Here is a 72,089-nt window from a genome sequence, read left to right as displayed (position 1 = left end):
AGGAAAATGGATAGATAGAGAGGATTAACATGATTTTTGAGGATATTTTGAGGAGATATGTCATGCATCAATAGACGAAGTGGGAGGAGTATCTTCTAGTGGTAGAGTTTGCATATAATAATGGGCATCAAGAATCCTTAAAGATGAGTCCATTTGAGGCTCTCTATGGGTAGAGTTGCAATACTCCTATCAGTTGGAATGATCCAGTAAACAGGGTGATGATTGGACCAGCTACGTTGGCTAAGATGGGGCAGGAGATGTAGGTTATTAGAAGGAATTTAAAGACAACACAGGACATGAAAAAGAGTTATGCAAATCAATATAGAGCGTTCAAGGAGTTTCAGGTTAGAGAGCATGTGTATTTGTGAATCAAGCCCAAGAGGAGCTCCTTGAGGATCAGGTCATGTTCCAAGATGGCACCTTGCTATTGTGGGGCTTTTGAGATCCCAGAGAGGATTGGAACCGTGGCATACATACTTGCACTACCACCAACAGTGAAATTTCATGATGTTTTCCATGTTTCATTGCTTAAGAGATATGTGCAAGATGTTGATGATGTGTTTGATTAGTTTGTATTGTAGGTGGAACTAGAGGGAGAGTTATAACCAGAGTCATAATACATATTGCATCAAAAACAACTCATGATCCAAAACCGAGCAATAGAGCTGGTTAAAGTGCATTGGAAGCACTTTGGGCCCGATGAAGCTACATGGGAGATGGTTGATCAGATGTGGGTTTTGTATCCTTCCTTGTTTACTAGTTGAGCATTTGTGTTTAGTATATATATATATATATATATATATATATATATATATATATACCACATCGAGTTGTTTTATAAAGCTCCAATAAGCGGCATGTTTGTCATGTTTTTAATATTGGTCATGGTTTTCAGCAGTTATTTATTGTAAATATTGCATCGAGTTGTATTATAAAGCTCCATAGGTAGTGTGTTTTGTTGGTCATAAGTGTCATTAAAAACCGAGGATGGTTTTCCCCTAAGGGGGAGGATTTTGTAACAACCCTTGGTTTATTTTCCATGTAAATAAAATTAAAACAAGGTCATGGGACACACATTCCAGGCTGAATGGTGGGAAAACATTATAGTGGGAATCATGTATTGTTTAATAATGGCTATGTAAATTGGCAAAGGCATTGGTAAAGGGAAAGATGCAATAAATGGAAATCTAATATAAGAAATAAAGGAAAATAAGAGAAAAGGAAGATGAAGAGACACAAATATGCATGTAAGGGAAATCAGAGAGAAAATGAGGAAAATGAAAGAAAAAGGAGGCATCAATGATAAAAGGGAATCAAATAAATAGTTCACATCTTTTGTTAGTTTAGCTTTTGTCTCTCTTCTTCCATACTCTTATACTCTTGCACACTTAGAGAATTCTTGGAGCATCCTAACATATACTTGGATCTAGAGAAAGGAAAAAAGCAAAGGAATTGGTGGGCAGTAGAAAAGAAGGTTCGATTAACAACTAAAAAGGAGCACATTACAGGTAACAGGTTGCATGTGTGGTTTCCTTGTTGATAGTTCGTTGCATGGTACTTGCATGTGGTTCTTTGGTTATTTTGTTATTATTGGCATGGGATTTTCCTGGATTAATAGTGGTTTTAACCTTGCCTTTCCATTTCCTAGATAACCATGGTGTTGTGGGTGCCTTATGTTGGTTTAAGCTTTGGATGGCTAGTAGAATTTAGATCTTGGTGAGGTGGTCTCTGGAAAATCCCAAGGGTCAAGGGTGGAGATGGGATTTCTCCTGGAACTGTTGATGGATGGGTGGAGATGGGAAAATTCCTCTATATGTGGTGAAGAAAGTTAGAGGCATCCAAGCTTGTTTTGATGTTAGTGATTTCTGGACCGATTTAGGTGAAATCACTGTGGTTGAGGGTTGAGGTGGTTTGGCCTTTGGAAGCCTTGGTTGGTTCAATTTTTGTTTAACCCATATGATCCCACATTCATGATTGGAATATGGAACAGCGGTGAATGGCTGAGAGAGAGATTTGGTTCATCCCAATCTATGGTCAGGTGGTATGTGGAAGTCCCTGACTTGGTTGGCATTTTCATATGTTAATATAAGTTATTTTCTTATTGTGATCAATGAGCACTTGTATTGGTTATTATGTTGATCTCATGGATGATTTGTCATGAATTTTATTTCGGTTATATTCTAGTTATATGCATGGTTATATATGTACTCTTACTATGAATCTTGCTCATGATTTGACAATTGATTGAATGATTGATGAATTCTTGGGTTAACAAGTTTTTTTCCATGTAAGACCCTCTTCCCACATATACCCAAGTAACCATGCCAACTGGGTTAAACATACGACGAGAGGCTAATACGATTGGATTTGACCTCCTATGTGACCTTAAGGAAGTGGAATTGATGGAAACATAGCACACGGACATTCAACATCAGCTTCATGACCCTCTGGAACCAATCCAACACTTCAGACAGCTTGCCCTTGGGTCCTACTGAAGTTTTGATCAACTTAAGACTCATTCACTCTCATGCTATAGGCATGACAATGTCCAAAAACCCAGAGTTTCTCTCACAGGCTTTTCTGCAAGCGTCCATAGACTCATTTTTCCAGTTCTATGTCAATGTCCCCGAGATTTGAGCCACTTTTTCAGGCCCAGAGCCCAGGTCACTTCCTAGAATGGAGTAATAAATTAGGAGTAGTAAAAGAGTAGGAAACAATGATGCAAAAGAAATAATTTAAACAAGACCATAATCAGACCCCTACTAGCCATGACAGGTATTTCGTCAAACATGTTGCAAGAATGTAATCTATAGGTGTAACCAACAGAATTAAACATAGGGATCTTGTACTTATCTAAGAATCACTAAGAACCATTGTTCCCTCATGTCATTTGCTGTGTTACCATATTAGACTATAGATACATTATCAATTCATTTATAAGTGAAAACATGTTGAGAGCCATACAAACATAGTTACTGATCAAACGAGAAAATGACCTAGTACCCATTTTTTTGAGGTAGCAAAAAATCACTCGATTTTGAAAAATGGTGATTCAGAATACACCTTTTTTTTTGGAGCATATTTTTGCCACTTTAATTTTTTTTATGTATCAAGTATGAACAATTTTTTTAAATGTTAGTGATTTTCATGCTGATTTTGAAAAGTGTTGATGCAACATCAACACATTTTTTTAGAGGGCTTATTTTTGACACTTTAAATTTTTTATGTATCAAGTGTGAACATTTTTTTTTTGTTAGTGATTTTCATCTTGATTTTGAAAAGTGTTGATGAGCATCAACCCTTTTTTTTTAAGGGCTTAGTTTTTACGCTTAAAATTTTCTAATGAATTAAGTGTGGATAATTTTTTTTAAATGTTGGTGATTTTCGTGTTAGAAATAAAACATAAAAATAAAAATAAAAAATAAAAACATGACAAAAGAAATCAAATACAAAAAATATATAAAAAAAGGAAAAACCAAAAACCTATAAAAAGGTAAAAATAAAACATAAAACATAAAACATAAAAATGTGACAAAAATAAAAATAATAAAAGCATATTAGTAATAAAATATAAAAATATATAAAAGAATTAAAACATAACCAAAAAAAAAAAACATAAAAATAAAAATAATAAAACATGACAAAAAAAAAAAAAAAAAACATAAAACATGTTAGTAATAAAACATAAAAATAAAAATAAAAAAAACATGACAAAAAAAATCAAATACAAAAAAATATATAAAAAGAGGAAAGAAAAAAAACAAAAAACCTATAAAAATGTTAAAAAACAAAACAAAACAAAATTAACTCATAAAAATAAAAAAATTGAATAAAAAATTAACGAAAAAAACGAAAAATAAATAAAAAAAATCAAAAAATAAATTTAAAAAAAATGAAAATTTTTCAAGATATATATATATATATATATATATATATATATATATATATATATATATATATATATATATAATTTAAAGAAAAACAAATTTAACCACAAAAAAATCTAAAAACATTTTTTTTTAAATTAAAAAACAAATAAAAAAGAAAAACCTCATTAGAAAAAAAAAAACTTAAAATAATTACCAAAAAAAATTAAAATAAAAAACAATTAAGAAAAAAAATAAAAAATAAAAGAATTAATTAAAATAAAAAATAAAAAATATTTAAATTAAATAATTTAAATAAACAAAATTAAAAATAAAAGATAAAATAAAATAAAGAAATAACATTAAAAAAATAAATAAATAAATAAAAATTATAAAACTTATAAAACAAAATTTCAAATTAAAGCATTAAAAAGAAATCAAAACAAATTAAAAAAAATTAAATTAAATTAAAATTAAAAAAAATTAAATTTAAAAATTGTAAACAAAACATTAAAAAGTTTATAAAATAAAAAATAAAAAAAAAACAAAAAAAGCAAAATAGCCCTAATCTACCCCATCCTCCGTCCTCCCCTTACCCCCCTTCCCACTCCCACTGCCCTCTCGACACTTGGCCCTCCCCCCAACCGACCCCTCCCCTCCCCTCTCGCCTTCTTCCCCCCTTGCCCCTACCCTCTCCCCTCCTGTCCCTCACCACCCTCCCCTCACCGCCTTCCCTGTCTCCCCTCCCGAACCTCACCACCCCCCCTACCATTCTCCCCCCCTCGCCCATCCCCTCCCCCATCCCGACCCTCACCACCCTCGCCTCTCCCCTCCTTACCGCTCACCACCCTCTCCTCCCCTCCCCTCCTCGCCCCCCCGAGCCTCTCTCACCACCCTCCCCTCCCCGCCCTCGCCGACCCCTGCTCACCACCCTCCCCTCCTTGCCCGAGCCCCCAGCCAGCAACCAAGAGGCCACAAGCCGATTCCCGAAATCGACCTGCAGCCTCTTGGGCATTGGCTGGGGTCCCGAGCAGGGAGGGAAGGGGGGTGAGCGAGGGTCGGGGGGGCAGGGGAGAGGGGAGGGGTGAAGGAGGGAAGGGGGGGGGGGGGTCGAGGATGGGAGCGATCGGGTGGGGGGAGGGCTGAGGGTGGGGAGGGGATGGGAGATGGGAGGTGTAAGGACCTGCGGTCTGTGCGACGAGCAGGGCGACTCCACCGTGCGAAGGACTTGTAAAAAAATGTAAAGTGAACGAGCCAAGGACGAGTTTATAAGGTGTTGGGTGAGTTGAGGGGGCGGTCCCATGAGTTGGGTGGGTCGATCCTCCTCCAGGGCGAGACAACACATTGTGAACGAGTCAGCTGGGCGTTGGGCATGGGTCGGTCGGGTGACACACCCACTACCCACTCATATATATTGGCATGCGTTTGTGGAGGCAAAGGCATCGATCATCATTTGATCAACACAAGTTCGATCAAGGAGTTTTGCGATGTGCGAATGAGCCCGTACGATGAACAAAACTCGGGTGAGAAACTCGTGTAGAAAAGTCAGGTGAGAAACTCGTGCAAAAAAGTTGGGTGAGAAACTCGTGTACAAAAGTCGGGTGAGAAACTCGTGCAAAAAATTCGGGTGAGAAACTCGTGCAGAAAAGTCGGGTGAGAAACTAGTGCAAAAAAGTTGGGTGAGAAACTCGTGCAGAAAACTCGGGTGAGGTCGTCAGGCAGAAAACTGGGTGAAGGCGTTTGGGCGAACTGGGTGAGGTCGTTTGGGCGAACTCGGGCGAAGTCATCGAGCAACCTGGGTGAAGGCGTTCGGGCAAGCCGGGTGAGGTCGTTCGGGCGAATTTGGGTGAAGTTGTCGGGCGACCCGGGTGAAGGTCATTCGAGCGAATCGGGTGAGGTCGTTCGGGCAGACTTGGGTGAAGTCATCGAGCGACCCGGGTGAAGTCATTCAGGCGCGTTCGGGTGAAGTCGTCGGGCGATCCGGGTGAAGTCATGTGGTGACTCGGGTGAAGTCGTTTGGGTGAAGGCATTCGAGCGGACTCGGGTGGCGTCATGCGAAGGTGTGGGTGGATGTGCGGATGAGCAATCGGGAAAAGGCGCATCGTGCATGCCAAAACGAAGGTTGGAACTGAAGGTCGTGAATGAGAGTCGGGCAGGCAGGGCTGTGTGTGGTCCACCGAATGGACGTCAAGTAGGATAGCATGATTTAGGCATTTGCTGAACAAAAGGAGAGTGAATCGGGTGATGACATACGACGAGGTGAACGAAGGGTTGGTGAGTTGTGCAGTGACCTTGTGGAGGTGCCAACGAGCTAGGCAACCGAGTTTGCCGAAGTTGGAAATTTGGTTAATTGTAAATTTGGGGTTTCCTAAGATTTAGCTTATACTTTGTAAAAGTGGAAAATTATATATATTGATATAGGGCAGACTCATATTGCAGGGAGTTGCCCCTCCCTTTATACTGTTGTGCAATTGTATATGTGTTAATTGTTGTTGATGATGAATATGTATGGGTTTTCATCTGTATAAAGGACAAAGATAATACTTGGTAACGAAAAATAAACTAAGTACGAATATTAGGCATAGTCCATGAACATAAGTATTGTTGAAAAGAAAGTGTTCGGTGGTGCCGCACCTTGCTATAGTGCAGTTGGAAGATTACCGCCAGTGTAGGGGCGTGACAAGTGGAATCAGAGCTAGTGTATGACAAAGAAGCTGATACACACTTTCACTTCGTGACAAGTGGTATCAGAGCTGATTCAGGTGAAGTGCAAGTGAAGGAAGCTGATCTCACCAACAGGTGGAATCAAGAGCTGGTTCAATTTTGCCAAGAACCTGGTGAATGGTGAAGAAATCTGAACAAGTGATTCAGGTTGCAGGAAAGTGGATGGCCAAGATGGTAGAAGAACCTATGGTAGGTGAATCTAGCCATGATGCAGGTGAAGCTTTCCGATACAAGGTATTGGAACAGATGAGCAGATGGAGTTCTGAATGGGCTTCAATGAAGGCCGAGAACATGATGATTCGAGAAGGTTGTTTGAAGATCAAAGAAGAACTTGAAGAACTCAAGGGCCAATACGGGGATGTTGCAGATGTGACAACGATGGAGGATGAACTTGAGATTGATCAAGTTGGACCAGGATCGTGTAGTTTGCAGACATGGATGGATGAGGATACTCACATGGAGGAGCCTCATGATGATGATGTAAGTACTATTGATACTTGTGTTTCACTTAAGCATTTGGTAGATGAACCGTATGCAGGGAAGAGCAAAGTCAGTTTGTCGATGCAAGGGAACATCTTACCATGGATGTCTATGATGAGACCTTGTATGGAGAAGCAAGGATTATTGATTGTTGCAGGACTTGTTGGGGTTGTTTGTGACCTTATGGTAGAAGGTGCAAAGGCCCATGACAAGGGAGGAGCATGATGATCGTTGTGGAGGATTGGGTCATGCTTTAGCCACATGGAGAATTGGCTAAGTGCCCGGCATGACTCATGGACAGATTGGAGGGCACACACTTGGGTATGAAGATACTTAGGTGGAATTCTCATGGCCGAGACCAAGAGCAAGTCTTGGTGGAACCTTTAGTGGGGGAGCTATGGTGGAAGAGACTCACGTGATGATGATATGGTTGGGTGACTGAGTTCACTAGATCGAAGATTGTAGAATTGGATGGGGATGACCGATTGTTGTGATGGGTCTACTTAGTTGGACTACATGGGCAACTTAGTCATGGACATTAGGTTGGAGCTATGGAGCATGGTAGTCTTATGCAGGGAAATTATGCAGGAGCACTTGTAGAGGTGTCATTTATGGGCATCCAATGAGGAGTGCCAAGGTAGGGATGTTGTGCAGGTGGATTTGCTGGTGTGACATGGAGATGTTTTACTTATGAGCCGATGGAGAGGTTGTGCACTCTTGTACAACAAGGCCATGGACTTGGATGGAGTTGTGAGCAGACTATGGAGCATTCCTACTACATGGAGAGCTGAGGCATCTTGCAGAGACCTTTGGGCCAAGACTTGTATGCTTGCTAGAGTGTTGGTTGGAGATGACTCATGGAGCTCATGATGACATGAGGTTGTGACTTTTGAGGACTTCATATATGGTGGACTTGGAGGATCTGATGCATTGAGGAGCTGAGGTTAGAGACTTTGATGCAGGATGGGGTGCATACTTTCGAGTACATGTATGGGTGTGGCTTGGAAGAGTGACTTGATGTGGAGGATCGATATGAGACACTTTGGAGTGATGGAGTTACAACGATGATGATGCCTTGGTGGCAACACTTGGGCATGGGTTGAGCTGAGACTTAACCACTTTGACACATGGGAGCTGATTGATCTATGATCATGGGCAGCACATGGATAGATGAGACAGGTGTATACTTGTTTCTATGGCAGACTTGAGGGATGGCACATACAGATATGATGGAGGTTGCTTCATGGACCTGGATGTGGCACATCAAGAGTCGGAGTTTGATGAGATGATCTCTTCACTTTGAGGAGATGGATGTTTTGCAGATGGATGATGATGTTGGGATAGATGTGGCTGATTTCATGCAGCACATTGACACCAAACATCATGGACAACATGTTGCAGATGAGATGGAGACTACTTCATGGACCTGAGCATGGCTTACACTTATATGGAGATGGATTCTTGATCGAGTTGAGGATGTGATAGGATGTTCTGAGAAAATATTGATGATGGCATAAGGACGTGCATTCTTATGATTTGAGCAGACAGTTGGATTGGCCACCCGACTAGTTCGAATCATGAGGTCTGGAAGTGTGCAGAGATGTGTTAGCATTTGTTGGAGTATCATGGCAGTAGTTCACATGATGACGATACATGATGAGATCGGCACGATATGTTGCAGGAAGCATGTAGCTTGAGATGGAGGGGCCAGCCTTTCACGATGGGGAGCAACATGTGGATGTTGTGACAGGGCGGTTGATGATCATGGATTGAGATGATTTTCTGATATATGACATACCTATGGGGTGTATGCCTTGGTATGGAGATCTTGGTGACAGATGGTTGCTAAGATGAGATATTGTTGAGGATGACAATGATTTCACGTGGGGGAGGATGTAAGAACCTACAGTCCGTGTGACGGGCAGGGCAACTCCACCGTGCGAAGGACTTGTAAAAAAATGCAAAGTGAACGAGCCAAGGACGAGTTTATAAGGTGTTGGGTGAGTTGAGGGGGCGGTCCCATGAGTTGGGCGGGCTGACCCTCCTCCAGGGCGAGACAACACATTGTGAGTGAGTTGGTTGGGCATTGGGCATGGGTTGGCCGGGTGACACACCCGCCACCCACTCATATATATTGGCGTGCTTTTGTGGAGGCAAAGGCATTGATCATCATTCGATCAACACAAGTTCGATCAAGGAGTTCTACGGTGTGCGGATGAGCTCGCGCGACGGGCAAAACTCGGGTGAGAAACTCGTGTAGAAAAGTCAGGTGAGAAACTCATGTAGAAAAGTCGGGTGAGAAACTCATGCAGAAAACTTAGGCGAGGTCATCAGGCAGAAAACTTGGGTGAAGGCGTTCAGGTGAACCGGGTGAGGTCGTTCGGGTGAACTTGGGCAAAGTCGTCGGGCAACCCGAGTGAAGGCGTTCGGGCGAGCCAGGCGAGGTCGTTCGGGTGGACTCGGGTGAAGTCGTCGGGCAACCCGGGTGAAGGTCGTTTGAGCAAATCGGGTGAGGTCATTTGGGCAGACTCGGGTGAAGTCGTCGGGTGACCCGGGTGAAGTCGTTCGGGCGAGTTCGGGTGAAGTCGTCGAGCGACCCGGGTGAAGTCATGTGGCAACTCGGGTGAAGTCATTTGGGTGAACGAGTTCAGGTGAAGGCGTTCGGGTGGACTCAGGTGAGTCGTGTGATGGTGACTCGAGTGAGTCGTGCGAAGGCATGGGTGGACGTGCGGACAAGCGACCGGACAAGGGCACGCTATGCACGCCAAAACGAAGGTTGGAACTAAAGGTCGTGAACGAGAGTCGGGCAGGCGGGATTGTGTGTGGTCCACCGAATAGAGGTCAGGCAAGATAGCATGATTTGGGCATTTGCTGAACAAACAGAGAGCGAATCAGGTGAAGACATACGACAAGGTGAACAAAGGGTTGGTGAGTCATGTGGCGACCATGTGGAGGCGTCGACGAGTTGGGCAACCTAGTTTGCCAAAGTTGGAAATTTGGTTAAGTGTAAATTTGGGGTTTCCCAAGATTTAGCTTATACTTTGTGAAAGTGGAAAATTATATATATTGATACCGGGCATACTCATATTGCAGGGAGTTGCCCCTCCCTTTATACTGTTGTGCAATTGTATGTGTTAATTGCTATTGATGATGAATATGTATGGGTTTTCATCTGCATAAAGGACAAAGATAATACTTGGTAACGAAAAATAAACTAAGTATAAATGTTAGGTGTAGTCCATGAACATAAGTATTGGTGAAAAGAAAGTGCTCGGTGGTGCCGCACCTTGCTATAGTGCGGTTGGAAGATTACCACCAGTGTAGGGGTGTGACAAGAGGGGTTGGGGAGGGGTGGAAACGGGTAGGGGAGCGACCGAGCTTGGGGAGGATCAAGGGTGGGGAGGGACAAGAGATGGGAGGGATCGAGGAAGGGGGGTGAGGAGAGGGGAGGGTCGGGGAGGTGGGGTGTGGAGAGGAGAGGGTTGGAGCTGAGTAGGGTAGGGTTTTTTTTTTAATTGCGTTTTTTTTAAATGTTTTTTTTTAATTGTGTGTGTGTGTGTTTTTTTTTAAACTAATTGTTTTTATTTACTTATTAAATTTAATTTTTTTAAGTTTTAATTTAATTTTTTTAATTTGTTTTGATCTTTTGAATTTTTGAATTTTATTTAAATATGGTTTGAAAAAGAAAAAGAAAAAATTATAATTTTTATAATTCTTTTATTTTTAGTTGTTTTGAATTTTTGTTTTATTTTAGTTTTTGTTATTTTTTTATGTTATTTCTTTATTTTTATAATTTTAATTTAAAAAAATAATTCTTACATTTTTATTTTAATTTATCTCTTATTTTTAATTTTGTTTATTTAATTTATTTAATTTTAAATTTATTTTTTTTTAATTATTTTAAGTTTTTGTTTGTTTTTTTTTTGAACTTATAAAAAAAATAATATATATATATATATATATAGATATATATTGTTTTTAGATTTTTTTTGGTTCAATTTGTTTTTTTGAAAAAAAAAAATCATTTTTTAATTAATTTTTTGATATTTTTTTTTAATTTATTTTTATGTTTTTCCGTTAATCTTTTATTCAATTTTTTTTATTTTTACGAGTTAATTTTGGTTTTTTTTTTACATTTTTATAGGTTTTTTGTTTTTTCCTTTTTTATATACTTTTTTGTATTTGATTTTTTTTTTTGGTCATGTCATTTTTTATTTTTATTTTTAATGTTTTATTACAAACATGTTTTTATTATTTTTATTTTAGTGATGTTTTGTGTTGTATTTTTATGTTTTATGTTTTTGTTTACATTTTTATAGGTTTTTTTTTTTCTTTAAGTTTTTAATTTTTTATTTATTTGGTTTTTATTTGGTTTTTATTTTATTTTACTCTTTTTTTCTTTGTTTTTTAAATTTTACATGGTATGGTTTGTTTTTCTTTTACATTTCATAGTTTTTTTAATGTCATTACTATATATTTTTTATATTTGATTTTTTTTGTCATGTTCTTTTTATGTTTTATTACTTGTTATTATTTTTTATTGTTATTTTTTTTCAATATTTGAATTTTTTGTTTTCTTTTGTATTTTTGTGTTTTTTTTTATTGTTTTTTTTCAATATTTGAATTTTTGTTTTCTTATGTATCTTTCATTTATATATATATATATTTTGTAGGGTCCGTGTCGATGCTTGTCTGGCAACCCGATCCCATTATGTGCAATTTGATAGTTGATTTTAAATTTTTCATTATAATGAATCGAGACTGCCCCACAATGTGTTAATTTCATGGTTGGTCTTTAGGTTTTCATTACAATGGGTTGAGCTCACCTACACTGCATGTCAATTTGATAGTTGATTTTTAATTTTTTTTTGCAATGTATCAAGTTGTCTTATGCTAAGATTTCAAAATCGCTATACATTTAGCATTTAAAAAAAATTACTCTTGGTATAATAACTCTTTCATTCAGGTGTTCATTTTTAAAGTTTTTTTAGTCATAAAATTTTTCTATAATGTCATGCTTGAAATATTTTGAAAATTTAAAATTGTTTTGTAGTCATAATCTTTGGTTTTAATTCCACGGTTGAAAAATTGTCAAGATTCTAATGTTTTTCTAAGTCATGATATTTTATCTTTAATGATATGGTTGAAAACAGTTATAAATATTTTTTCTTAGCACCATGCCTGAAAATAGTTGGAATTTTAAGGTTTTTCAAAGAAGTGATATTTAAAATTTAATGTCATGCTTCAAAATCGTTGGAATTTTAAGGTTTTCAAAGACGTGATATTTTATCGTTAATTTCATGCTTGAAAATCATTATAAATTTAATGTTTTTCAGAGTGATGATACTTTATTTTTAACGTCATTATTAAAAAAATGTTGAAATGTACCCTGAAAAGAAAAAAAATTATCCCGATATCAACACTTTTCGATTTCAAGGTGTTTTTTGCACCAAACAAAATGGCTATTATTGTTTTTTACTGTTATTTTTAAAAAAAATTGAAAATTTACTCTGAAAAAAAATAGTGATGCAGAATCAATACTTTTTTATTTTTGGTTTGTTTTTTCAAGTTTCTTTGGGATTTTTGGGCTCAAGTACCCATTTTGAAGTAATAGTTCCCGTTTGATTGGTAACTATGTTTACATAGCTATTGTCATAAAACACACATATAACTAGCATAATAACAACAAAAATACTCACGAAAGTACAACCATATAGACCGCATATAATCCATAAAAATGCTCATAGAAATTTAAGGAGAAATAACCTTTCATTAATGATGCGAAAACCAAACCCGGGATGGGACTTCCAAATTCCACCCAGCCATAAAATGGCTGAGCCAAATCTCTCTTCAGCCATTCCACCCTGACATATTCCAAGCATAAATGTGGGACTCAAACCAAAAGAACCAACGAGGGCATACTGAGGCTAAACCACCTCACCCTCATCAAGAGAAACCAGGCTTTACCGTAATCCATCTTGGATCACTAGGCCAACACAATGAACACATCATAACAAGATTTACCGTGATCTCCACCCAATCACTAGGCCAAACAAGCATGGATGCCACCAGATTTCTCCACCTACACTGTGAGGAATTTTCCTATCTCCTAATCTCTCAGGCTTTACTGCAATCCAAAATCAAATCACTAGGCCCTAAACTGGGACCCACTCTCCAGGCTTTACCACGTATCCCAAAAACAGGATTACTAGGCCCTATGGAGAGCAAACCACCTCTTGGCTTTACTCTATATTCTGTCATTTACCGGCAAGGATTCCTAGGCCCACCGAGGCAACACAATCTTGGCTTTACTGCAACCCACAGTCTGTCTCAAGAGTCACTAGGCTAGTGGCTTTACCGTGATCCATAATCTAGTTTAAGGACCACTAGGCCATGTGATATGTCATTTGGTTATCCACCCCACTCAGCTTCAAATCCATCCGACAATCCATCTCAATCAAAACATGAGAACCCCATCACACCATGGCTTTCCAAAAATGGCAAGGCTAGGCTAAAAACACTGTTACACCTGGAAAAACTCATGCCACAACAACAAAAGAACCACATGCAATACCATGCATGCCAAATCTAGCAAGGAAAATACACATGCAAATCGATACCAGCAATGAATCCTTTTGTAGCTACTTGATCCTACCTTTCCTTGCTTGATCATTGCTTCCTCTTTCCTTCTTTGCCTTTCTTGATCCAATGAAAAAATGCTCCAAGAAAACTCTAAGTGTCCAAGAGTGAGAGAAAATAAAGGGAGAGATCCAAAACTCAAGCGGAAAAAGGTTACCAATTGATCCTCATAAGCCTTTTTATGAATGAGGCCTCTATTTTCTTCATTTTCCATTATTTTCCATTATTTTCCTTCAATTTCCTCCTCACATGCAACTTGTGACCTTTCACCTCCCTTTTCTCCTAGTTTCCATTATTCTCATAAATAAATGTGCCAAAATTCCATTTTGCCTTTCCAAAGCCTTCACCATTGCCTTTGCTAATTTCCTTAGCCATAAAAAAACGAATGAACACCCCCTAGTATGTCTTGCCCAACATTCAACTTGGAATAAGTGTCCCATTGACCGTGGTTACTATTTTCTCCTTTATTAACTTTTATTACATAGAATTTTCACCAGGGTTGTTGCAAAACCCTCCCCCTTGGGGAACACCGTCCTCAATGTTAGACCACACCAATACCTCAGCAAAACCATTGAAAATCAAACATAATGCCCATGGAGCTTTATAACATAGCTCAATGTAGTATTCACATTGACCACCCTGCTGAAAATCAAACTAACACAACAACATAAATACATGGCATCATAATGATATGACACCCATACCGCTTATTGGAGTTTTATAACATAGATCATGGAAATATTTACATCCATATACATATGTACATAAAATAACATCATCAAAACATATACCAAAACATATACCAAAGCATATACCAAAATAACACCAAAACACCAAGTCAAAATTTCTTTGCCTCAACCAAAAAACAAGGAAGGATACATAGCCCACATTTGATCTGTCATCTCCCATGTAGCTTCATCTGGTCCAAAGTGCTTCCACTAAACTTTAACTTTCTTGATTGCTTGGTTCTGTAGCATGCACACCTTTTTTTGTAATATATATTGAGGCTCCAACTGGAATTCTCCACTGGTTCCACCTGCAATACAAACCAGTCAATCAAATGATCAACATATTTAATATACTTCTTAAGCAATGATATATGGAAAACATCATGGAATTTCATTTTCGAAGGCAGTGCAAGTCGATAGGCTACTAGCCCAATCCTCTCAATGATACTGAAGGGTCCACAAAACCGTGGTGCCCACTTGGCACATGATCCAATCCACAAGGAGCTCTTCTTCGGTTTGATATGCAAGTACACCTATTCCCCAACCTAGAAGTCCTTGAACAAACTGTTCATATCTGCATAGCTATTCTTCCTATCCTGTGCTGCCTTTAAATTTTTCTTGATCACCTGCATTTCCTATTCCATGTCTGCAAACATGTCTGGTCCAATCAATACCTTATTAACTAGATCACTCCAAATGATGGGAATGTTGCAACTCCACCCATACAATGCCTCAAAATGACTCATCCTTAACGACTCCTGATAACCATTGTTGTATGTGAACTCTACCAGTGGAATATACTCTTCCCACTTTTGTTGTTGATGCATCACATACATCCTCAACATGTCCTCCAATATCCTATTGACCCTCTCTATATGTCCATCTATCTACGGATGATAAGCTATACTAAAGGGAAACTCCATGCTTAAACCTGCAAGCAATGCCTTCCAAAACTTGGAAGTGAACTTCGCATCCCTCTTTGACACAATCTTCTTTGGAACACCATGCAACCTAACCACATCTCTGATGAATACCTGTGCTACATCGCTAGCTGAGAATGTAGACTTCACTTGAATGAAGTGTGAAACATTTGTCAACCAGTCTACAAAAATAATGTTGTCTCACTATCTTAGGAAACCCTATGATGAATTCCATTGGAATGACTTCCCATTTCCACTCTGGAATCACAATCGATTGTAGCAGTCCACCTAGATGTTTACTCTGCCTTCACACAGTGACAATCAAAACATCTAGCCACAAACTCTGCTACATCACTCTTAAGATTTGGCAAATAATAAAATCTCTTCACTATTGTAAGTGTCTTCTGATAACCTGGGTGACCTAAATATGGTTTCGCATGAAACCCTCTCAAGATCACCTTATTGGGCTTCCTACTATCTGACATATATATGTTATCTCTGAATTTGACCAATCCATCTGATGTAAGACCAAAATCGATACCTTGTGCACCTACACCTTTACAACCACATGTACATGCAATTGTACCTGCACCTGTACATATACCTGTAATATCACCTGTACTTGTACCAACACCCCACTACAACTTGTGCACAATCTCCATATACCTGACATCTTGTTGACCTGCCCAAAATATCCTATCCTGTAGATCTGTCCCATAGGAACACATAGTTTCTAAATGATTTACCTATACCCACCTGCTAAGAGCATTTTCCACCCTGTTATCTTTACCTTTCATATACCTAATCTCGAAATAAACTAACTGATTGTGGCTAACCATCTAGCCTACTTGGCATTTAGATTTGGCTAGTCAAACAAATAACTCAACCCAATATGATCACTCATCAACAAAAAATTCTTGCCAAGAAGATAGTGCCTCCACAGCTTCAATGCATGTATGATCGCTGCTAACTCCAAACCATGTGTCAGGTAGTTCTTCTCATGGTCATTCAACTTTCGTGACTCATATCATACCACCTATCCATCCTGCATAATGACTCCACCAAGTCCTCTGTTGCAAGCATCTGTGCATACTACAAACTCTTTGTCTGGATCTGCAATCTGTAGTACTGGTGCATGTGTCAACAACTACTTAAGCTGCTCAAAAATAGCCTCACACTCCTCTACGCATTCAAACTTCTTACCTTTCCTTTACAATGTTGTGATAGAATAAGCAATCTATGAGAATTTCCTGATGAACCTATTATAGTAGCTTTCCAACCCCATGAAATATCTCACCTCATCCACACTCTTAGGAGCTACCCACTCCATGATGGCCCTTATCTTCTCTGGATCTACTGTAATTCCCTACTTGGATACCACATGCCCAAAGTAATGTACCTCACTCTGAAAGAAACTACACTTGTTGAGCGTAGTATACAACCAATGCTCTCTCAACAACCTCAACACTGTTGCTAAATGCTTGGAATGATCTTACTCATTTTTTGATAATGCTAATATATCATCAATAAACACAATAGAAAACTTATCCAAATATTGATGCAGCACACTATTCATCAAACACATAAACGTAGATGGATAATTATTTAAGCCAAATGGAACTACAACAAACTCATAATGTCCATACCTAGTCCAGAAAGATGTCTTGTAAATGTCCTCCTCTTTGATGCATACCTGATGGTATCAAGATCTCAAATCAATCTTCGAGAACACTACCTCTCCCTTCAGGTGATCGAACAACTCATCAATCCTCGACAAAGGGTACCTATTCTTGATAGTCACTTTGTTCAACTTCCTGTAGTCAATTCATAATCTGAGAGTTCCATCTTTCTTCTTCACAAACATTACTGTTGGGCCCCAAGGTCATACACTTGGCCTAATGTATCCCTTGTCCAACATTTTTTGTCAACTACAATTTTAGCTAAACCAACTTAGGTGTGCTCATCCTATAAGGTGCTTTTGATGCTAGAGCTACCCCTGACACTAACTCAATAGAAACTTCTACCTCCCTATGAGGTGGAAACTATGTAATGTCCTCAGGAAATACATTCTGAAATTGTTGCAAAACCGGGTTCCCTCTCAACACATTTTCATCATCAACCTCCTTACCCTTATCACTAGAAATGTGTACTGCAAATAACATATACCCTTTCCTGCGACTACGCTTTTCTTGCATAGCTGTCACCATCCTAACTAATGTGGTTTCCTTCTTACCTTGCAAGACCCTTGGTTCCCCATTTTCATCAACACACTCAATCACTTTGTCATAACAATCTACCTTGGTTCTATGAAGATACAACCAATCCATGCCTCAATCACTTTGTCATAACAATCTACCTTGGTTCTATGAAGATACAACCAATCCATGCCTAACAACATACCATATGATCCCAATCGTAATACATTCAAATGGATTGTGATAGGATTACCACTCAAATAAAATGCACAAGCTCTTACCCAATGATGAACTCGCTTCTTCGTACCTGTACAAAATTTCACTAACCAAGACTCTGCATGAAATTCCTTACTCAAACCACACTTATCCACCAAGTCAAGACTAACATAGCTATAATTAGATCCAAGGTCAATCAAAATAGAAACAACTTGATCAGAAAGATTACCATCCATATCAATGATCAATGCCTAGTGTAATGCCTGTCTATTGTCCACAACTGCATAAATGTGAGGAATACTCTTCCCTACACCCCCAAAGGTTTTTGGCTCCTGCGCACTATATATCTGAGGCCTACCACCCTTATGTTTTGGACAATCTCTCTTAAGGTGCTCCTTGTCGCATGTCCAACACTCCAACCGACCGGTATCGACACCTCTATGTTGTTGTTGTGACTATGTCCCTATCTAGCTACATTAAACCTCTTTTGCCATGCCACACATTCTTTCTCATCTTCATGTTGCGACCTTGTCCTCTTCGGCTACCATTTATCTTTACCTTTGTCTTTTCATTTCCATCCTCACTAAGATTCATCCTTACACTTTGATTATTCATAGAAATGCTTCAATTTCCCAATAACTTCCTCCAGTGACCGAGGCTCATCATACTCAATATAATCTATAAATTCTAATGGAAAAACACTAACAAATCATTGAACTTTAGCCTTCTAATCAGTAAGATATGGTACATACCTCAATAGCTCCAGAAACTTGGTCATGTACACTTCATCTGTCATTGATCCCAATTTTATCTCATAGAATTCTTTGGACATATTTTCATAGTACCTTTCTGATGTCTCTAACCTGCTTCACGTCTTCCCACCAAATGTCTACTTTACCTTTCAAGAGGAAGATAGATACTCATGGAACTCAAATAATTTGTTGATCCCAAGTCTCCAAGCCTCTGCATCTTCCAACTTCTTCACATCTCCATCAAAAGTAGGTGGCTTCGCTTTCTTAAATTCATCTATAAAGCATACCCTATCATTCCTCCTGTAATGATGATAGTGATGACGATCATGATGTCAATCAGAACCAGAACTACAATAGTAACTGTATCCATTGCCTCTCCTATTTAGAGTATCCAACAACCTGCCATCTCTCACCATATCAGATCTATCTAACCTGTGTCTGTTGGGTGTGGAGCCTGATTATCTTCTTTATTTATAGGTATTTGTTTCAGCTGGTTGTATACCCCAGGAAGACTGTACACCCCTCCACGTAGGGGGGGTGTAGGGGCTAGCAAGCCTCCGACAGGGGTTCGAGGGCAGCGCCCTCGAAGCTAAAAATATATGTAAAATTGCCTTGTAAAATATTAGCTAGACCGTTCATTAAGCGGATGATCTCACAGTAGAAGTTATGTTTAATTTATGGTTTTTTTCCCTAAAAGGGAACCCCTTGCTATATGTGAGGGAATTGTATTGTAGCTATGTATATGTGTATGTTGAGTGAGAAAGAGAAAGGAGATTGTGTGAGAGCGAATAGGGAATTACAACAGATCTGTTGTAGGTTGTGTCTCTTCATTTTGCTGAATAATATAAAAGGAAGGACTGGATTTTTCTCTGTGGATGTTGCCCAAATTGGGTGAACCACGTATATCTCTGTCTCCCTCACTTTATACATTTTTTGTGTTTATATTTCTGCAATATTTTATGTGTTCCATTGCTCTGTAATATATAATTTTCTAACATGTGTCTACCAAAAGACCTACTGCCATATGCCCCATTAGTTCTATCCTCCTGTCCATGGCTGATTCAAGGTGGCCCTTGTCACTACAATTCTGACAAACTCTAAAGAAGTATAGCATTAACCTCTAGTTGTTTCTCTTGTGCCTATATGATCCTGTCATTATCAGCCTTACAAATCCTTATTTCTTCTTTCAAGCTTCTCAATGTGTCTACCAAATGAGAAGAGTGCCGCACACCATGCTGCCCATTTGATTCATAGGGAGATTCTATGTAGTCTACCACCTTGCTAGCCATTTGGTATTTCTTTCCTGCAATGCATAATATGTCAGATAAACCAAATCACAATAAATCAACGTATCTTAGTATAATTTAGGGAGGATACCTCATCTTCAATATCAACAAATCAGCATGATACATGTATAACATAAACATAATAGCATATAGACATATAACAAGTGAGTGCATCAATGCATAAACATCATTCTAGTTAGGGTCCAGCCATCAATGCAAGGCCATATCAACAATGCATGATATTACCTTATGCATGACAACAACCATTATTCCATTATACACATTGCCATATGAAACCATCAACATGAATAAGCAATGCATAATAAACTACATACGCATAAACACATGTAGTCAAGCATAAGAGATCAATTCTTGTAATCAAACTACAAGACTGATACATGTAATAAAACATACAAGATTGCAACCTAACATACAAGGATGTACTTAAGCAACATATAATCAACATGTAAGTGACATAAAAGAACATGTCACCAGTCATATACTCATAACAATGCATTACATAAAATCAATCATCAAGTTCCTCATGACAACCTTACTAGCATCATGATCAACATTATGCAAATGCAACAAGCACATGGAATGTAAGTGTAAGAGACACACATTCAACTAACATGCATGCATGACCAATGCACACCTCCCATTTAGCCCGAGGGGTGAACCATGCTCTAATACCACTCTGTAACACCCTCCTCCCACATCTACCCAAGTAACCATGCCAACTAGGGTAAACATACGACAATAGGCTACTATGATTTGATTCAACCTCCTGTGTGACCTCAAGGATCTGGAATCGATGGAAACATAACACACAGACATTCAACATCAGCTTCAGGACCCTCAAGAACCAATCCAACACTTCAGACAACTTGCCCTTGGGTCCTACTGAAGTTTTGATCAACTTAAGACTCAGTCGCTCTCATGCTATAGGCATGACAACATCCAGAAACCCAGAGTCACTCTCACAGGCTTGTGTGTCAGCATTAAGAGACTCATTTTGTTAGTTTTATGCCACTGTCCTTGGGATTTGAGCCACTTTTTCAGGCCCAGAGTCTAGGTCACTACCTAGAATGGAAAGCTAACTTAGGAGAAGTAAAAGAAGAGAGAAACAAAGATGAAAAAAAAATAAGTTAAACAAGACCTTAATCAGACCCCTACTAGCCATGATAGGCATTTCATCAAACATATTGCAAGCATATAATCTATAGATGTAACCAAAATAATTAAACATAGGGATCTTGTACTTATCTGAGAATCACTAAGAACCATTGTTCCCTCATGTCATTTTCTGCATTACCATCTATTAGACCATAGATACATTATCCATTCATTTACAAGTGAAAACATGTTGGGAGCCATACATAGCTACTGTCATACAACACACATATAACCAGGATAATAATAATAGAAATACTCATGAAAGTACAACCATATAGACCACATATAATCCATTAAAATGCTCGTTGAAATACAATGAGAAATAACCTTTCATTAATGATGCAAAAAACCAAACCTAGGATGGGATTTCCACATTCTACTCGACAATAAAATTGTTGAGCCAAATCTCTCTTCATCCATTCACCCCCGTGCCATATTCCAAACATGAAAGTGGGACTCAAACCAAAAGAACCAACCAGGGCATATCGAGGCTAAACCACCTCACCCTCATCTAGAGAAACCGGGTTTTACCACAATCCATCTCAAATCACTAGACCATTACAATGAACATATCATATCAAGGTTTACCATGATATCCACCCAATCACCAGACCAAGCAAGCATGGATGCCACTGGATTTCTCCACCTACACCGTGAGGAATATTGTTATCTCCTAATCTCTCAAGATTTACCTCAATCAAAAATTCCAAACCCAGATCACTAGGCCCTAAACTGAGACCCACTCTCCATGCTTTACTGTATATCCAAAACTCAGGATTACTAGGCCCTATGGAGAGAAAACCACCTCTTGGCTTAACCGTATGTCCTGCCATTCGCTGGCAAGGATTCCTAGGCCCACCGAGGCAACACAATCCTAGATTTACCACAACCCATATTCTGGCTCGGGGATCACTAGGGTAGTTGATTTACCGTGATCCACAGTATGGTTTAGGGACCACTAGTCCATGTGCTCTATCGTTTAAAGATCCATCCCACTCAGGTTCGAATCCATCTGGCAATCGAGCTCAACCAAAAGATGAGAACCCCATCACATCATGGCTATCCGGAAATGGCAAGGCTAGGATGAAAACACTGTTACACCTGGAAAAACCCATGCCACAACAACAAAATAACCACATGCAATAACATTCATGCAAAATCTAACAAGGAAAATACACATGTAGATCGATACCTGCAATGAATCTTGTTGTAGTTGTTTGATCCTTCCTTTCCCTGCTTGATCTTTGCTTCCTATTTCCTTATTTTCCTTTCATTATCCAATGCAAAAATGCTCCAAGAAAACTCTAAGTGTCTAAGAGAGATAGAGAGAGAGAGAATAATGAGAGAGCTCCAAAACTCAACTAACAAAAGGTTGCCAACTGATCCTCAGAAGCCTTTTCATGAATGAGGCCTCTATTTTCTTCATTTTCCATTATTTTCCTTCCATTTCCTCCTCACATGCAACCTGTGACCTTTCACCTCCCTTTTCTCCTAATTTCCATTATTTTTCATAAATAAATGTGTCAAAAATTCCATTTTTTCCTTTCCAAAGCCTTAGCCTTAGCCTTTGCCAATTTCCTTAGCCATAAAAAACCAAATGAACACCCCCTAGGATGTCTTTCCCAACATTCATCTTGGAATAAGTGTCCCATCAACCGTGGTTATTATTTTTTCCTTTATTAACTTTTATTACATGGAATTTTCACCAAGGTTGTTACATTGTGGTTACCTTGATTGGGCATTGGACCTTCTTAATAATTCTCTAATGTATTTTAAAAGTTTATGATTAGATAGGCACTCATGACCTGTAGTTTCTATGTTTACCATCTATTTGATGAAATGTGTACTCTATATTAGGTATGTCTTGGTCAAGATATTGCTTTAGTATTGGTTGTTCAGACTTGTTATCATCATTGATTTCATTCTGGAAAGTTATGGGAACTTATGAGTAGTGGTTTGAAGGCTATCCTGAAAAAGTGGCATAGATCACACCACCGCATGCATAGAACAGGAGAATTTTTGTCATAACTACATGTAGGAAGGCTTATGGGTGCGTTTGGAGCCTCATAACCACATGCACAGTGTGTTATGGGTGTGGTTGGGGTGTCAAGCTTGTGAAAATGAGTTTCAGCTCAGAGATTGATCAGCAGGGGTGTTTGTTAGGTTGTTGAGTGATATAATGTCCCTGAGTGGTGGTATTATGTGTTCTAGTTTGTAGGCCACACTTCCCTAATTAGAGCTTGGAGGTTGGGTCATGTCATAGTCACACTCAGCTCATGTTTACCCTGGACAGCTTGTAAAAGTGGGTAAATGTGGGATAGGGTGGTTACAAATAAAGTGATTGAGGATGGTCAAGTTATCATAAACAAAGAAATATTATCTTTGACAGGATATGCTCAAGTGGAAGGTGTGGACTTTGAGGATAATTTTTCTCTAGCTACTAGACTTGAGGCAATCAGAATGTTCTTGGCTCTTACATGCCATAAAAATTTAAGGTATGTTAAGTGGATGTCAAGTCAACATTTCACAATGGAGAGCTAAAAGAAGTATATGTTGAAAATCTTGAAAGATACCAATTGACTGATAAAGAAAATCATGTATGCAAGTTGAAGAAGCAACTTTATGGGTTAAAATAAGCTCCTAGAGCATGATATTACAGACTTGAAAAATACCTTCAACAACAACATTTTAAAAGGGGAACAACTAATAGTAACATTTATATTAATTATGAACATGATAACTTGTTTCTTCTAGTGGTGTATGTAGATGACATTATATTTAGAAGTAACACTAATAAGCTAAGTCAAAAATTTGTTGTTGATATGCAATAGGAATTTGAAATGTCCATGCTTTGGATATATAATTTTTCCTTGGGTTGTAAGTTCAACAAATAGAGAAAGGTATATTTATTTCTCAGACTAAATATCTCAAATAAATTTTTAATAAATTTGGCATGGAGGAATGTAAACATGTTAGATAACTTGTTTCTTCTAGTGGTGTATGTAGATGACATTATATTTAGAAGTAACACTAATAAGCTAAGTCAAAAAATTGTAGCTGATATGAAATAAGAATTTGAAATGTCCATGCTTTTGGAAATATCATTTTTCCTTGGGTTGTAAGTTCAACATATAGAGAAAGGTATATTTATTTCTTAGACTAAATATTTCCAATAAATTTTTAATAAATTTGGCATGGATGATGAATCTATAGAGTTAAATCAGCTCATGTTATTTGTCTATGATTAGAAAGATACTTTATCTAAAAGTTTCAAGACCATATATCATGCAAGCAGTAGGTCTGGCAGGAAGATTCTAGGTAAATCCAAAGGAAACTCATATGTAGGCAGTCAATGTAGGAATTTACAGGGTAAGTTCCACAGAAAGAATACCAAAAGGACACCGCTCACAACCAGATCTCAAATCAATACACCAGTATTTTTGACGTGGTTAAAACCCTCAGAGTGCAAGGAGGGAAACAGTCCACGGCCTGTCCCAACGTGGGTACTACAGGCAATTTATTAATCAAAGAATGAAAATTTACATAAGCTTCTCTCATGCACGGATTACCCGAACAATGACCCTCCATGCGCTTTAAATAGAACTCATGGACCAATCGGGTGTCAAGCCACGGATCAAGTGTCGGTAATACCGAGGTGAGAGTGAACCGTCGGATCACTACATATCGTGACCGTCGGATTGTAAGTTACAAAATGTACAACGGTAAAGAAACACACTTTACCTAACTCTATACTAGACCAAGTTGAACTTAACTATATCCTATGTGTCGGAATATCCTAACATCCCCCCTTAAGAACAACTTGGGATAGGATTGAAGGATTTACAAATATGACACAATAGGAGAAGGAAGGAGGCACTAGAGCCTATCCCCCCTTAGTGACAACTTCCTGAACTCCAAGCAAATATCGAAGTTTAGTGAACTTCGCCTCTGTGAGAGCCTTTGTGAAGATGTCTGCAACCTGATCATCTGTTGGACAATATTGCACTTCAAGAACATGGTCATGAATGAGCTTTCTGATGAAGTGCATGTGTAGTTCAATGTGTTTGCTGCGCTGATGCTGGACTGGATCTTTGCATAGCTGAATGGCACTTTGATTATCACACCAAAGCGTGGTTGGATGTTGCTGCTCAAAGCCAAACTCTGATAGGATCTGACGAAGCCACAAGGCTTCCTTACTAGCTTCCACGGCACCACGATACTCTGCTTCTGCTGACGAAAGAGAAATGGCAACCTGTTTCTTACAAGCCCATGTAATAGGTCCTGAACCAAGAGTGAAGACATAACCGGCAGTAGACTTCCGATCATCAGGGTCACCAGCCCAATCAGAATCAGTGAAACCAACTAACAGAGGAGCTGCTTTGGCACTGTAATGAATCCCAAACTGTACTGTACCTCGAACATAACGAAGTATTCTTTTAGCTGCTTTCCAATGACTTTCACGGGGGTTTTGCATAAAACGAGCAACAAGGCCAACAGCAAAGGAAAGATCAGGACGAGTATGGGTTAAATACAAGAGTTTTCCGACAAGTTGACGGTATAAGGTAGCATCAACTTCAGGAGAAGTACAAGAGACTGAAAGTTTGACTCCAGACTGAAAGGGAGAAGGGGCTGGCTTACAGTCTTCCATGTGAAAATGACGAAGAATATCACAAGCATACTTGGACTGGGAAAGGAAAATACCCTCTTGGGATTGCAAGACTTGAAGACCGAGAAAATAGTGTAAGTGTCCTAAGTCTGTCATTTCAAATTTCTTTTTAAGGCTGGACTTCACATGGTTTATAAGGTTGGGATCACTACCAGTAAGAATAAGATCATCAACATAAAGAACAAGGATGATAAGAGAGTTGCCCACTTTCTTGGTGTAGACAGTATTGTCAGAATGACACCTAGAAAAGCCAGATTCTAAAAGAAAGCTATCCATTTTGGCATACCAAGCCCGAGGAGCTTGCTTGAGGCCATAAAGGGATTTCTTAAGTCGACAAACAAGGCTGGAGTCTGTTTGTATGAAGCCAATGGGTTGTTCCATATAGATTTCTTCCTGCAAGTCCCCATGCAAGAAGGCAGATTTAACATCCATCTGATGGACTTCCCATTTTAAAGAGGCAGCAAGGGAAAGAACAAGGCGGATAGAGTTCATTTTGGCAACAGGGGAGAAGGTTTCAGTGTAGTCAATGCCTTCAACCTGTGAAAAACCCTTAGCAACGAGACGAGCTTTATGTTTATCAACTTTCCCATCTGGTCCATACTTGGTTCTGTAAACCCATTTACATCTAACAAGTTTGCGTCCCTTTGGTAGAGGAACAAGATCCCATGTATCATTTGTCATTAATGAATGATATTCTTCATTCATAGCTGCTTCCCAATGTGGATGGCCTGAAGCTTCTGCAAAAGTGTCAGGATCATGATTTACTGGAGCTTGAGCCAGTAAAGAAGAGGCTCTTTCAAACTGAGAACGTGTACGTCGCTGATCTGTAGGATCACCGGCAAGATCACCTGCTGCATCCCGAGTAGCACGGACCCATCTTGGAAGTTGAGGATCCTGAGAAGGTGGGGGAGGATTATCATCCTCGCTTTCATCATCTGAAGAAGAAAGGTTTTCAAAAGTAGAAGAGATAGGAAGAGGTGGCACATCCGCCGGACTAGGCTCGCAGGCCGATTTATTTTCATCAAATTTTACATCTCTTCTAATGATAACATTTTTGGACTTAAATGGAATAAGTCTATAACCTTTTACATCTTCAGAATATCCAACAAAAGTACATTTCTCACTCTTAGGTTCTAAAGCTTTATGCTTTTCATCTGGAATATGGGCCCATGCTTCACTTCCAAACACACGAAAGTGACTTACATCTGGTTTAATGGAACTCCAAGCTTCTTCTGGAGTGATATTCTCTAGAACCTTAGTAGGAGTGCGATTGATTATATAATTTGCACAATTAATTGCTTCGGCCCAAAAACTAAGACTGAGTCCTTTAGATTGCAGCATACAATTAGCCATTTCCTTTAAGGTGCGATTTTTCCTTTCAGCTACACCATTTTGTTGTGGAGTGTATGGAACAGTATGTTGCATTTGAATTCCATTTTCGGTGCAAAAGTTGATGAATGTGTTTTTAACATATTCTCCACCATTATCAGTTCTTAGCTTAAGAATTTGATGTCCAGATTGTTTTTCAACAAAGGCTTTGAAGGCCAAAAAAGTGTTAAATACTTCGCTCTTGAGTTTTAAGAAGTATACCCAAGTGCGTCTGGAGAAATCATCAATGAAAGTTAAGAAGTACTTGCAGCCAGAGAATGAAGCAACAGGAAGAGGACCACATAAATCACTGTGCACAAGCTGTAAAGGGGCTGAGGCGTGCCAAGAGGCACGTTTGTCAAAACTGTCCCGATGATGTTTTCCGAGTACACATCCGGAACAAACACCATCTCTGCAAGATACCATAGGAAGACCTGTCACCATATTTTCTTTACATAGATGCTGAAGGGAGCGATAGTTTAAGTGACCAAATCGCTCATGCCAAAGTTTGCTCACTTCATCATTATGAGCAACAAATACTGAGGGAAGATTGGATGACCCAAAGTTGTGAAACTTATACAACCTTTTGGAATCATCAGCAAGACCAGTAGCTAGAATCTGTTTAGGATCTTTTAGATCCTTGATTACAACATCATGAGGTGAAAATTCAACAATTTTACCTTCACCTGAATGAGTTATCTGATAGACAGATAGAAGGTTGCAGGATAAGGTTGGAACACATAATACATCATTAAACTGACCATTGTCTAGATGAACAGTTCCAGTCCCTACAACATTAAGAGATCTATCATCACCAATATATATATTTTTGGTGTTACAATCATTTAAAGAAGAAAACATGGCTTGGTTTTTGGCCATGTGACAAGAGGCTCCAGAATCAATGAGCCACTCATGAGAATGAGAAGAAGAAGAAGATACATTTAATGCATAACCAGACTGAGATGATTGACAATGACATGCAGAAAGTGCCATTCCGGAAGTTGAAGTTGAAGTAGGCTCCACATGGATGTTATGTTTCTTCATTGCGGCTTCCAAGGCTTCCATCTTCTTAAAGCATTTAGATTCTAAGTGGCCATCTCGATTACAAAAGTTACAATGTCTATCAGTCTTCTTCCATTTGTTTTTATTGGTCTTATCATTTTGCTGAAATGATATTTCATTTTGAGGCTGAGACGGTTTAGGACCATTCTTTTGAGGATATGACTTCTTAGGATTCTTTGAATTTGGTTGCTGCTGGGCGGCTAACGCTTTTGTGGAAGAGTTTCCAAGATTAAGAAGACCAAGGTGTAAGAGTTTTTCTTGTTCTCTTATTAAGGAATCACAAAAGGAGTCAAAGGAAGGGGCCTTGTAGTCTTGTCCTTGACAAATGAAAGCTTCCCTTGTAGAATGGAAAGTGGAAACAAATACAGAGTAGGCTGGTCCCAACTTAGTAAGGATGGAATAAATAAGGTTACCATCTTCTTTCTTAACTTTAACACCTTCCAAGAGATATCTAAGGGTCTTGAATTTGGACAAGAAATCTTCAATGCAAGAAAAATTATTTGATGGGCTCTAATTTCATTTTTAATCCCAAAAACTTTAGCAAGTTTTTCTAATGCTTCATGAGGAGTCTCAAGTCCTGCAATGTGGAATCTAAGATCAGGAGAAATAGACATCCCTATCAAACCACGTGCTTGATCTTGTCTATTTTCCCATTTTGCCGCCTTGTCTTCATCTTTTGGTTTCTTCTCTTGGTTTGTGGCTATTCTGAAGAGACCTTTACTTCTAAGTAAATCTTCCATGTATTCTACCCATTGGAAGTAGTTAGTGCTGTCAAGAATGACTTGGCATGGACTTTCCATTTTAAAAAAAACTGAAGCTGAAGATGCTGAAAGTAAGTGTTCCAATGGATAGATCTCGAAAAAATAGGCGGTTTTAAAAAAAACGGCTCTGAAAAAGGCTTCCGGATGAAGAAGTTATGGCTTTTTGAAAAAAAAATTGTTGACGTTGCCGGCAAAGTGCGCGAATGTGCGGGAATGAAAAAATCCGCCCCCACAAAATGGAGACTTGAACCCAAGACCTCTACTCTCTTAAAATAGCTTTGAACCAATTGATCTATACAAAAAATTTGAGAGAGAGAGAGAGAGAGAGAGAGAGAGAGGGGGGGGGGGGGGTGCCTTGGTTTGCGTGCTTGCCTTGAGAAAGCTCTTTTTCCCTACAAAACACAAAACACAAAACCCAACACGAATATGCAAAGAAAAACAAACCTTGCAGCTCGAAGTTAGCTTTAGCCAAAAAACTAGAAATTTTAAAAAAAAATCTCAAAGTTAGCTTTAGCCGAAAAACTAAATATTTTTCTCAATGTTTCTGATTTTCCGAGATCACACTAAGGTGCAGGGAAAAGAGCATACGCATGAGAAAAATCCTTCCTTTCTGTTTCTGATTTGCCCAGATCGCACAGAGTCGTAGGGCAAAGAGCATACGCAGAAATGAAAGGTATAGATCCGGTTAAAAAAAAGGCTAAATAAACTGAGACCGAAATAAGCAGAGAGAAAATAACAGTAAACTGCAAAAAAAAACTGTATACCTCCCGATTTGAAAAATGACGCAGCTAGGGCTACCGGAAACCTTTTCGCATGAAACGAAAGGGGTTCCTCACTGGAACAGATGCTCCGAACGCAACTGAGCAGTCCTCTCGGCCCGAAAGCAGTCAGAAACAGCAGATCTAGGAAACGACAGCCGCATGCAGTTCTACCGGCTTCAGATTTGGATCACCAACGGACGCGGCCCTCAAATAGCTCTGATACCATGTAGGAATTTACAGGGTAAGTTCCACAGAAAGAATACCAAAAGGACACCGCTCACAGCCAGATCTCAAATCAATACACCAGTATTTTTGACGTGGTTAAAACCCTCAGAGTGCAAGGAGGGAAACAGTCCACGGCCTGTCCCAACGTGGGTACTACAGGCAATTTATTAATCAAAGAATGAAAATTTACATAAGCGTCTCTCATGCACGGATTACCCGAAAAATGACCCTCCATGCGCTTTAAATAGAACTCATGGACCAATCGGGTGTCAAGCCACGGATCAAGTGTCGGTAATACCGAGGTGAGAGTGAACCGTCGGATCACTACATATCGTGACTGTCGGATTGTAAGTTACAAAATGTACAACGGTAAAGAAACACACTTTACCTAACTCTATACTAGACCAAGTTGAACTTAACTATATCCTATGTGTCGGAATATCCTAACATCCCCCCTTAAGAACAACTTGGGATAGGATTGAAGGATTTACAAATATGACACAATAAGAGAAGGAAGGAGGCACTAGAGCCTATAGTCAAGAGGATCTTTAAATGTTTTCAAGGAACATAAGATTTTGGCATATGGTACTCCAAAAGATACAGATTTCACACTAAAATCCTATATTGATGATGATTGAGTAGGTATTTTTGATGAAAACAAAATAACTATTGATGGAGCATTCTTCCTAGGAAGTTATCATGTCGCTTGGCTCAACAAGATATATACTTATATTTCTTTATCTACTATTGAAGCGAATTATTGTGACAACATCATGTTGTACCTAGATTCTATGGATGATGCAAAATCACAAGGATTTTAGGTAGATTGTACTCATTCAGCGCCAATTTTATGTGATAGCACTAGTGTAATTAATATATCTAAAAATCCAGCTATGCACTCCAAAATAAAGAAAATTCCTATCAAATATCACTTTCTCCAAAAATAGGTAATGAATCAAAATTTTAAATTGGAATATGTGTCTACTAAGGAGAAAGTTGCAGATATCTTTACCAAACCTCTTCCTAGAGAAAAAATTGAATATCATAGAGAGAGGTTGATTGTGATATCTACTTAATAAAAGGAGAAAAACACAACAATATTCCACCACATTTTATGATTCCCATAAGGTGCACTGCAAATGACAAAAATGTTTTTCATATACAACACAGTCACAGGGGGGATAATCCATTATTAGGACAAGTTACAGAGATAATGCTTTTGTTGTGAGGGAAAGTTCTAATGTCAAGAGAGGTAAAAGAATTGATATCATCATAAGGGGAGTCTCATGGATTAATTAAAAAAATAATTCACACAAGGGAATAATTACTTGTAGACAAAGGAAGCATAATCCTAGTGGGAACAATTCCAAAAGGAAGAAGCAGCCAATTGTAGCTAGATTCAGTCCTTTTCCATCTATGTGAAAGGAATAAGAGACACAAACATAGTGGGAATCAGGTTTGATGAGAAAACTTAAGGGAGAAAGAAGTGTTTGACAATCATTAGGGGTATTTGTTCACAAAAGTAGTAGACCAATGATTGGATTTTGTTTGATGGTGTTTCCATCAAGGAAATAGGGGGAGACATTTTCACTTATGTTTTCATTGATGTCAAATATAGTGTTTTAATTTATTTCAAAGGAAGTTCTAAAGTTCACACAATAGAAATTCGAGCAAAGTGATTCGAGTAGCAAAAGGTTGAGCAGATAAGTTGAGGTGCAATGTGGTAGATGAATGAGATCAAAAACTCTTGTACACTTCATGGGGTCTCAAGTCATTTGATGCTTAACCAAAAGGGAGGTCTGAGATGCCACCTAGGCAGTAAGTCACTAGGACCCGTGGTGGAATTTAAGGCATATTGCGGGGGGGGCTAGGTATTTTTGGAGACCACCTTCAACCCCCCTTGATATTCTTCCAAGGTACGAAATAATGGTTTCATGACACACTAGTATAGACATGGAATGAACTTTTGAGTTTCATGAGGATTAATCTTCTAATAAATCAATGGATCATATTTTTATTAGGATCACAACATGCATGAAGGTTATAATATAGTTGTGCACGCAATGGATCCAATAGCTGAGAATCCCTTGATCCAACGGTCCACATCTATATCATGTTCACACATGCATGGAAGTTAAAGTAGATGTGTACACCTAATAAAGCTAATACATGTTTAAAATATGATTTAAACTTTTTTTTTAATTTTAAGTTTAAGAATATTAGATGGAGATTAATGAAGCTTAAGCATTCCAGGGTAATGAGCACCAAACATCATGCTATCCCAACATTAAGGTCGATATTTGATATGAAGTGGCAAGGAGGTGATGTAGCAACACATGGAAAATAAGCGATAGATCCATTGAAATCGAGAGTGACACGTGGCAGGAAAAAATGGATTTTTTGGTCAATCGATTGGATGGTTGATAGGTGCCACATATAAGGAACTAATTGGTCATAGCATATGGCACAACAGATGAAGTGGCAAGTGACTTGGTAGGTTACATTACAATAATGGATCTCGTACCAGGGTACTGAGGCACCATACATCAAAGTCCATTTTTGTATATAAACGTCAAGGCTAATATCCAATATGATGTTCCATATATGAATTAGAAAAGATGACATAGAAAAAGGACCATGTGGTGGGAAATGATTGGTCAATGGTATCAGGACGCGTTAGGATCATGTTCGGAAAGGTTCTTCTATGTATTTATTTTTTGTCAAAAAGCCAAGTTTGAGGGCCTCATTAACTGAAAAACAAGGGCTCAACCCTTGTTGGATGCATACTAGGGTACTAGGGTACCATAATGTACCAACAATAGAGCATCCTAGTATAGAATGTCCTAGTATCATAGGGAAAATGTTGTCAACTATAGGTAAGTTGGATATGTCTGTCAATTGCAGTTTTTTGTACCAGGATGTTTGGAATTGGAAGAGTACTAGAGTGATTATGTTAGGAATGAGGTCACAACTCATGTTATTGGGTGCTCAATGGTCTAACACTTAGATCTAAAGAGTTCAAATGGTATTCGGTATGGTACAAAGTTCTAGTAATTAGATTTTTGTGTAGTGGACAAGGACACAACGCATAATAACTTTTGAGGGCCAACCATAGCCACACCAAGATATGGAAAGGGTTAAAAGGTTCCTAGTATTCTAAGGTCTAGGTATGATGGGCCCATGCTCATGGACATGGGAACATGTGAAGGGCATGAGTGATATAGGGTTGGATGGAATGGATACAACAACAATAATAAGGGGGATACACTAGTATTACAGGGACCTAAAATGCCCCTCTCCTTAAAAAAGGAATTTTCCTCAACGCTTGAGTAGTTTTGGATGCTTCTTTATAAAATTCTCATCCTCCCATGTGGAAGCTTCAGTGGTTAGTTCTTCCACTTGATGAGATACTCTAAAATTAATCAATTTCGTAGCTGTCGAGTTCTTATTTCTGTGACTACTTCAGGTTCCAATATGATTTTTCCTTCCTTGTCAAGTTTTGGAAATATTGTTTGAACTGGGAGTTTTTCACCTATAACCTTGTTTAAGCATGAAACATGGAAAACTAGGTGCACTCAGGAAGATCTAGGAAGCTCCAATTTGTATGCCATAGTACCAATCTTTTGCAACACCTTGTATGGACCATAATACTTTGGTGATAATTTATTATCCTTCTTATCTTGCTTGAGGGACATTTGTTTTTATGGTTTTATTCGTAGAAATACCCAGTCACCTACATCAAAAATTCTTTCATTATGGTGTTGATCTACCTGTTGGTTCATTCTATTACGTGCCAAAGAGAGGTTATCCTTTAAGAGTTGAAGAACTTGTTATTGATGCTCGATGTGATCTTCCACTGCTTGAACCTTAGAATTTTCTCTTAAAGTTGATGTGATGGACAGTGGATTATATCAATAAATTTCCATAAATGGGGTCATTTTTGTTGTAGTATGGAAGGAAGTGTTATACCACCATTTAGCCAGATGAAAACACTTGACCCATTGTGTATGTTTATCAATTACAAAGCAACGAGGATATCCTTCCAAACATTTGTTCACTATCTCATTTTTCCCATCATATTTAGGATGATAAGATGAGATATGAGCTAACTGAGTACCCATACAAGAAAATAATTCTATCGAAAAATTTCTAGTGAAAATGGGATCTATATCACTTGCAATAATCTGTGGGTTTCCATGTAGCTTTTGTATTGTTTCCATAAATGCAGTAGCAATTGTACTGGATTTAAATGGATGAGATAATGCACAAAAGTGTGCATACTTGGTAAGTCTATCAATTACCACCATGATAACACTCTTTCCTTTGGACTTGGGTAGAGCTATGATAAAATCCATTGAAAACTCCTCCCAACGTTGAGTTGGAATGGAGAAATGGTGTAATAGACTGGGGGTCTTAATTATTTCAACTTTATTTTGATGGAAAACCAAACATTCTGCCAAAAACTTTTGAATATCAGATTTAAGGCCATCCCAAAAAAAAACCTTCTTAACCATGTGGTAAGTTTTTAAAAATCCTGAGTGCTCTCCTAATGGAGAGGTGTACAATTCCAGAAGAATATTTTGATTGAGTTGGGAATTATTACAGAGGTATAAGCGATATTTGTACCATAACAAATCTTTTTTCTATCTAAATATGTCAGATGTACTAGGATCTTGCTGCAAATTTGAATGAGTGCCGACACTTCTTCAACATTCTTCGATTCATCCCTTGCTTCGTTTATCCAATTTGGTTGGATAATAGAAATGGCACAATTCAATTATTCCACATCCTCATCCTTTCTTGAGAGTGCATTTGCAACAACAAGCAACATTTTGATTCCCTTTTTTGTAGATGATTTCAAAGTCACAACCCAACATCTTTGTGACCCATTTTTGTTGCTCTTCTGAAGATAATATCTAAAAATTATTTAAGACTATCCTGATCCATTTTTACCTTGAAGTGTCTTCCCATTAGGTAAGGTCACCATTTCTTAAGTGCATGTAATATTGCCAACATTTCCTTCTCATAAATAGCTTTGTTCAAATGCTTTCCTTTGATTGGATGACTTTCAAAAGCAATGGGTCTTCCTTCTTGCATTAAAACAACACCAATTCCATTTCATGAGGCATCATATTCCACAATAAAGGTTTTTGTGAAGTCTGGCATAGCTAATACCGGTTCTTGGCACATTGCCTCTTTGAGATGTTCAAAGGCCATCGTTTCTTCTAGAGTCCAAGAAAATGCATCTTTATTCAGTAATGTTGTTAGAGGTGCTGCTATTCTCCCATAATTCTTAACAAACTTGCGATAATACCTTGTCAACCCGAGAAATCCTCACAGATGCTTTATGGATGTGGGAATTTTCCATTCCTTAATGGCTTTAATTTTTCTAGGATCTACCTTAACACCTTCATGAGATACAATATGACCCAGATATTCCACCTCCTGTACTCCAAAGAAATATTTGGAGGTTTTTGCATATAATTGTTTCTCCTCCAATAGTTTGAGCAACATGCCAACATGTTGAACATGATCCTTCCAAGACGTTCTATAGATTATTATATCATCAAAAAATACTAAAACAAATTTTCTAAGGAAGGGTTTGAAAATGGAATTCATCAAACCTTGAAATGTAGAAGCTGAATTAGTAAGGCGAAATTGCATGACCAAGAATTCATAATGACCCTCGTGAGTTATAAATATTGTTTTCAGGATGTCTTTAGTCTCCATTCTGATTTGATGATATCTTGAATGAAGATCCAACTTGTTGATGTAAATTTCTCCATGTAATTCATCCAATAATTCAATAATGACTGGAATGGGAAATTTATCTTTAATAGTGAGCTTGTTGGGCTCCCTATAATTTATACAAACGTGCCATGATCCATCCCTCTTGTGCACCAATACTATTGGAGCAGAGAAATAACTTTGACTAGGTTGAATTATACCATACTCTAACATATCTGCAACCATATGTTCAATTTCACTCTTTTGGGCATAGGGATATCTGTAAGGCCTGATGTTTGGAGGAACACATCCCGGTATCAAATCAATAGCATGTTCATGATCATGAATAGGTGGGAGACCTTTGGGAGTCTCAAATACCATGGAATGATTGTCCAAGAATTTTTGGAGATCTGGAGAAATAAATGATTTCAATGTGGGAACCTCTAGTGAAAATAATTGTGAAATTATGCCCTGTTGTTATTTCTTTAGAAGATTTTTGATGTCGTTAGAGTTGATTATATTTCTCGGTTTCCCTGTGATACCCCTTAATTCAACTTCCTTTTCTTCCCAAAATTTTTTAAGAAAAGTTCTTGAAAATTAAAAGCGATTGTATCCATTGGACTCTGAGTACAACATCAACACCACCCATTGGAATGGAAAGCATTGGATTTTTCAATACATATTCTCCCATGGATAACTTGATATTATGGCACTCTCTAGAGAAATTTATGGTTCCTCCATTTGCAGCCATCACTTGATACTCTAGTGCTGGATATAGGAAGCAATTCAACTCCTTGGCTATCTTACAATGAATAAATTATGTGTACTACCCGAATCAATCAACACTATTACCTTTTTCTTCTTAATATGTCCTTCTATCTTGAGATTTTGAGGAGTGGTAATTCCTACCAATGCATTACAAGATATGGTCGGATTCATTTCTTCTTTCTATAGGGTTGGTTCTTAGTGTATATCCTCTTCTTTTGACATTTCTTGTTCCTTTTCTTCCTCCTCTTCACAATATATGTAAAATAATTTATTCTTAGCACACTTATGACCTTTAGTGTATTTGCTATCAAAACTATAACAAAGCCTATTTTCTCTTTTTTCTTCCAATTTTTGTGGTGTCAACCTTGTAGGTTGTGGAAGGCTAGGGACAACAACATTTCCATCTTTATAGTTGTGAATAGTAGGCTTCCTTGTTGCCATAATTTTGCTTTCAATTTTTCTTGCCAACCTAAAGGCCTTATCCTTTAAATTCCCTATGAACACATCAATCTTATGTTCCTCTAGAATATCATTTACCCTTATATTGAATTTTTGGAAGTCCTCATTGTGCTCCACCATTGAACCCTTTTGTTTGAGATTTATCAATTGGCTAAAGAAGGTGTTGTTATTTTTATCCTCATAATGTGCCATCATTTCCTCTTTAAAAATTGACCAAGTGACATTTTTTTATGAGATAAAATCCATTGATACCATTCAAATTGATTGGGTTCCAAATATAAAGTTGTAATGTGTACCTTTTGTGTGTTTTTCACATTATAGAGATCAAACTATTGCTCCATCTGTATTATCCATGTTACAAGATCCTTGCCATCAAGCTTCCTCATATCGATCTTTGGAACATCGTGGGTCTTCGATCCAATGTTAGAGTTTATGAAATCATGATTAACAGTTCTTTTGTTCTAATCATGAGTTTCATCTAATGCCTTTTCGACATTAGGAAGCATTTCTTGTAGCAACCTTGTCAAAGCTTCCTTGAAACCTTCCATGTCTACTTTCAAAGCATTCTTAAAATCTTCCATATTATCTTTCATGTCATCCATATCAGCTTTCATGCCATTCTTCAATCTTTCCATGTCTGATTTTAATCTATTCTGCAAACCATCCATTTTAGCTTCCATTTCATTTTTGGTTACTCTTCATGAGAGGGAAAATTGTTGCACTTGGTCTCGTAATTTTGATATATCATGTTGCATTTCTTCTTCATGTGTCATAGTAGAAATTCCGGGTTGCTTACTAGGTGTTTCAATTTTCTTTCTTTGAGGAATCAATTAATGATTATTATGCTTCACTATGCCTTTTGAATCACTTCAAATTATTTTTTTAAACAAAACTTATGCAAAATTTAAAAAAATAGACACCTTTTTATTTCTTTTTGTAGGAGCTCAATATTAAATCTGTTGTATCTCTGTAATTTCAGATCTCCAAGGTCTGAAATTTCATCTTGTGGTAGCCCTCTGATTCCTCTTTCCAACACAACAAGTCTAATTGAGATTGGGTTCTCCATGAAAGTGTTATTCCCAATCTCCCGCAATTATAGACTAGTTCAGTGGAGAGAACTTGTATGAAGTTCCACGTGTCAATTTTTTGCCCTTATGACCTGAAAACCCTACCCAACAAACTAAAATTTGTCCTCTTTCTGTCAATTTTTACAAAATTCAAATCCGATTCTTAGAGAGAAAGTTATAACAATTTTCCCAAGGTCACCTATTTGAGATAGAATTCGGGAGCCTGCAAAAATGCTAACTTCCTTGGATAATATATCCTAAAATATAGCGAGAAAATATCTGAAATTTGGACACAACGTTTATCAAGATTTCATCTCAAATGTTACTTTTCTAGCTTTTGAAGCTTCGTAGAAAAAAGTTATAACGAAAATTCCACAAGGGCCTGTTTGAAGCAGCGAAACCCTAGAATCCAAAGCTTTGATACCAAATGTTATGCAACCAACTCACAAAATAAAAGAAGAGATAGATCAATGACTTCAAAATTCACCTCTTCAAGGGGGAAACATCCTTTACATTACATAAATGAACAATTCTTGGATGATTCAAATGACAAAACCTCCTTTCTATATATAAGAGTATAAGGGGTCATAATATAATTAGAGCCGACCTAACAATAATAATGTAAGGGCACAACAATCACAATAGTGGGATTCTATGGGGAATAATAATAACAATCTAGGGGAAATAAGGGCACAACAATAACAATAAGGGCTACAATGACAATAATAATGGAGGAATACACTAGTATTATAGGGACCTAACATGCATGACCTAGTGAATTTACATTACCATGGATAAATACCATACCCATAGTAAAATAGGTAATGAGTTATAAATATAGAGTTAAAAATTGAAATTTCCACTAAAATTGTGTATGTGTGAACATGAGTTGTTAAAACCAAAGATACTAAGAGAGCGGTAGTGAACCAAGTGAAAGGGTGTAAGCTAATTTGAGCATAGAGAGAGTGAATGGATTGACCTACATATTAGTGTGTGGTGACAGTGTGAAGTGTGTAAAGAAAAAGATCACAACAAATCATATTAGAGACCTGAGTTGTAGTAAAACACCAAGCCAAGTTACATAAAAATATGATAACTAGAAATTGACTAGATCATAAATGAAATGAGAAAAAATAAATTAGATTGATTGTACTTGAAGAATAATATGATTGGATAAAACAAGATTCAAATTCCAAATATAAAACAACGAGGTTATTGGTGTTTCCTTAAGGTGGGTCCTATCAATCAGGGGATGGGTGTCTCCTTTTGGTTGGTGGTAGTAAATTAATGTAAATGTAGGCTTATGCCTAGAATAACCTATAAAGAAGTTGTTCTGTGGTTTTCTCCTGTATGTTTTCCCCCATAAAAATCCAAGTATACTGATCTATATGTGTTCATTATTTATTTATGTGTGTCTATATGGCTTACTAGAAATACCTTATAGATTTAGAGATTTTTAAAAAAATTATAATATTGATTGACACCCCCACAAGTGTTATTTGTTCTTCAACATGTTCTTAAATAAAGGAGATTTAAATCCCTTCTTTCTCTAATATTACTTGTCATTTTTTTTTATCCCTTCATTACTTATGATAATATATTATGCCTTTGATATGGCCATACAAGTGTTTGGCCTCCCTAATTATCTCTTGAAGAATATTAGGTTCATCAATTTAAATGTTATTTTTGTAAAATGTTTGAAAACCACTTAGGAATTTTTGTATCTTACCTTCTCATCTTTAATATAGCCAAGATACCTTAGTTACTCCAAACAAATATTCTCATATTCTTATATGTTCTTGTCATACTAATTCTTATAAATATATTGTTTATATAAATACTTCTTGAACAACTTCCAAGACATCCTCTTCTCATTGATGTGCTTAACTTGCCTTAGTTGGTCACACCAAATAGAATCCTTTTCTTGTAGGTTTTATATTACTTTGGCTTATAGATTAGATGAAAAATTATGCATTTGATGATAATTTATTATTCCTAAAAACTAAGCTTCACCATCCTCTCCCGTCTTGTTTTAACCATCAAAGGTTGGTGACTTGATCTTCCTAATCACTCCTTACAAAATGTTTTCCCATACCTTCTCCTTTGACGTTTTATTAGGGAAACTACTACGATACTCTATGATTATTGAAATTCATGTCACTTCTTCACTAAATATCTAGTGAGCGATGATTTCTTTGAGTTCTTGTGACACTTCTTTAGTGCTTGGATCTTCTATGGTTTTCTCTTAATGAATGGACTTTTAATCTTCCCTCATATGTTGAACCTAATCCATTTTTCAACTAATTTTTCTTCTCTTGGTCTTTCAACATCCTCTCATTATCATATCTATATCCATGCACCTCCATTTTAAGTGCTTTATGTTTTATATTAGCTCCAGTGGCTCCATTATCTCTCTATACCCATTAGGCTATTTTCTATTGTAATATTTAGGATTCTAAATTCTTCTTCGTGGATGTAAGATATTTTTCCATATTTCATTTATGCTTTTTAATAATATTCTTCAATTATGTTCTTTACTTTTCCTTGTTGTAGCTCTAACTCTCCAAGAAATGTGCATACCAATAAAACTATTATTCACATATTTATTCTAAATCTGTAGTGTTTTCCTTTTAATGTCATTAAATATGCACTTTATTAGTTTTATCAAATAAAGTATATCTCCCTTAGCATTTTAAAGTTCTAAGGAACTAAAAAATATAAGCCATTAAAATTATTCACCTCCAAATTAGCTTTCCAATGACCAAACCCACATGTAATTGGGACTTTTGAGTTGGCGGTTATGGCCCTCTGAAGTTATTTCCTTGTTTCTCAACTCAATGGACATGTAGTTTCCATGAAGATTATAGGCATTCCTTCTCTAATTCAACCCCCAATCAAGTTCTTTTTCTCCTCTAATGAAATTTGACCCCTTTCCTAAGAACATGACACTATTATGACCAATTTAATCCCCATTCTCCTTTGAAATTAGGCATTTTTTCCAATTTCACAATATTGCCCCATTTTTTTTACATAGAGAGCTTTATTTTTATAAATTTCCCTAGTATCCACTTCAATTTTATCCAAGCTCTTTCAGCAAATATAATTCAAGCATTTTAAAAGAAGTAATTCTCAAATACAACTCTATATAGTTGTTCTTTTTTATGGTCATTTTATCATAAAGTGGCCTACACATTACATTCTTACTCAATTTACCATGAAGATGAACTCTACAATCCATGAATTATACCCATTACATTTATTTATCCTATCCATGTATTCCAAAAATTTTCCCAAATTATTCTCATGTAGACATTTTGTTAAATACTTCATATACAATTATAATTTTATCTTGTAAAAACTAATTTATGGCCCACAAAGCCCTAGTTGTAACTAGTGTCTCTATACCATATTGTATTGTTCCTAATACCCTCTATGCTCTATTGAGGATATAGGTTGCTTCTTGAAACCACTAATTTCACTCTAATTTGTTTCTTTGATGCCATATCTCTAATTTTGTTGTTCCAATGCCATTCCTCATTTCCCTACTATCAATTAATTAACATATGTAAGAAGTATAATGTAGACACAAGCAATCACGATATGACCATTTAATGGAAAATGACACCATAATTTATAGATTCAATCTTCAACATGAAAACTACATTAAATGAGCCAAAATTTGATTCCATTCATAACATAAATCATACTAACTCAACATATACGCAAGTAAATAAAGAGCACTTATATTGCTGGAAATTATTCACAAATTGGATATAGAAGGATTTTCCACCCCTAAGCTAAGGCTATGAGTCCACAAAGGGAAACTATTAATGGTTGGATCTACCTCTCTTCACATCACCGAATTTCTAGGTTCAAAGAAAATTTTCCACCTACAATATTCCCAATCCTTATGCTTATTTCCCCATCAACCTACACAACCTAAGGAATGAGATCCCCTTCTCTTCTAAGTAATCCCTTATGGTATCCCACATAGGCCAACTAGAAATTCTCATTGTCACGATTCTATGGATTCTCAAATGTGGTTCAAATTTCTCTTAATAACATCAACTAACATTACACATAGTCAGAAATATTACATAATTCATGGCATTATCTTGGCATAAATTTTATTACTATAAGAACATGGAAGCTACCCTCAAAGGGAACTTTGCCAAATTTTGCCAATAACTTAATCTTTCTTAGACTTGAACTCTCCTAGTAATTGATAATTTGAATTCCCCCATTAAATGTTAATTCAAACAAATGGGAACAACATAGTAATTTAAACTACTTGGTAATTTCAAGTCTCCCTGCATGGCCAGAAAGGCATAGTGTAAATCCCATGGCATGAAGGGACTACATGCTTCTATGGAGATCCCATGCACCTCCTTCATCTAGTTAATCCTTAACTTAATATAAAATAAGACATGGATTAAAGAGAACTAATCCAACAAGGTTAAGGACTTTGGATAAATTCAAAATGATATTATCTTCATTTTGTCCCCCTTGAGCCCTCTAATTCTTTCCCTTGACTTTCCCCTTTTGTGGAGTCATGGCTCCCCATTCTTGTCCTTCCTCTTTTGTAGCTTGTGACGTACTTTATTAATATTCCTTACATGAATACATGTAATAATTGACTAGCTTATATCCATTCATCATGTGTACATATACATTACTAGTTTAGGTATCAAAATTGGGGTATTACACCTAATCTTGTAGGAAGCATAATTGATTATGAATTTGACTTGTCTAGTTGAGTGATGTAAGCACTCCCTTATATTAATGGTATGGTTCTTGGTCTTTCTAATAAGTATGCAAATCATGAGGCTAAGGAGAAAGATATTTTGTGAGATTGGTGGTGTATTAAAGAATTATAGTAATAAAAGTTAATTAATCCTATAGGAATCCACTTAAGTTATCAACTAAGAGTATCAAAGACTTGTAAGTGTTGTGAAAAAATTATGTAGCCTTTGATAGTTAAAGATCTGAAAAACTAATTTAGCAATACCTTTTTTTGAGGAATGGTGATTACATGTGTTTATATGCATATTTTCCAATGGAAATATTTCTATTACTTTGCAGCATAAGTCATCTAGGAATAAAATTCCTTTGGCTCATTAGTTGGTTCTAAACAACATTGTAACTCTTGGAAACTGAAATTATCCTACTGAAAGTAAACTAATTTATTTAGAACTCATCAATATGGAAAATAAACTAATTATAGGAGACTAAATTAAATGCTTTCGAAATATACTTGATCTATAGTGCACTAAACAAAACAATAGTTCATCTTGCCCACAATAGGTTCATCGTAAGTTGGAGAAAGGATAATCACAATAACATAAACATTCTAACTATAAAATTAAAGAAAATAACAATGAAATCAAATGAAAATGTAGAGACATACAAAGGTCCATTCACTAGCAGTCCCTTCAGATGATCCGTAATTGAAGAGGATTGGCAAATCCCTTTTCAAACAACTTATATTATCTCAAAAGAATAATAGTGTTTTATTTTATAAATAAATGAATTACAAACTCAACTATGCATCTCTTTAACCCTAGTTCTAAGCAAATTAAAAATATTTACCCTAACTTGAGATGAAAATGAGCATATTTATACTAAAGAGGCATTAGATTCCTTATAAATAAGAAAACCCAAGCTCTATATTAACAATATTACCCCAAGAATTAGTAGTTTTCTCTTCATCGATTATGGAGGCCTAATAAGGATTTTAGTTCCATGGTAAATTATCCTCCTTTAGCCCTAGAATGGATGGTAAACTGGAGAGTTTCAAGAGCCACTCTTACTCTTGGTTAACTACATTAATGGACTATTATGGGTAGTATTAGTACTATAGAGCTTCTTGATTTAGAAACCTATGGGATGTGCACTTTTATATCCCCTCTCATTTTCATGTTCGACCGATAGGGGCAAACCAACCTTGCATGCCATTATGTTCTACTAGTGGTAGTGTTGTTTCCATTTTTAAATTAATAAGCACATATGGGTTGTGGAATAGAAGTATGTTGTCACATACTTTAGCTTTATGTTTAGTGTAACTAGGAAAAATGTTAGTGGCAAGCATCAAATGATAAGGAAAGTAATCAAAAAAAAATTTCTACAATGGTACTGATCAAGGCTACAAAAATAAAGAACTTGTAGATAAACACATAATTATTCCTTACTGTTGAAAATAATACTGAGAGGGGGGGTGAATCAGTATTATCAAGCAATTTAATAAATCTTCCTTATTTGATCTTTGAATTATTTTTGCATGTCAGTACCATAAAATAATGAGCATGAAAAAACAGATAATCACACCAAAGAACACAAGATGTAAGGTGGAAACCCAATGTGGGTGAAAACCACCTGCTGCAATATGTCTCTATCTTCTTTCAATTTAGAAACTTCTTTTACAATGATTTTGTACTGGTGCAGTCCTTTACCAGTACGCAGGCTGCAACCTGCAGAGAGCTACAACTCTCTCTCTTTCTTGTTTTCCAGTCTACTCCTGGAAGGGAGCTACAACCCCCTACTTCTTTTCATAAAGCATCAGTTGATCAACAAGTACATAACAGATATAGACCACTACAGATATCAGATCAGCAATAACAGAAACAACCCAGAACACCTTATCAACAGAGAAATCCAATCAACAGAACATATTAAAACAAAGACGCAGTTTTTCTTTCTGTGGCCTGCGACCAGACGCCGTTAACTTTCTGCTACTCTGCGTCCACACGCAGATATCCTTCTGCTTCGCTGCGTGCCCACGCACTGTTCCTGTGACTGCTCTGCGTTCTGTTGCTTCAGGGACGCACCCAAAGATACTATCGCGCCGCGTCTTTCGCTACAGAGACGCACCTGAAAACATTATCGCGCCGCGTCCTTCTGCTTCAGAGACGCATCTGAACCTTGATCGCCCTGCATCCCCACGCAGGTCTCTCTCTACTGTACTGCGTCTCGGCGCACTTACCCTTTACAGTATCAGCGTCCCGGCGCACTTTCCCTTCACTGAACCTGCGACCCTTCAGATATAAATGATATGAAGACTTCAGAACAGACCCAAACAGTCAGATCTATAGATCTGATCATGCGCCATAGAGATCACAGTCCATTAGAAGATTCGCCCTCTTAGATCTGGACTAGATCTCACCAAATAAGATATTCAACCCAAGACACTTGCCCAATCCAAATGAACTCCTTTGCTTTATATAGGCAAGCTCCTCCCCAAAACATGGAACAATACCACGAGCCGACACCATAGAAACACAAAACCGTCGGCTAGATACCACACAAGAAACCCCCACGTGCTTTTCTCTGCCTTGAAATGTGTGCACTGGGTAGACGCACCCCCTGAACGGCTGGCCGGCGTCCCTGGACGCGGGTTCTGCATGGTATACCTGCGGGGACGCACTTTCTGAACCGATTTCCTGCGTCCTTCTTAATTTCCAACAAACTGAGAGCCTTACCACTGGAGTTGCCATCAAGTACAACATCTGTAACATATAGTCATACCAGAAAACATAATGCCAACAATCTCCCCCTTTCGACTTGATGGCAACCTTACAAACTTCAGCTTCATTCTCCCCCTTTGACATCAAGGGCAAAGGGTATGCTCCCCCTAAGCTCATGCTCCCTCTGAATATGAACCAGATCTGCAGCAACGCACCACCATGAAAGAGATAGAGACATATTGCAGCTATTTCCAAGATCTCCTTCTCCATAATGCCAACAATGCATTATGTGCTCCCCCTGAGCCTGTACCACCAATAAGAAGAAGTTCAACAAGATGATGCATCGACAACCCCCAGCTTTTGCCTGAGGTATTCAAACGTGTCCCTGGGCAATGGTTTGGTAAGAATATCAGCAACTTGTTCCTTGGAAGGAACATACTCCAACTTGACTTTCTGTTCAAGCACTTGTTCCCGGAGAAAATGGTACTTGATTGGTATGTGCTTGGTTTTTGAATGCATAACCGGATTCTTTGAGATGCTGATTGCACTTGTGTTATCACATAAGATGGGGATAGGTGGTGTACAAGTGATTTGAAAATCCTGCAAAGTCTGCATCATCCAAAGGAGTTGAGTGCAACAAGATGCAGCAGCAACATATTCTGCTTCAGCTGTAGACAAGGCAATCGAACTCTGTTTCTTGCTGACCCAAGATACCAGTCTGGAACCCATAAAGAACGCACCACCACTTGTGCTTTTCTTGTCATCCACGCTTCCGGCCCAATCTGCATCTGTATAAGCATGAAGAGTAAGATCTGTATCTCTAGGATACCATAAGCCATAATTTTGAGTCCCTTGAAGATATTTGAAAATTCTCTTTACTGCCTGAAGATGAGTCTCCTTCGGATTTGCCTGAAATCTTCCAACTATTCCAACTGCATGCATGATGTCCGGTCGGGTACCTGTCAAATATAGTAAACTTCCAATCATAGATCTGTAGGTTGGTTGATGTACTGCTGCAGATTCATCATTTGCACTGAGACTACATCCTGTGACCATGGGTGTACATACTGGTTTTGCATCTTCCATGCCATATTTCTTCAAAATCTGCTTGAGATACTTGGTTTGAGATAAAAAGATTCCTCCTTCCTTTTGTTGGATTTGCAAACCAAGGAAATATGTCAGTTCTCCTAGCAAGGACATTTCAAATTCTTTCTGCATGACCGAGGCAAAGCTTTGACTCATAGCTTCTTCATTGCTGCCAAAAATAATGTCATCTACATACACAACAAGTATTAGTAATTTGTCATTTTCAATTTTTATATACAGATTGCTATCTGCTGAACCTTTTGAGAAGCCTTGTTGATGAAGATATTTGTCCAACCGGTAGTACCAAGCCCTTGGAGCTTGTTTGAGACCATAGAGAGCCTTTTTCAATCGGCATACAAGATTTGGATCATTTCCAAGAATGAACCCATCTGGCTGTTCAATGTACACTTCTTCTTCCAAGTCTCCATTCAGAAAGGCTGATTTCACGTCCATTTGAAATACTTTGAAGTTTTGAAAACTTGAGAGAGCAAGGAACATTCGGATGGCCTCAAGTCTTGCAACAGGAGCAAAAGTTTCTTCAAAGTCTATTCCTTCTTGCTGCGCATACCCTTTACAAACAAGTCTGGCTTTGTTTCTAATTACTTCTCCATTTTCATTCAATTTATTTTTGAAGACCCATTTTGTTCCGATAACATTCTTATCCTTTGGTCTAGGAACCAGCTCCCAAGTGTTGTTCTTTTCGATTTGCTCAAGTTCTTCATCCATTGCTTTTACCCAACATTCATCTTTGCATGCTTCTTTCACATTTTGTGGTTCAGTAGAGGAGAGTAATGCCAAATAGCTTGAGGCTTCTGCAACTGTTCTTCTTGTTTGTACACCTGCTTCTTTCTGCCCCACAATCTGAGATTCTGGATGATTCTTCTGAACATATCTGGATGGAGTTTTCTCTTCTATTCTTGTCTGCTCCTCTGGTTCTTCTTGAGGTTCTCCTTGGGGTTCTTCTTCTTCATCATTCTGTCTTTGAGGGTAGCCTTCATCTTCTTCTATATCTTCATGATGTACTTGCCTAGGAATATATCCCTTCTCATCAACCACTACATCAATACTGTCAACAATTCTGCCAAGTCTTTTATTGTAGCATTTGTATGCTTTGCTATGTGGAGAATAGCCAAGAAGAATGCCTTCATCTGCTCTAGGTTCAAGTTTGCCAAGCTGCTCATCAGTATTCTTGATATAGCATTTGCTCCCAAAGATTTTGAAGTGCTTTACCGAAGGAGTTTTACCACTCCAGAGCTCATGAGGAGTTTGAGTGCTGTTCACCCGGACATTTGTTTTGTTGAGAATAATAACCGCAGCATGTGCAGCTTCACCCCAGAAAGTTGCGGGAGTTCCTGATTCATCAAGCATAGCACGAGCCATTTGTTGGATTGTTCTGTTCATTCTTTCAACAACTCCATTTTGCTGAGGAGTTCTAGCTGTAGAGAATTCTCTCCTTATCCCATGTTCATCACAGAAATCGAAAAATTCATTTGAAGTAAATTCCCCACCTCTGTCGGATCTGAGGCACTTAATTTTGTGACCTGATTCATTTTCAACCAAGGCTTTGAAGGTCTTGAATTTTTCGAATGCTTCATCTTTGTGCTTCATAAGTCCTAACCAGACAAACCTGGAGAAATCGTCAATAAATAATATCAAGTATTCCTCTCCTCTAGGTGTTCTTTTCCTGAATGGGCCACATGTATCTGTATGTACTAGCTCAAGAGGCATGCTAGCTGATCCCTCTTTCTCTGGAAAGTTAGTCCTGGTTTGTTTTCCAAACTGACATGATCTGCATATGGTGTTGTCAGGAATTTTGATATCTGGAAGATCGCGAACTGCCTGATATTTGCATGCTTTCCTTATTTGTGAGAAGCTTAGATGTCCCAACCTTCGATGCCATAACCAGTGCTCTTCATCCTTGCTAAGATAGCATTGTTGTTCTCCTTCTTCAAATATGTATAGATTATTTGGAGTTCTTTTGCCTTTGAGTACTGTTTTACCTGTATCAAGATCACGAACAAGACATCCATTCGATCTGAAAATAACCTCGGTTTTTTGATCACACATCTGGCTGACACTTAGTAGATTATGCTTCAATCCATCAACATACAAAACATTTCCAGCCTTGACCTTTTCTTTCAAAGGAGCAATACCTTTTCCTTTTATAGTTACAGGAGTATCATTTCCAAAAGAAACTTTCTTTCCCTTTTCTAAAGTAGAATAAGATTCAAGTTTTTCTTTATCACCTGTCATATGTTTCGAACATCCACTGTCAATGTACCATAGATTTTCCTGTCCTTCTGCATAAAATGCTATCCCACATCTTTCAGTTTGAGGTTCTTTTATTCTCCATGTTTTGGTGCTTGTGGCTTGTTCCTTTTTCTCCTGAAACCTGCTCCTGCATTCAGAGTCTTCATGACCAAAATTATTGCAAATAGAACATTCAACTTCATTTTCAAGAACCGAAAAGTTGTTATAGGTCCTCTTTGTAATCCCTGTCATACTTCTTTGTTTTTGAGCTTCCCTAGTCATGATTGTTTTATATGCAACACATTGAGCTGCTTTGTGACCAAAGTTATGGCAAGAAAAGCATTGTCCATTGAAGAAGCTTCTGCGGTTATTGAATCTTCCAGCCAACTGATTGTAATTTCTATTTTCATCTATTCTTGAACCAAACTGAGAAGATTTTACCTGTGGCTGGTTGTAGCTTTTGTTCACCCTTAGGATGGATTGTCCCTGATAGTTTCTGTTTGTAATTCGTCCCTGCTTTACCTGATTATCTTCATTGTTCTTCTGCTCATTTCTTCTTGCTGCATCAAGATAACTTTTTGAGGTGGATGCTTGAGAGGTTTCTCCATTATAGCCCAAACCTGTCTTGTTTAGAGGAGACCGCTGCACATTGATAATCTCATCCAAAGTTTCAGATCCTTTGACAAACTTAAGATTAATAGCTTTTGTTTTCTCAATTTCTTTTCTGAGACCAACAATTTCACCTTCTAGTTTTTCAAGATGTTTTTCCTTTTCATCAATTTGAAATTGCAAAGTATCAATGATCACATTCTTTTCTTCTATGCATCTCTTGAGTCTAGTAATTTCATCATAGAGATTATCCACATCTACAGCATCCTCATAATCATCATCTTCAAATGCCATTAACAACTTATATTTATTACCTTGTTCATCTTCATCACTGTTTGATAAGCCATCACTATCTTCATGGGTGTAGTAGCTTTTCTTATTTGCACTTTGTTTCCTGTTCCATCTAGCAGGTTCTTTTCCTTTATCCTTATAAGGACATTTTGCAGCATAATGACCTACTCTTCCACAAGCAAAGCATTTGAAAGGTAGCTTACCTCTGAACCTTCCAGAACCCCTTTGAAGATTTCTGACAAAATTTGATTCTTCTTCCTCTTCTTCTGGAACATGGCTTGCTTCATAGTAATCTTCTTTGCCTGATGCCTTAAAAGCAGCTTCCCTTTTGTCTGATGGACCTCCCTTTCTCATTTCATAAGCAGTTAGAATTCCATGTAGCTGAGACATAGTGAGAACACGGAGATTTTCCTTTTCTTCTATTGCAGATACTTTAGATTCAAACTTGGGGGATAATGATCTTAGAATCTTTTGAACTACTATAGTCTCTTTTATTTCTTCACCCAAATTTTTCATACAATTAACAATCTAATCTACCCGAAGAAAATAATTAGCCACACTTTCATCATTATACATCTTGAGAGTCTCATATTGAATCCTGAGAGTTTGAAGTTTAGCTTGTTTTACCTGTTCATCTCCTTCATAGCTAGTGATCATTTTGTCCCATATCTCTTTTGCTGATTTGAAGTGCATGACCTTCATGAATTCTGTTTGGGATATACTTCCTAATAGAGTACTGACTGCTTTTGCATTTGTTTCATACTGCTTTTTCTCAGCTGGATCTGTAGGAGTAGCTGAAGGAAAAGCATAGCCTGTTTCTACAATGTTCCAAACTTCTGTACCAAGAGATTGAAGATATGCAGTAACTCTTACCTTCCAATAATTGAAATTTGTCCCATCAAAAATAGGTGGCCTGATTGATGCTTCTTTCTCGTAGTTGCTCATGATGAACGATCTACCTTCAAGCGATCAAGCTTCTCTGAAGGACCTGCTCTGATACCAATTGTTGAAAATAATACTGAGAGGGGGGGTGAATCAGTATTATCAAGCAATTTAATAAATCTTCCTTATTTGATCTTTGAATTATTTTTGCATGTCAGTACCATAAAATAATGAGCATGAAAAAACAGATAATCACACCAAAGAACACAAGATGTAAGGTGGAAACCCAATGTGGGTGAAAACCACCTACTGCAATATGTCTCTATCTTCTTTCAATTTAGAAACTTCTTTTACAATGATTTTGTACTGGTGCAGTCCTTTACCAGTACGCAGGCTGCAACCTGCAGAGAGCTACAACTCTCTCTCTTTCTTGTTTTCCAGTCTACTCCTGGAAGGGAGCTACAACCCCCTACTTCTTTTCATAAAGCATCAGTTGATCAACAAGTACATAACAGATATAGACCACTACAGATATCAGATCAGCAATAACAGAAACAACCCAGAACACCTTATCAACAGAGAAATCCAATCAACAGAACATCTTAAAACAAAGACGCAGTTTTTCTTTCTGTGGCCTGCGACCAGACGCCGTTAACTTTCTGCTACTCTGCGTCCACACGCAGATATCCTTCTGCTCCGCTGCGTGCCCACGCACTGTTCCTGTGACTGCTCTGCGTTCTGTTGCTTCAGGGACGCACCCAAAGATACTATCGCGCCGCGTCTTTCACTACAGAGACGCACCTGAAAACATTATCGCGCCGCGTCCTTCTGCTTCAGAGACGCATCTGAACCTTGATCGCCCTGCGTCCCCACGCAGGTCTCTCTCTACTGTACTGCGTCTCGGCGCACTTACCCTTTACAGTATCAGCGTCCCGGCGCACTTTCCCTTCACTGAACCTGCGACCCTTCAGATATAAATGATATGAAGACTTCAGAACAGACCCAAACAGTGAGATCTACAGATCTGATCATGCGCCATAGAGATCACAGTCCATTAGAAGATTCGCCCTCTTAGATCTGGACTAGATCTCACCAAATAAGATATTCAACCCAAGACACTTGTCCAATCCAAATGAACTCCTTTGCTTTATATAGGCAAGCTCATCCCCAAAACATGGAACAATACCACGAGCCGACACCATAGAAACACAAAACCGTCGGCTAGATACCACACAAGAAACCCCCACGTGCTTTTCTCTGCCTTGAAATGTGTGCACTGGGTAGACGCACCCCCTGAACGGCTGGCCGGCGTCCCTGGACGCGGGTTCTGCATGGTATACCTGCGGGGACGCACTTTCTGAACCGATTTCCTGCATCCTTCTTAATTTCCAACAAACTGAGAGCCTTACCACTGGAGTTGCCATCAAGTACAACATCTGTAACATATAGTCATACCAGAAAACATAATGCCAACACTTACTCATTAGCATGAAAAAAATGCAAAATCAAATTCATATAACAACTCATACAACGCCACAAAAGTTAATCATTTAAGTAATTAATCAACAAACTATCAATTGTTAGAAAATTGGTTAGCTCAGTAGTTATCAAGATCAATAATGGGTAAAATTAAATATTCTATAGAGGTAAATGGCATACATCACGAAAAATATGGACCAATTTAAGAGCCCGTCATACCCCCAACTTAAGGATTTTCATCTCCTTATGCAAAATAAAAGGCAAAAGGAAAATGGATGGCAAGGTTGTTAAAGAATAAGCCATGTATGTTGTTCCTATTGTGAACAACTATTACGCCTAGCTTATTTCCCTCCTTTTATCCTTCCCTCTACTTATTGCTTTTATTTTGTTGTTTCTTATGTTTCTTATTATACTATTTCTTGTAAGCTTTAGAGGAACTATGGAATTCTACTCATCTCTAAGATCATAAGCCATGGGCTAGGTTTTAGCATCCTTTGGATGGTAACTTGAAAAATTGGCAATTTCATTCCACATCGCCTTTCCAACCCCAATGCCAAGTTATGCTGAATGTATTAAATATGTAATGGGGTGCATATATAAGGGAAACATAAACTTCAATCCAATCTACTCAAAGATGATCCTCCTGGAGGCCATCAATATACAAACTAGCCTTGTAGAAAGTTTTCTTGAACCCCGGTAATTAATGTGTCTCTCTTTCACATAGTTCCTTCATTTCTTTTGGCCACCTCATTTCTACATTCCTCAAAACTTCATATTCAAAGGTGCTGATGAGTCTACATACAAAGTGCAACAAGATTCAATCGTCTTGTCACCATCACTTGGAACTATATCCACTATCAAGTGTACACGGTTCGTTTTAACCTCACTTGGTAATGGTACCTTCTTCTCTCACCTTTAGATTTGATATACTCTCCTCAACCTTGTAAGTTTATGAATTTATGAACATAATGGTTTCTTTATGTAGTAAGGATACAAATTCTCTTAGTTCTATATCCCCAACATCAAACAAATGATTCTCCTTTTCATTGACACAGAAATGGTCACATTCTAAAAAAAATAATTCCTATTACAATTATTAAACTCACCTTCATTAATTGTGCAAAGATTTAGGAGACTTGGACTGGAGTTGTTATTCAATTTCTTCACCAAGAACTCTACCACTAGTGGAATGGTCTACTCAGTCAATGACATAGTCAAATCGCAAGGAAGTTAACTGGAATGATTATGGGATCTAGGGGCACACTATATATTGTAGAAATTCATTGTTAATTGTAATTTACTAAAACAATAGACTTGAATCTACTCTACCAACTGCAGAAACAATTACAATCATGAAATCATGAAGCATGCAAGAGAAAGAATTCAATCAACACATTACACAATGATTTACTAGGGAAAGCCATAGCTAAAAACCCCTGTTATCTATATATTGTATTAGTCAGAAAAATATGAGAAGATTACCATGCTTTGATCAAGCCTAAGAAACCTCTGCACTATCTCTATCTCCTTAGACAAGCCTTGGCCAAAACTTAACCAATTTTATGCTTGCCCAAGTCCCTTTTTACTTACGTTTTTTCCTTGCTAATTAGGCCCTATTAATTAGGGATATTCCTCATCCATAAATAGAAAATACATCATAGGCCTTCCTCTGACTGTATGCACCACATGTACAATTGGATGATGATACAACTGATAGTACACTTCCATTTAACTGCAATCTCAACTGGATAACTCGTAGATCATACATGCATGAGTTATTTATGGTTGATTTAGTACTTAATTGGTTGAACACTTGTTGTAGTGGTTGCAACACCCTCCAAAATTTTGGCTTCCATCCAAATTTCGGAGCCTTCCTTGGTTTTTCCTTTTATGGTTGCAAACACTCGAGCTCACCCAATGAGCTCTTGTGAAGTCTTTTCACATTTTTTCTTGTTTAACTAGTGGTCGTCTTTCGTCATGTTGATTTATTTGTCATGCTTGTGATCTAATTATGGTTATTTTGAAGGTTTTTATTTATGTGTTTGGGTTGTCTTCACTATGTGAACACTCGTCACACTCACACACAAAGTTGTAAGCATTGTCTCACAAGTGTCGTCACGGTCGTTCAAAGGTCTATCACAAGTGTCGCACTTGTCTCTCTCAACTCCAAGACAATCTCACAGAGGGCGTGCTTTGTATTTTTGTCATGGTGGTCTATGTTGTCTCGACATCAAGTATGCTAAGTGTATGATCACAATATCAGTATGCACAAGTTCACTTGCTTTTGACACTTAGCCATTTTCCTGAAAATCTGCCCGACCGGACAACCCTCTTCCACCGGACCCTAACTGAGCTACACTGCGCAGTGCTTGAGGTTGTCCACCAAGTCAGCCACACTACACAATACTGTAGGGGAGAATCTTGTCTGCCTCCCAAAATTTCACATAGACTTCCTCCATGTCCAATAGAACTACGCATTTCTCAAGCACAATCATTAACCCTCCTTCTTGCCTGCCTGAAGCCTGCACTACTCTGAGACCTAGGTTTTCACTGCTCCCTAAAACTGCGTAAACATGCCAAGTTGGTCCCCTACTACCTTTCTCTGCACTATTATCAAAAATTTCACAGAACTTCCCAACTGAATCTTGCTTCCTTTCTCTGCATTGTTCCTAGAAATTGTGTAGCCATTCTCACCAGGTCCCTCTGCAGCCCTGCTCTACCTTCCCTATGGAAATTGTACGTAACTTGCCAACAGCCCCTCTGTAGCCCCACTCTACCCTCCCTCTGGAAACTATGAAGAACTACCCAAAAACCCCTCTGCAGCCCCGCTCTATCCTCCCTCAGAAAATTACGTAGAGGTGTCCCCCCTCAGGATCCCACCTTGCAGTTCACACAGGTGACTTTCACTGTGAAATTCTATCTCCCAATGATCACTGCACAACTTTTCTCAACAGTGCAGGTTTCCCTCTCGAAATTCCTCATTCCAGCCTGAGTTCCACTTTATGCTGTCTCAGTGAGTTTCCCTCCCTCCCTGTCACCCGGAACATGAGAAAAATGCATCATGCTAGACTAGGAGGTTTTATATTTGATGTCGTCCCGTCATGAGTGAATTGTACGAAAAGGTACACTGATGGATCATGGCGAGATGACGAATAGGATGAAGAAGGAGTGCACATTCTAGAAGACTTGCTTGCAACTGGATGGACATACCAAGCATATCAAGCAACAAGCAAAATGAACACATGCATTGAACCATCAAGCAAGACCATGAGCATCGAAGACTCCGTAGCACTATGCCATGCAGAGGAGAAGACAAAGCACACAAAAAGTACATCCATCACTCAGTAGTGTAGTAGCTTGACATGCGCACCATAGTCGGCTAGTACATGTCAGCTATGTCATGAGTTGTCTCAGCCACATCACCACTATGGGCCATATATGTTGTAACTTAATTTAATTTGAATTGAAGTCCAATGGACGCACAAAAGAAGTCGAAGTTTCATGTCAGTTGAAAATTCATGGGAAGTTGACCAGTCATGAGGGTAGTTCAAGAGTCACAAGGGTCGAGCATCATCGTTGGCTATATATACCCCTCCCACTGTATGAGAAAGGAATTTTCACCTTGGCTCCTCCCACATAGCTTGAAAATATGTAGTATGTTCTTTGAGGAGCGAGGAGTGGCTCCAATGTCCCACTACTAGGACTAGTGATGTATGGTGTATAGATGTGTCTTGGGAATTTTGCTTAATTCAGAAGCCTGTTAAGGGCAGCACATTTTCACACATGTTTTGTAGATGTTTGTAAGACTACTCTTTAAACATTTGTAATACATGTTTGCTTAACCTGTACTAAGATAGTTGAACTACTCTGGTTATTTTAGTACTTACATTGTTGAAGATGTGTTGTATTGTTTATCACTGCTTTCTTATCAGTGTGGACTACTCCACTGGAAATTACAGAGACCATTCTTGTTTATTAGTTATAATGACCGTCACCTATGTGTGGACTACTCTACTAGATGGTGTACGTGTTTTCCCTTGCTTTTTGATTTTAACGACTGCAACATCTACTATGGACTACTCCGCCGAATGTTGGATAGACCCTTGTTGGTTCACGTGTGTCTCTCCCTAGGTGGTACTACTACCTCTCATCTAGAGGATCACTTAACACTCTCCCTTTACAGTAAGATAACCTAGACACAAGTTACATTACGCACTCACTAGGCATACTCACCTCTCTTTTTGAAGATACAAGCATAACACTCTCATGTGCTGAACAACAAGAGATAAGGAAAATATCTAAGATAATGGTAACCAGGCCAGTGTACCGGATGGGACTCATACACCAAATAGTGGTAGGTCTAGTTGGTACTTCATACCAGGGAGATGCCCTGAATGTTGGTGAGTCCAACACCATCAACATTTCTTGTGCTAGAAAGAGGCCCACCAACAGTTTATGTCTACCAACCTCACTTATCTATAATCTATTCAAGGCACTAACACAAAATCCCTCTCCCCTATGTGCAACTCTGAAGTTGGCTATTCCTCATCTCCCAAACCCAAACATGAAATTTCATATCAGCACATCTACACTGTTCATCCCATCACCCATCAAATTCATAAAGTTTTCAGAGTGATTCCAAGAGTGAACACTTTTCCTTATTCGTATAGGAAGAAAAACACTACTCCCACAGGAGTGGTAGTATCATCTGTGGAAGAAGCAATCCTTGCCACTCTTGAAGAGATGGAAGAAGATGTTGAAAATGAAGAGGAAGCTCCAGTCTTCTGAGAGGGAGAAGATGACAACCTCTTACCCTTGGGCTCAAGTTCTGGCACAGGAGGTGGAGGGGAAGGCAACAGAGTAGGCGTAGGTGGAGATGAACCAATAGATTCAGAGGTAGAACCGTTAGATTCTGAAGAAGAGAAGAAGGACAAAGAAGAGGACAACATGGTTGAACAAAATCTAGAATATATGACCCAGGGCCCATTGGCACTCCCGGCGCCTTGCACAAGATGCCAAGACACATAGAGAATTTGTTAATAAAGTATGACCTTGACAGGACAGTGAAGGTGAAAGATCATTTAGACACGTTCTACCTACATCTCCAGACACTCGAGGTACATTATGACAAAGTTGCATGTAGATTGTTTCCATGTACCTTAGATGGAAGAGTAGTCGTATGGTACCATAGCCCTCCTGTGAACTCCATTCAGAACTAGGGGGTGTTCAAGAGAATTTTCCTTGAGAATTTCGTTGAAGATCACAAAACCCCCTCCATGTTGCTAAAAGACTTGGTTAGTCTCAAGATGGAGTAGAAAGAAAAAGTCAAAGATTTCAACCAAAGGTTTAACCATATCTTGAACAAGTTCATAGTAGACACCAAACATCATGACTCCATCACTGTTGACTACTACACGTATGCACTACTGACCAACATTGTGCAGTTCGTCAAGCGAGCTACGAAACCAACACTATTAGAAAATGGGCAAGAGGCAATTGTTGTGGAAAACTACTTGTGTGCTACTGGAGTCATTATAGATGAAGAATCAACTAAGACTCAAAAGACATGGGTAGGAGGTCTTAGACTACTGTGAGTAAGAAAAAGGAAAAGGAAGCAAGTGAAATTGAGAGCCTTACTTGCCTCGTCAAATCCTTGACAACCTAATTTTCTGAACTCAAACAACAGATGATCAAGACAACTGGGAATAGTAGGCCTCCCAAGTTCACGGAGAGTAAGAACATGACTTTGGGTAGAAGTAGTAGCTACCCGTCCAAATCTACACAAAGCTCTAACCTTGTGCTCAACCTAGATATGATCCCAACATATCATTATTGCAAGTTCCATAGTGAATGACATTCAGAAAAGACTTGCCTAGGATGGAACCAAGGAATGAGCCCTCTAGCTACATAGTTAACCAACCAATTCGTGACTAGTGAGCAAGCTTGGCCCGAAGATTAAGACGAAGAAGAAGTTGCTGCATTTGATGAAGCTCCAAGTGTTGGGCATGTAATCAACGTGTATCAATACGCTAGCACTACCCACCAGATGACCACCGCGAATGAGCCTCTGAGTGATGGTCCGGCCCCAAAGTAAAACAATCGATATAACTTGAGAAGTTCAGGGAGCCCACTATGTTTGAGATACTAAAAGAAAAGGTAAGACATCTACTTAGATTAGTTGATCCATCGGTCAACTCAACACAGAAAACTCAAAGCAAGTTTAGGAAGACAACTACAACAAAAGGTACGTCAATGAGTAGTAAAGACATTAGTAGCCCACTGAAAATATGAACACAAGTCTACCCCTAGACATCTCAGTGATTCTTCCTGCTCTAGACTACAACATTGTTGAAGACATGAAAAATACCCATGCGAACATCTCTCTGTATGAGTTAACCAAGATCACAGGTCAGCGAGATATTCTTTTGCGTGCACTGGGGCAAACCTCCACAAACAGTGTTGCCTCTTCCAAAAAGGGACCAATAAAGTCTCTCGACTCACTCGCATTCGTGCTCAATGCACTCCACATGGAGGAAGAAAACTCGTTATGCCCACCGTTTTTGTTGTCATTCAAAATATTTAACTTCAATGTCCACAACTATTTGGTTGATTCTGGCGCCTTAGTCAATGTCATGCCACTCTTCATTACTAATAGGATCAATGCTCAATGGAGTATAAAAACTACGCATATCATCCAACTTAACAAAATATGCGTGCCAGTGATTGGTGAACTCCGAGATGTGATCATCTGGTTATCGTCTGATGGAAGAGTTCATCAATGCATTAACATTTTGATTATGGACATCCCCAAAGAAGATGTATTACTTCTCAATAGAGACTAGTACAACAAGCTGCAAGGATACTTTGCTACAGACTGGCCACACTTATGGCTTTCGCATAAGGGTAGAAACAACCAGATCCAGGTGTTGTTGGAAAGATACATGAAACATAATGTTACTCCCTTGAATGGTGAAAATGAATTATTGGCTTTTGCAGAACTCATGTTCAGCAATTTCTTTTTGGAAACACAACTAGGGTGTTATCTTGCACAGCCAATCCCCACCGCACCAGGCACACAGTTGGGTCTCCTTCCTTGCCCAACTGGCAAAAATGAAACCTGTACCATAGATTGCAATAGTAATACATTAATCAGAGTAGTACTAGTGTGGCAAGCTTTCCTTGTACAGATAATATGTGGACCCTATACTTTGACAGATCCAAGGCACAAGAGGGTTCTAGAGTCGTTTTTCTTTTGACAGACTTGTTGCAAAGGAAACATTTAGTCTCAAGCCGCTTGGAATTCGAGTGCATGAACAACACTGTCGAGTATGAAGCACTCGTTTTGGGCTTACAAAACACCATCAACCTCAACGTTGTTGTGCTTAAAGTGGTAGGTGACTCAAAAATTGTGCTGTGCCAGCTACGTAACACTATAAACTATGTGTCACCCCATCTTAAGAGTTATCAACAAGAGGTATGATGACTTATCTCTAACTTCCAAGCTTTCAATATTATTTTTGTACCAAGAATGCATAATGCAGTTGCAAATGCTCTGGAAAATGCAGTTGCTAGGATGACATCGCTGAGGGATAGATTTTCTGCTAAAATTTTGTATAAGCCATCTATCGTTGATAACATCACTAATTTACGTGTTCTTTTTATGACCAACAGATACGACATTTCATGGCTAACACTAACGTCTTCATGGACACAACGATAGATGAGGATGACCACAAGCAGTCTCTACAGAGCGCAACTGATGACACTAAAGGCAACCTCATCCCCAAGGGTGTGGTATCACTTGAAAAGTCGTATGACTGCAGAATTGCTTACAGGGGCTGTTGAATGCAAAAACCTAGAGTTCCACAATGTTGTACAAATAGTTCAAACTGGGAATAGACAAAGATCTAAAGTTCATGAATCTTGGTACATGTTGCACACTAGAAGAGAAGCAGGATTTTGTCTGCCTGTTCAGATAGTACCATGATGTTTTTGCATGGACGTATGGTGACTTGAAAATATATGACACACAAATAATCCAACACGTCATTCCAATCAAGGAAGGGGCCAAGCCTTTTCAGCAGAAGCTAAGGAAAGTGCATCCATCACTTGAACCCCTAATTCAGAAAGAATTGACTAAGTTGTTGGATCCTCAGATCATTTACAAGGTCTGTCATTCCACGTGGGTTTCAAATCTAGCCTCTGTTAGGAAGAAGTCTGAGGAGATCGTCATGTGTGTTGATTTTTGAAATCTTAACCGTGCCTCAGACAAAGATAACTACCCAGTGGCATCTATAGAGCACATATTAAAAATAGTATCTAGAGAAGATATGTTCTCTTTGCTAGATAGTTTCTCAGGATACAATCAGGTTCTAGTAGCAGAGCCTAACAGATTGATGACAAAATTTCGTACCTATTTGGGTACATTTAGTTACCGTAGAATGTCGTTTGGGTTGGTAAATGTAGGCGCTACATTTCAGCGCACAATGGACATCACTTTCCATGAGCTCATCAGATAGAGCGTAGTGGTCTACCTCAACAACGTGATAGTCTTCTCAATACAATGGTCAAACCACCTCTGTCATCTTAAGAAAATATTTGAGTGATGTTGGAAGTATGGGATATCCTTGAATCCCAAGAAGTGTGTCTTCGCAGTGTCTGAGGCTAACCTCCTTGGGCACATCATTACCAAGAGTGGGATCAAGGTAGATCTGGATAGAGTTCGAACCATCACATAAATTCCTTATCTCGTGAACAAGAAATCTATGCAGTCCTTCCTGGGGAAGATCAACTTCCTCAGAAAGTTCATCTCTAATTATGCGCAGATTGTTAAAGCCATTCAAGAAATGACCAAGAAGGGCGCAATGTACAGTTGAGGAAGAAAGGAAAAGGAAGCATTTGCTCAGATTAATCAAGCTATAGCAGAGGCACCAGCAATGTATAGCCCAAACTTTAACAAAGATTTATTTCTCTAAACGTTTTCTTCCGATACTTCACTCATTATTGTGCTCACTCAGAAAGACGAGCTAAACAATGAATGACCCATCTCTTTCATTTGCGTGACATTGTGATGACCTGAAATAAAATATCCCATTGTGGAAAAACAAGCATAAGAAGTATACAAGGCGGTTAAACACTTCAGACACTACCTTCTAAAAAATCATTGCATTGTCTTTATGCCACACCCAACAGTCAGATCACTGCTTATTCAACAAGAGTTGGGTGAAAGAAAGGCGAACTGGATGACAGGACTAAAAGAGTATGATCTTGACATCAAGTGATTTCACACCATAAAGGGTCACAGTGTTTGTAGACTAGCAATGGAAGTAGAACATGTGAAAGAAGAAGAAGAATAGCTCTTCGACTGGGAAAAACAAATTGAAATGTATAATGTTGAGCGAGCCCCCCTCCCCCCCCGCACTTCGCATGGAAACTCTTGGTACACATACATGCGCTAGTAGCTTGAGGATGGCACCATGCCCTCTCACTTATTTATGTAGCAAAAGAGGGAACTCCAACTGAAATCTTTATATTACCAGTTGGTGCATGGTGTGCTTTACAGAAAGCACCACAAAGGCATTTTTCTCAGGTGCCTGGACACACAGGATTCGGAAAGGGTGTTACATCTGCAGACACTCGAGCTACATTATGGCAAAGTTGCATGTAGACTGTTTCCATGTACCTTGGATGGAAGAGTAGTTGTGTGGTACCAAAGCCTTCCCGTGAACTCCATTCAGAACTGGGGGATGTTCAAGAGAATTTTCCTTGAGAATTTTGTTGAAGAAAAAACCCCCTCCATGTTGCTAAAAGAGTTAGGTAGTCTCAAGATGGAGCAGAATGAAAAAGTCAAAGATTTCAACCAAAGGTTTAACTGTATCTTGAACAAGTTCACAGTAGACACCAAACCTCATGAATCCATCACTCTTGACTACTACACGTATGTACTAGCAACCAGCATTGCGCAGTTCATCAAGTAAGCTGCAAAACCAACACTATTGGAAAATTTCCAAGAGGCAATTGCTGTGGAAAAATACTTGCACGCTATTGGAGTCATTGTAGATGAAGAATCAACTAAGATTCAAAAGAAACAGGCAGGAGGTCTCAAAATACTGTGAGTAAGGAAAAGGAAAAGGAAGCAAGTGAAATTGAGGGCCTTACTTGTCTCGTCAAATCCTCGACAACCTAATTTTCTGAACTCAAACAACAAATGAGTGAGACAACTGGGAATAGTAGGCCTCCCAAGTTCATGCAGAGGATGAACATGACTTTGGGTAGCAACAGTAGCTACAGGAGCCAAATCTACGCAAAGCTCTAACCTTGTGCTCAACCTGGATGTGATCCTGACAGATCATTACTGCATGTTCCATAGCAAACGTTGTTCAGAAAAGACTTGCCAAGGATGGAACCAAGGAATGAGCCCTGTAGCTATATAGTTGACCAACCAATTTGTGACTAGTGAGCAAGCATGGCCCAAAGATGAAGACGAAGAAGATGTTGCTGCATTTGATGAAGCTCCAAGTGTTGGGCATGTAATCAACATGTATCAATGTGCTCGCACTAACCAGCAGACGACCACCAAGAATGAGCCTTTGAGCGATGGTCTGGCCCCAAAGTAAAACAATCGATATAACATGAGAATTTCAGGTGGCCCCACTATGTTTGAGATACTGACAGAAAAGGTAAGACAACATCTGCTTAAATCAGTTGATCTTTCAGTCAACTCAACACAGAAAACTCAAAGCAAGTTCAGGTAGACGGTTACAACAAAAAGTACATTACTGAGTAGCAAAGACAATAGTAGCCCACTGAAAAATACAAACGCAAGTCTACCCCTGGACATCTTAGTGATTCTTCCCGCTCTGGACTACAACATTGTTGAAGACATGAAAGCGACCCGTGCGAACATCTCTCTATATGAGTTAACCAAGATCATAGGTCAGTGAGATATTCTTTTGGGTGCACTGGGGAAAACCTCACAAATAGTGTTGCCTCTTCCAGCAAGGGACCAATAAAGTCTCCTGACTCACTCACATCTGTGCTCAATGCACTCCGCATGGAGGAAGCAAACTTGTTCTGCCCACCATTTTTGTTGTCATTTAAATATTTAACTTCAATGTCCACAACTATTTGATGTATTCTGGTGCCTCACTCAATGTCATGCCACTCTCCATTACTAAGAGGATCAATGCTCAATGGAGTAGCATAACTACGCAAATCATCCAACTTGAAAGAACATGTGTGGCAGCCATTGGTGAACTCTGGTATGTGATCTTCTGGTTATCATTTGATGGACGAGTTCATCAATGCATTAACATTGTGATTGCGGACATCCCCAAAGAATATGGCTTACTTCTCACCAGAGACTGGTACAACAAGCTGCAAGGATACTTTGCTACAGACTGGCCACACTTATGGCTTTTGCACAAGGGCATAAATAACCAGATCCGGGTGTTGTTGGAAATATACATGAAACATAATGTTATTCCCTTGAATGTTGAAAATTAACTATTGGCTTTTGTAGAACTCATGTTCGACAATTGCTTTTTGGAAACACAACTAGGGTGTTATCTTGCACAGCCAATCCCCACCCCACCAGACACATGGTTGGGTCTCCTCCCTTGCCCAACTGGCACAAAATGAAACTTGTACCATAGGTTGTAATAGTAATACAATAGTGAGAGTAGTACTAGTGCAGCAAGCTTTCCTTGTACAAATAATATGTGGACCCTATACTTTGACAGATCCAAGACACGGGAGGGTTCTGGAGCCATTTTCTTTTTTACGGACCCATTGCAAAGGAAACATTTAGTCTCAAGCCGCTTGGAATTCGAGTGCATGAACAACACTTTCAAGTATGAAGCACTCGTTTTGGTCTTACAGAACACCATTAGCCTCAACGTTGTTGTGCTTAAAGTGGTAGGTGACTTAGATATTGTACTGCGTCAGGTACATAACACTATAAACTATGTGCCATCCCATCTTAAGAATTATCAACAAGAGGTATGACGACTTATCTCTAACTTCCAAGCTTTCAATATTATTTTTGTACCAAGAATGCATAATGCAGTTGTAGATGCTCTGGAAAATGCAGTTGCTAGGATGTCATCGTTGAGGGATAGATTTTCTCTTGAAATTTTGTATAAGCCATCTATCCCTGATAACATCACTAATTTACGTGTTCCTTTTATGACCAACAAATATTGCATTTCATGGCTAACACTAAGGTCTTCAAGGACATGGCGATAGATGAGGATGAGAACGAGAAGTCTCTATAGAGCGCAATTGATGATAGTAAAGGAAACCTAATCCCTAAGGGTGTGGTATCACTCGAAAAGTCGTATGACTTGCAGAACCACTTTCAGGGGCTCTTGAATGCAAAAACCTAGAGTTCCACAATGTTGTACAAACGGATCAAATTGGGAACAGACAAAGATCTGAAGTTAGTGAATCTCGCTACATGTTGGACACCAGAAATGAAGCAGAATTTTGTCTGCATATTCAGACAGTACCATGATGTGTTCACATGGATGTATGATGACATGAAAATATACGACATGCAAATAATCTAACATGTCATTCCAATCAAAGAAGGGGCCAAGCCTTTTTAGTAGAAGCTAAGGAAAGTGCATCCATCACTTGAACCCCTCATTCAGAAAGAATTGACTAAGCTGCTGGATGCTCATATCATTTACAAGGTTCGTCATTCCACATGGGTTTCAAATCTAGTCTCTGTTAGGAAGAAGTCCGGGGAGATCTGCCTGTGCGTTTATTTCCGAAATCTTAACCATGCCTCGGACAAAGATAACTACCCAGTGTCATCTATAGAGCACATATTACAAACAATATCTAGAGAAGAGATGTTATCTTTGCTAGATAGTTTCTCAAGATACAATCAAGTTCTAGTAGCAGAGCCTGACAGACTGAAGACAACATTCCGTACCAAGTGGGGTACGTTCGGTTACCATAAAATGTCGTTTGGGTGGGTAAACTTAGCCACTACATTTCATCACACAATGGACATCACTTTCCATGGGCTCATCAAACAGAGCGTAGTGGTCTACCTCAACAACGTGAAAGTCTTCTCTAGACAACAGTCAGACCACCTCCGTCATCTTAAGAAAATATTTGAGCAATGTTGGAAGTATGGGATATCCTTGAATCCCAAGAAGTGTGTCTTCGCAGTGTCTGAGGCTAACCTCATTAGGCAGATCTCGATAGAGTTTGGACCATCACACAAATTCCTTATCTCGTGAACAAAAAAGCTATGCAGTCTTTCCTGGGGAAGGTAAACTTCCTCAAAATGTTCATCTTTGATTATGCGTAGATTATTAAATCCGTTCAATAAATGACCAAGAAGCACGTAGTGTACAGTTGGGGAAGAAATGAAAAGGAAGCATTTATTCAGATTAAGCAAGCTATAGCAGAGGCACTGGTAATGTATAGCCCAAATTTTAACAAAGATTTCTTGCTCTACACATTTTCTTCCAATACTTCACTCATTGTTGTGCTCACTCAAAAGGACAAGCTAAACAATGAATGACCCATCTCTTTCATTTGTGCGAGCTTGAAAGGACCTGAAATAAAATATCCCGTCATGGAAAAACAAGCATAAGCAATATACAAGGCGGTTAAACACTTCAGACCCTACCTCCTAAAAAATCATTGCATTGTCTTTATGCCACACTCAGCAATCAGATCATTGCTTGTTCAACAAGAGTTGGGTGAAAGAAAGGCTAACTAGATGACAGGACTACAAGAGTATGATCTTGAAATCAAGCGAGTTCACACCATAAAGGGTCACAGTCTTTGCAGACTAGCAATGGAAGAAGTACATGCAAAAGAGGAAGAAGAAGAGCTCACCGACTAGGAGAAATAAATTGAAATGTATAATGTTGAGCGAGCCCCCCCCCCCCCCCCCCCACTTGGCATGGAAACTCTTGGTACGCAAACATGCGCCAGTGCCTTGGTGATGACACCATACCCTCTCACTTCTTTATGCAACAAAAGAGGGGAGTCTGACTGAAAGCTTTATATTACTAGTTGGTGCATGGAGTGATTTATAGAAAGCACCACAATGGCGTTTTTCTTAGGTGCCTGGACACATAGGATTCAAAAAGGGTGTTACATGATTTCCATGACGGACCATCCAAGGGTCACTTCACAGGAAACACAAAAATGCATAAGGTCATGCGGGTTGGTTTCTATTGGCCTACATTATTCAAAGATGCACATGCTTATGCCCGCAAGTGTCCGGTCTGTCAGATATGTGCCAAAAGAAAATGAAGGTCAGCAGCCCTACTACAACCTATTGTTGTGGACGAACCATTTCAACAGTGGGGCCTGGACATCATTTGGGAGATTTTCCCACATTCGTCAAAGCAACACCACTACATATTAACTACTACCAATTACTTCATGCGATGGACAGAAGGAGTTCTGCTGAAACAAGTGAATGACCAAGAAGTCATCAACTTCCTAAAACAGAACATTAACTCGAGGTTTGACATTCCTGTATCACTTCTTTTTTAAAATGTAATGTACTTTTCTTCGTTAAAGATTTATGTCTGTGCATTGCAAAACGGTATTGTGTTAAAGCATTCTGCTAACTAGTACCCCCAGGGAAATGGTCTTGCTGAGTCTACAAACAAAATCTTATCCGCATCATAAAAATGCCATTTACTCTAAACAACAAAACTGGCACTCTGCTCTGGTGAAATCTCTATGGGCTGACCGAGTCACTCCAAAACCCTCTCTGAATACCTCCCCCTACTTCTTGGTATACATAAAATAATCCATCCTCCCACCGAATATCTACTTGCATGCTCTCCATTTTTCCCAAGAATCCCAAGGTAAGTCATGTCTATTAGTTCAACGTAGGATGGAAACATTACACAAGCTATGGGAAGAAAGAGTGAAAGAAAAAGAAAAGATTACACTTCACCAAAACTATATCAAGATATGGTTTGACAAGAAATCTGCAGGGAGTACCAGCTTCACTATGGGTGACATAGTTTTGAAGTGTGATAAACCCCTCGAAGACAAAGGCAAACACATGAAGTTTTAGTCCTTGCAGATTGGCCCATTCACTATTCACGAGAAGCTTGGGCAACACATGTATCGTTTACAATCACTTGAAGGGAAGATTGACACTCTCCCTGTCAATGGCCAAGACTTAAAATATTATTTTCAATGATCTGGGCCTGTGCCACACACTATGTACATACTCCTCATTATTGTTATGTTCTTTGCTTTTCTATTTCGCTTCACTTTATTGTTTTTTCTTGGCTTTGTTGATTTTCTTGCTTTTTGATTCTGTTGTTTTGTTTTGTAAATAAGTGTTGTCCCGCACTACATTCTAGCTTTTGAATGTGCATGCAACTTAAGTTCAAAGATTCTTGTGACATTGTAGTGCTTGTTCAGTCCTATGTCTGTCTTCTTTGTGCTTGGTTATAACTTTTGGTCGATGAAGCCTTGACAGAAAATACGATACATATATAAGGAAAAATTTTGTCAAACCATGAACCTGTGTCCATTCTAGGAAACCTCTTGCCTATACTCAGTTTTCTGCTTTGTGTGTTCAAGCTTATCCTGCTAGTAGAAACAGAGAAGGGAAAATCTAAACGAGAAAACCTAAATCAGAGGTATTTACATGATTCTTTGAAGTAACAACCTCTTCTTCTCTCAATAATTTGGGATCCCTCTTTTGCCCCAAAAATAAATAAGCTCCTATGCACAATCCTCTTTCAAAAAATAAGAAAGGCAAAAGAAGGGAAAGGCTTCCTGCGTAGAGAGGTGAAGCAAGAAACTCTATTGGGTTAATATCTAGGCTCGCTGGTAGTGGAGCAATGTTTGTGTTCCTGTATAACTCTATCGGGGTACTGTCTAGGCCTGTTGGTAGTGAAGAAACACCAAAGATGAAAACTTATACTCTGAAAATATTAAGCTCGCAAGCCAAATTACCCTTCCCGCTTTGAAAAACTATGATCTAGCTAAATTTTGTGTTGTGTTCAACTGAGTTAGTACAAGGTGAACCGTGTCTATCCACAGGTAAGTGGGAAAGATGAAGTGATCTATGCAACAAATCAATACTCCCTGAAAGGCCAAGGCCCTACGCTGAAAAGGAACCAAAACAAAGAAGCTGGTATTCAACCAGTGTGTCACCAAGTATTGTAGTGGCTGCAACACTCTCCAAAATTTTGGCTTGCATCCAAATTTCAGAGCCTTCCTTGGTTTTTCCTTTGATGGTTGCAAACACTCAAACTCACCTGATGAGCTCTCGTGAAGTCTTTTCACCTTTTTGCTTGTTTGACCAATAGCTGTCTTCTGGCATGTTGATTTCTTTATCATGATTGTGATCTAATTCTAGTGATTTTGAAGGTATGTCTTTGTGTGTTTGGGTTGTCTTCACTATGTGAACACCTGCCACACTCACACACAAAGTTGTAAGCACTGTCGTGCAAGTGTTGTCACGGTCATCCGAAAGTCTATCACAAGTGTCGCGTTTTTCGCTCTCAACTCCAAGATAGTCTCATTGAGGGCATGTTTTGTCTTGTTGTCATGGTGGTATATGTTGTCTCGACATCAATTATGCTAAGTGTATGATCACAATGTCAGTCTGCACAAGTTCACTCGCTTTTGACACTCAGCCATTTTCCTAAAAATCTTCCTGACCGGACAACCCTCTTCCACTGGACCCCGACAGAGCTAAACTACGCAATCTTAACCTTTTTTGACCCTACTCTACTGCCTAGAACTACACCTTACTTGAGGTTTTCCACCAATTCAGCTCCACTATGTAATCCCAGAGGTGAGCAACCTGTTTTCCTTCAAGAATTGCGTAGAGAATGCCTCCATGTCCAACTAAACTGCACACTTCTTAAGAACAATCATAAACCCTACTTCTTTCCTTCCAGAAGCTTGCAATGCTCTGATACTTGGGTCTATACTAACCCCCAAAACTATGAATACATGCCCATATGGTCGTCTTCTACCTTTCTCTTCACCGTTCTTATAAATTTCTCAAAATTTCCCAGCTAACCCTTCCTGCCTTTCTCTCCATTATTCCTAGAAATTGTGTAGTCATGCTAACCAGGTCCCTCTGCATCCCTACTCTATCTTCCCTCTAGAAACTACACAGAATGACCCAATAGTCTTTCTATAACCCTAATATATCCTCCCTGTGGAAATTGCGCAAAAATTCCCAGCAGTCCCTCTGCAACCCCACTCTGTCCTTCCTCTGAAAACTACATAGAGGTGTCCTCCCTCAGGGTCCCACCTTGCAGCTGACACTGGTGACTTTCACTGCACAATAATGTTTCCCAATGATCACTGCATAGCTTTTCCTGACAATGAAAGTTGTCCTCCCGGAATTCCTCATTACAGCATGAGTTGCCCTCTGCGCTATCTCAGTGAGTTGTCCTCCCTCCCTATCACCCAGAACATGAAAACAATGCATCATCCTAGACTAGGAGGTTTTAAATTTGATGTCGTCTTTGTCATGAGTGAATTGCATGAACCGATACACTAGTGGATCATGGTGAGATGATGAATAGGATAAAGAAGGAGCTCACATGCTAGAAGACTTTCTTGTAGCTGGACAGACGTACCAAGCATATCAAGCAACATGTATTGAACCATCAAGCAAGACCAAGACCATTGAAGACCCCACAACATTATGCCATCTGGAGGAGAAGACAAAGCACACCAAGAGTACATCCATCACTCAACAATGTAGTAGCTTCACATGGACACCACAATCAACTAGTACATTTCATCAGTGTCATGTCGAGTTGCGTTATAAGTTGTCTCAGCTACATCACCATTAAGGGACATTTCCATTGTAATTGAATGTAATGTAAAGTGAATTCTAATGAACTCACATAAGAATTTGAAGAGTCATGTCAGTTGAAAATTTATGGGAAGTTGAACAGTCACGAGGGTAGTCCAAGAGTCACAAGGGTCAAGCATCACCATTGGCTATATATACCCTCCCATTGTATGAGCAAGGACTTTTCACCTTGGCTCCTCCCACATATCCTTGAGAGTCTATATTCTGTTCATTGAGGAGTGAGGAGTGGCTCCAATGTCCCACTACTGGGACTAGTGATGTATGGTGTACAGACATGTCTTGGGACTTTTTCTTAATTCAGAAACCTGTTAAGGCCAACACGTTTTCACACATGTTTTGAATATGTTTGTAAGACTACTCTTTAAACATTTGTAATACATGTTTGCTTAACCCGTATTAAGATAGTTGAACTACTTTGGTTATTTTAGTACTTACATTGTTGAAGATGTGTTGTATTGTTTATCATTGTTGTCTTGTCCCTGTGGACTACTCTGCTGGACATTAGAATGACCATTCTTGTTTATTGGTTATAATGACTGTCAACTCCACGTGCACTACTCTGCTAGATGTTGTACGTGTTTTCCCTTGTGTTTTGGTTTTAATGACTACCACATCCACTATGGACTACTTCGTTGAATGTTGAGCAGACCCTTGTTGGTTCGCATATGTCTCTCCCTGGGTGGTACTACTACCTCTCATCTAGAGGCTTACTTTACTCTGTCCCTTTACAGTAAGAGAATCCAAACACAAGTTACATTACACACTCACCAGGCATACTCACCTCGTTTTTTGAAGATACAAGTTGTAATGTCCCCTAATAATAATAATAATAATAAATAATATTATATTATATTAAAATATAAGCAAATAAATAATAAACAATAAAGAAAAGATAATAATTGTAAATAGATAATAAATAATAAAGAAATCTAATAATAACAAATAAATAAAATAGTAAATAACAATACTAGAGTTCTAAATAAGTATATATAAAAGTAAAACTATAAAATAGTAATGAAAAGTAAAGTTAACAAAAAGTAAAATAAAATAAGAAAGAGTTAACTAAGATAACTATAAAAATAATAAAATCAAGTAAAGTTATCAAAAAGTAAAAGGGAATAAAATAAGAAAGAAATAAATTAAGAGAAAATTTAACTTAAGTAAAACTTAAAATTAAAAAATTAAAAGTTGCATGTTGACACATGGAATGTGTGCACGCGGTTCCCTTTCCAATGTTTGGTCTATTTAATAGACGATGAGGAAGATGAGATATCATTCCATCATCCATTCTCTCGGAAGAAAAGTGTTGTGAGACAAAGGATTCATTGGCAGTACTACGTTGATTGAGGGCTTGGAGGTGGCCAGTTGTAGAAAGATTATATGCAGCTGAGCCTATAGTTGGGTGGAGAGTCGCCCCCAAAAATTTTTTGTGCTTAGCGAGATTCAAATAGAATTCAACTCTGAAATTACAAGTAAGGAATATCATCGTTACAGGTAAGTTGTCTTTGCTCCTATTTCTCAAAAATTCTATGCTAATTAGTTGAATAGAGGAGTGTTGATTGTAAATCGCATAATTGATCTAATTAATTGCATGTTTTAATTCGGGGTTGTTACATATAGTATCACAACGGGTTTCAACTCTATATGACCTCTAGGTATAATTTTGGTAAAAAATACTTAATCATATTTACCAATAATTTTGTTTCTAATGAAAAAAAAGTAGTTAAAATAGATTGAAGAATAAATACAATTTTATTTTTATTTTTATTTTTTTCAATACATGCATTCCTATTAATGTATAAAAATATATATAATTTTAGATATAGATTTTGTAAAATTAAATTATTTTTAAAAACACTATATATTTTTAAATATAAACTTGAATGGTTTAAATAATTATTAATTATTAAAATATTGTAGTTATTATATGATATGAGGCAATTCTCTACATTATCAACATAAACCATGTATTATAATTAGAGTACATGTTCACTTGGATTTTTCTAGAAAGACATAAAAATAATATGCAAATTTAACTATTCTTTGAATTTAGTAGGAAATTGTCACACTTCTAATGTTGTCAACATTGGAAGCATCTAAAGTTTGGTGACAAGCTAAAATTGACAATACATAACTCTTTAAATAAAAATGTACATTCCTCGTAGAGTCGTCTTTGATGCTTCAGAAGGGCGTCAATTTAATTGTGATTTTATTGGGAAATCGTAACGTTGAAGCTCTAGAATATTAGTCTCAAAACATCATATTTGGAACAAATTAGAAGAGCTAAAGGTTCCTTTTGAGTTGAGAGCTGGCGCTATAAGGTTATACAAGAATGTAA

Source organism: Pinus tabuliformis, chromosome 6, assembly GCF_031772625.1.
Source record: "Pinus tabuliformis cultivar Carrire ecotype Pingquan chromosome 6, CPIR1, whole genome shotgun sequence".
Taxonomy (NCBI): domain Eukaryota; kingdom Viridiplantae; phylum Streptophyta; class Pinopsida; order Pinales; family Pinaceae; genus Pinus; species Pinus tabuliformis.
The sequence above is the reverse complement of the archived record's forward strand: the minus strand, read 5'-3'. Positions refer to the sequence as shown.